General features: G+C 35.7%; 5 protein-coding genes across 6 annotated transcripts; 4 read left to right on the forward strand and 1 right to left on the reverse strand.

Moving 5' to 3' along the window:
• Positions 1 to 1,873: 1,873 nt before the first annotated feature.
• pgap6 (post-glycosylphosphatidylinositol attachment to proteins 6) lies at positions 1,874 to 11,368 on the reverse strand. Its single transcript, XM_056263577.1, has 13 exons — positions 11,226 to 11,368; positions 10,664 to 10,841; positions 9,574 to 9,784; positions 9,310 to 9,434; positions 8,688 to 8,950; positions 8,259 to 8,587; positions 7,163 to 7,256; positions 6,944 to 7,061; positions 6,199 to 6,338; positions 5,918 to 6,096; positions 5,517 to 5,663; positions 4,241 to 4,357; positions 1,874 to 2,374 (listed from the first exon to the last, which is right to left on the reverse strand). Exons 1-13 carry the CDS (start codon positions 11,284 to 11,286, stop codon positions 2,081 to 2,083), a joined length of 2,256 nt encoding a protein of 751 aa, XP_056119552.1. The 5' UTR covers positions 11,287 to 11,368; the 3' UTR covers positions 1,874 to 2,080.
• Positions 11,369 to 15,341: 3,973 nt separating this feature from the next.
• Positions 15,342 to 17,319, forward strand: LOC130096903 (protein PERCC1). The gene is made up of 2 exons (XM_056263593.1): positions 15,342 to 15,646; positions 16,557 to 17,319. The coding sequence occupies exons 1-2, from the start codon at positions 15,570 to 15,572 to the stop codon at positions 17,308 to 17,310; spliced, it is 831 nt and encodes a 276-aa protein (XP_056119568.1). The 5' UTR covers positions 15,342 to 15,569; the 3' UTR covers positions 17,311 to 17,319.
• A 1,523-nt stretch (positions 17,320 to 18,842) lies between these two features.
• pdia2 (protein disulfide isomerase family A, member 2) lies at positions 18,843 to 28,842 on the forward strand. Its single transcript, XM_056263594.1, has 11 exons — positions 18,843 to 19,184; positions 19,986 to 20,192; positions 20,287 to 20,420; positions 20,601 to 20,738; positions 24,158 to 24,271; positions 24,408 to 24,533; positions 24,690 to 24,887; positions 24,966 to 25,086; positions 27,438 to 27,619; positions 28,493 to 28,627; positions 28,746 to 28,842. The coding sequence occupies exons 1-11, from the start codon at positions 18,923 to 18,925 to the stop codon at positions 28,809 to 28,811; spliced, it is 1,683 nt and encodes a 560-aa protein (XP_056119569.1). The 5' UTR covers positions 18,843 to 18,922; the 3' UTR covers positions 28,812 to 28,842.
• A 7,622-nt stretch (positions 28,843 to 36,464) lies between these two features.
• si:dkeyp-75b4.10 (ladderlectin) lies at positions 36,465 to 38,096 on the forward strand. Its single transcript, XM_056263595.1, has 5 exons — positions 36,465 to 36,556; positions 36,734 to 36,828; positions 37,037 to 37,171; positions 37,590 to 37,701; positions 37,935 to 38,096. Exons 1-5 carry the CDS (start codon positions 36,487 to 36,489, stop codon positions 38,012 to 38,014), a joined length of 492 nt encoding a protein of 163 aa, XP_056119570.1. The 5' UTR covers positions 36,465 to 36,486; the 3' UTR covers positions 38,015 to 38,096.
• A 2,893-nt stretch (positions 38,097 to 40,989) lies between these two features.
• Positions 40,990 to 58,682, forward strand: trim2b (tripartite motif containing 2b). 2 transcript variants are annotated; one of them, XM_056263579.1, is made up of 13 exons: positions 40,990 to 41,170; positions 45,705 to 45,867; positions 46,554 to 46,601; positions 46,782 to 46,942; positions 48,128 to 48,279; positions 48,628 to 48,808; positions 52,096 to 52,858; positions 53,474 to 53,577; positions 53,656 to 53,823; positions 53,912 to 54,080; positions 56,229 to 56,299; positions 56,765 to 56,905; positions 58,192 to 58,682. In XM_056263579.1, the coding sequence occupies exons 3-13, from the start codon at positions 46,562 to 46,564 to the stop codon at positions 58,342 to 58,344; spliced, it is 2,103 nt and encodes a 700-aa protein (XP_056119554.1). In that variant the 5' UTR covers positions 40,990 to 41,170; positions 45,705 to 45,867; positions 46,554 to 46,561; the 3' UTR covers positions 58,345 to 58,682. The 2 variants fall into 2 exon arrangements, with proteins under 2 accessions (XP_056119554.1, XP_056119555.1); XM_056263580.1 differs by lacking the exon at positions 46,554 to 46,601 and having other exon boundaries at positions 40,991 to 41,170.
• Positions 58,683 to 60,091: the final 1,409 nt, after the last annotated feature.

The raw sequence follows: 60,091 nt of genomic DNA on the forward strand, positions 1-60,091 counted from the left end.
TGTTTGCTATTAGACTAGGATTACCGTACCTGTTCTCCACTGTAGGTGAGCAAACACAAGCTCGGAGACACAGACAGCAGTTCTTTGTAGTAGTGCTGGGTTTCGATTCAAATTTCAAGAATCGATTCGATTCCGATTCTCAAGATCTTGAATCGATTATCATTATTCGATTCGATCCGATCCGATCTTCGAGATTTAGAAAAGTGTTTTTGAAAAAAGCATATTTTTTTTCCAGCTGTTGAATTACAGGACTGTAGTTATGCAACATATTGATACAATTATTATAGACATTTAACTGCAAATTAATGGAGTATTGATGGTTGTAAAGAACAATCCCCCTTCCAGAGTGTTGATACAACTGCTTTCACAAACTTGCACTGGTGTAGACGACAGAGGACGCAGAGGTATATCAGCAGCAGTAACCGCAGAGGATTGCAAGTAACCGCAGCAACCGCGATATTCACGTTTTTTTATAAGGCTATACCCTTCTTGTTTTGAACTTCATGCATGTGTATTGAATGTTAAACAAGTTCATAATGATAACAAACAAGACTGTTTATCGTGGTGATGTGTAGCCTACAGAGGCTTCGCACAGACAGTGAATGAGAGAGATCGGCAGAGCGCGTGTGATTACCTGCGTCTGTCTTTGAAGTCATATGTATTTGTGAAAAAGGTTGCCGTGTCAAAGGAAAGCGAAATATTTGTCGTATCATCCTTTTAACTTTCACGTCACGGGGTATTTACCATAAATGCGCGTCAGCAGCAGCGCTGGTCAGCATTCCACAGCGCGAGGAAGCCGCGGGGAAATGAAATCAGCGAGTCACGCATTGAATCAATGCCATATTGGTCTCTAATAAGTGAAGCATCAGCTTCAGCGTTACCCACGCGACGCATTGCTGCTCAGCTGAGCCTTGAAAAGTGGAACTCAAAGTTAAAAATAATTAACACCTTGTTTCATTACATCTCTTTTAATGAATCAGCTTTTTTGAACGTGTTCGTTGAATGATCGGTTTAATGACTCACTCAAAGCCCGTTGTCGTAACAATGTGCGCGCTGAGTGAAAGCCTTTCAATGCGCATACAGGGATCTCCCAGTCGCGGCAAGTTAAAGTTCACGGGGAAAATGTAAACCTATTAAAATCGATCCTCTGAGTTACGGATCGATCTTTAGAAATTAATATGAAAATCGATTCAGAATTGGTGAATCGATTTTTTCAACACAGCACTACTTTGTAGTGATGACAATGCCCAACATGATCTGGAACATCATAGGTACAGGACCAGACAGAATCTGCCGTTTTAGGTTTGTTTTTTAAAGAAAATCTCCGGAATTCTGTGAAATGGATTTAACTAAAGTAAAATGTGTTTTTTAATGGAATATTTCATCCTAAAATGTAAATTCTGTCATCATTTAGACTTTTTAGTTCTATCGAGAGAAAAAAAACGAGTTCCATTGGTGCAGATTCCATGTTGGGCTACTCGTAAATCAAATTATGAAAGTGCTGAATAAACCTTGAAATTAGAAGTGATTTTCCTCAGAGTTAACGGGAGACAATATGACTTTTTTCATTCGCAAAGAACAAACAATTGCAGTGTAAGTAACTCACTCAATCCAATAAACTGATTCTTCAATATAAAGTAAACCTCACAAAAGTGCTTAATGGAGTAATCAGGTTCAAAGGACATTCAATGATTATATCATAAATAAAAAGTAGTCTATATGACTTGTGCACTATATTCCAAGCCATTCAATAACTTTATGTGAGAAACAGACCAAAATAAGTCGTTATTCACAGATAATCTTCACTTGACTGATGAGGTCACTATGACTCTCAAAAATCTCCTGTTGTGTTCCATTGATTTGGTTTATGGGTTTAGAATACATTTTTTGGGTAAACTATCCCTTTAAGTAGTTATAAACATACACTACACCTGCATTTCAGTGGTTTTGGTGACTTAAGAAGAGAATATTTCATTAAAGCTTGACGTGTTTCAGAAAGCTAACCGCTAAAATTTGTAAAACTGTAAAAATTGCACATGAAAATCCATTAGGGTTTGTGCAGATATCAATACCAGTGTATTTAGGTATCAGTGTAAAGCTCTACTTTCTCATTTTTACATCTCCTGTAGCTACAGATTTTGTTTGTCCAGCCCCAGGGGGGAACGTGTTTTTCACGGGGTGGTAAGAGGAAGACCACGCTTGTGGCCACCATGACATGCCATATGGAATGAGTGTAGTAGTAGTTGCTATCTGTCTGTGCGAAGACGTACACACACACTCCAATCAGTGCAGATACAATGCCTGGGAGCAGGAACAACACCCAGCGACGCCATAATGGAGGGTAACAATGACGACGTTTCACACCTCGATAAACCTGTTGGGTAACACAAATGAACAGGACAGGAAATATTTCAAAATTGCTGTGACAAGTGAACTTGAGTGCTTCATGCCAGGTTCAGACTACACAATACTTGCATGGTCGTAAGAATCGAATTTTATCTCGTAGTGTGTCATTGACGAATAGGAGCACAGAAGCTCTTCCATACACAGCTTTCAAACATGGCGAAACGAAAGAGGGACGATGGTATTGGTGCTGCTAGGTAGAATTATGCAATGGAGGAAAGCTATGTGGAGCTATGGCTACGATACTCCTGACTTTATGATGTGTTCTTGAGGGACTACAACGACAGAGTGAAAAACATGATAAATGCTGGTGAACGATAGCGGAAGTGCTTTAGCAACCCGGTGAGTACTGGAATGAGCATCAAGCTAACACGCCGCTTCAGTAGCCAATCTTTTTCAATGAACCAAAAACTTCCTCCCCAGTCCGAAAAAGACAATCTATTGAAATGAATCTCAGAAATCCGACATCAGAAGCATGAGAACATTAACAATGGATGGCCTACATTCAATACAGATTCATTCAAGGCTTCACAGTCTTCAGTGTGTTTACTGTTTTTTTTACCATTGTTCGTTTTTGCTCTTGTTTCCAGAAGTCAGTCGCTAGTTCCGCCTTCTCGGTGAAGCACGTCATCACAGACGGCAAACGATGATTGGTCGGGAAGCAAAGTGTAGTCTGACATGTTTCTTGTCCATGACACGACAAGAATTTAGGCGACAAAAAAAAAAATCGCATAATCTGACACTATTGTAACAGACAAAAATATTGTGTAGTTTGAACCCGGCATTAGTAAAATCATTTAATTGAGACATACTGTCAAGATCCTTTTAAAGTTGAATCTGGTAGGATTTGTGTAAAATAAAAACTCTAACAAATTCAAAGCACAGAACATTTTTTATTAAACTGGTAAGCATAAGTTGGGAGTAGGTCAGTTATTTATTTATTTTTTACAAAAATACTTTTAAATAATTTAATTATATCAAACAACAGAAACCTGTATCTGGTTCATTTTTGAATATATTTGGACTATCATTCAAAATACTTTAAAAAAAAAGTATTTTCTGCTCACCAAGGCTGCATTTATTTGATCAAAAATACCATGAAACAGTAATATTGTGAAATACTATTACAATTTAAAAGAACGGTTTTCTTTTTGAATATATTTAGCTGAATTTTCAGCATCATTCCTCCAGTCTTCAGTGTCACATGATCCTTCAGAAATCATTCTAATATGCTGATTTGCTGCTCAAGAAATATTTCTTATTTTTGATCAATGTTGAAAACAGTTGGGCTGCTTAATATTTTTATGGAAACCATGATACTTTTGATGAATAGAAATTTTAAAGGGATAGTTCACAAAATTATGTCATCATATACTTGCCCTCAAGTTGTTTCAAACCTGTATTAATTTATTTCTTCTGCTGAACACAAAGGAAGATATTTAGAAGAATGTCAGTAACCAAACAGTTAACTGGACCCATTGACTTCCATAGTACGAAAAAAAAAAATACTATGGAAGTCAATGGGTCCAGTTCACTGTTTGGTTACTGACATTCTTCAAAATATCTTCCTTTGTGTTCAGCAGAAGAAAGAAATTCATACAGGTTTGAAACAACTTGAGGGTAAGTATATGATGACAGAATTTTCATTTTGAAGTGAACTATCCCTTTAAAAGAACAGCATTGATTTGAAATAGAAATCTTATATAATATTATAAATTATAATATTTACAGTCACTTTTGATCAATGTACTATGAATACCTGCTGAAGGTATTACTTTCTTAAAAAATAAAAATCGTAAAAAACAATACTTTGCAGTAATGGAAAAGTTAAGCTCACCCAGGAAGTGACCATAATGACCAAAGCAACGAGGACAGGGCCTAGAAGGTTCCACAACCCCCTGCGGTCCAACTGCATCGCCATGGAAATGACAAGAGTGCCCGCCATAAACAATAGCTGCAATGCAAGAACATTTGAAGCTATTAAAACTGACATGCAATAATAATACCTGAAGTTTTATTAAGTAAATAATTACTGATTAAAGTGTTATGAATATCCATGATAAAGGGGTCATCAAGAACTTGTTCTTTTTAGAAAAATCTTTTTCAATGTAAACAGTTCCAGAGCCAAAAACTTCCTCCCCAGTCCGAAAAAGACAATCGATTGAAATGAATCTCAGAAACGGATTGAAATCTGACATCAGAAGCATGAGAACATTGACAATGGATGGCCTACATTCAATACAGATTCATTCAAGGCTTCACAGTCTTGGGTGGGTGTGTTTACTGACAGTAAGAAAGTGAAAATTGTCATGAAAAGCTAACTTACAAAAAATCCTTGACTAACAGGGGGGGGGGTTGTTGGTGACCCCTTAAAAAAAGTGTATTATGTTTATTTATCAGTTGATCAATGACTTTATCTTCAAATTTATACATATAATAAAATGATTAATTCAATTCAACATGATTATAAAGTGATTTTAATTGTTTCAGAGTAACTATGTACTTGGTATCCACTATCACAATACTTCCTTTAAAGAACAGGTAGGTCTCTAGTTAAACATGCTATGCTATTTAAAGACCATTCCAATTATTACATCATAATTGACAAGGTGACACTTTCATGATTTAAACTAGTGAATATACATGGGAGTATGTGTGTACCATTTTATTGTTATAAATGGCAGCATGCAACAGTTTCAGTTTTAAATAATTAACAGTCAAATAACAGACTGAAATAACAGTCATTCAATAATTTTTCAAACTTTTTAAAAATGTAAACTTACAACTTAAAAAATATGAATATTTACAATAATAATTTCTGAATACATCTTTCTATTGTTGTATTCTAATAATTATTTAGTTATTGTGTCAGAAGAAATACAAATATTTTCTGCAGATTGTTTATCAGACACTTAAACAGTTGTATTATACTGCTCAATCTCAACTTATCAGAGATGCTGTAAACTTTCCACCAATGACAAGACTCCAACACCATCTACCATGACTCCGCCCCGACCCACCAATGTTATTGTGACAAATCATAATCCACATTTTTAACAAGAATAATGACTATTATCTATAAAAATAATGCTACACACAAAAATAGTACTTACATATTTTATTGGCTCCTGAAGCCGTGCCATGCACACAATGGTCACCCACACTGACACGACGGATCCCAAGAAATCACAGAACTGGAGGGTGTCGTAGTCCATGATACACATCACAGTCACACCGGGCTGATCACACGCATGATAAAACTGCAAAACACACAATCATTATGACTACAAAATACACAATGTGCATTCTGGAATGACAGAACAATGGATTGATGGATGGTAGACAGAACAATAGTTAGATAGCTAGAACGATAGAATGATAAAATGACATAACGATAAACAGACAGAAAGAAAAACAGATACACAGATAGAACAAGACAGACAGATGATAGACAGACAGACAGACAGACAGGCAGACAGATAGACTAGAAACACATAGATAGATAGAAACACACCGTGGAGAAAAACATGGTAAAGAAGTAGATGGCGGCCTCGATGAGGTATCCTCTGTAAAGCGCCACGATGATGGGCGGGATGAAGAAAAGGTTACTAAAGGTGAGGAGCAGAGCTGCTGCCATCTGTCGAGAGAACGACTGCGCAGTCACTCCATCCGTACAGCCCCATCCCTGCCAACCTGTCAACAGCAAACAACACAAGCAAGAACCAATGCCACAACTCAGTACTCAATTCATGTTCATGGCCAGCTGTTGGTGTGTTTGTGTGTGTGTATGCTTACCTGCTTTGCACACACATGCGCCATAGAGGTAGCTGTTCGTGCGTAGCAGTCTGCACTCTCCGTACGGCCCACAGTCGTCAATGCACGCGCTCACACTCACAGACACACTCACTATAGCTGATGCGTTACTGCAGTCAACACTGGAAAGTCAACACAGGAGAGTGTTCAGAACATGATTTGGTCTCACTTTATATTAGGTGTCTATGTACTTATGTCAAAAAATGTATTTGTTAGGTGCAATGCACTTTTTGTGTTCATGTTTTGCGAAACTTTTGCTGTTATTGAGGTGGGATACGGTTAGGGACAGGTTTGGTTAGGTTTAAAGGTGGGTTAAGTTGTAAGGTGTGTGTAAATATATAACATTAATTACATCCAGGTATTACATAGTACAATGTAAAAACATGCATGTACACAATAAGATGCCAAGATGTTCCTGGTCTTACTGTGGACAATTCATCAGTGCACATTATTCCAAAGAAAAAAATGTGTGTCTTTGTCATTGTCTATATTAATGATCTTATAATAGATTAATCTAATTATTAAATGAAGTCCAGCCTATTTTTTGTTTTGTTTAACATTCTGTTTCTCTTGGAAAAATGGAAGTAAACTAGATTGCAAATGATGTTTCATCTAATCTAAAGTTTAATCTCATGACCATCATGTTAAGACACCAAGAACCAACATGTCTATGTCAAGCAGTATATTATATTTCTATAGAATGGCTTCCAGTAATCACACATCTTACCTGTCATTGCACACGGTCTGGAGGCTGAGGTACCACACTGCTGCATCTGGGAATGGGATCCTCAACAGTGCGTTCGATTCATTGCTGCTCACGCTCAGAGAATAGCCCTGTGCAAACCCTAGATGCATACAAACACAAACACACACAGATTCAAATGTGACATGCGGGAGAATGTTAAGCATGTACTCCATTAAGCACAGATTTGAATGTGTGACTAACCTGTGGCACAAGTCTGGCTGCGGTTTACATGAAGTACGGGAGCAAAAGGTGTGAGACATGCTTTGACACGAGCAAATCCACCAACCAGAGAACTCTATGCCACAAACACAAGAGTTATGTTACAAATGTTGAATCTATATTACAATACAATATAAATCACAAATACACACTGATGTAAGTTTAATATTTTTAAATAGATCATGAGGCATTATTAATATCACAATGGTTGTGGTGAATATGTGGTGCTCAATTGAAATAAGTCATGAGAGGCTGTACCTAACAGTGATTTTACCACAGCTAAAGGAAAACAGTAGGTACGAGGCAAAGTGGACAGCTCAGCCAATTAATATATATTAATTTTACAATAATCCAATTTTTTTTTTGTACATTAATTAATTTTTCGTTACTTTGATTAGCAGTCATATATTATTATTATTTATTCTATTATCTGTTCTCATGAAAAAAAAATATTTTTAATTCCATTCAGTTCAAAATAATAACTAAAAATAATACTATATATATTAATATGTTTGGGATTTTGTGTATATATATATATATATATATATATATATATATAGGAATTAATGCTTATTTTCAACAAGGATGAATTACATTCATCAAGTACCAGTAAAGACATTTATAATGTTACAAAATAATTCAAATAAATGCTAATCAAATGCTTTTGAACTTTCTATTGCTCAAATAATCCTGGAAAAAAATGTATCCTGGGTTTCCAAAAAAATATTGAGCAGCACAACTTCTCAACATTGATAAAAATAAGAAATATTTCTTGAGCAGCAAATCAGCATATTAGAATGATTTCTGAAGGATCATGTGACACTGAAGACTGGAGTAATGATGCTGAAAATTCAGCTTTGCCGTCACAGGAATAAATTACATTTTAAAATATTGGAATAGAAAGGTTATTTTACATTGTAATAATATTTCACAAAATAAAACGAAATAAACAAATATGAAAATAATGAAATAAATGCTGCTTTAGTTTTAGCACAAGAGACTTCTTTCCACAACATTGAGAAATCTCATTGACCGCAAACTTTTGATTGTTGATTGATTGATTATATTACATGCTTACAGTGTTCAAGTTGAGCTGTACAACAAATGTGCCGCCACTATCACTAGAAGAGTGCTCAAGTGTGAGCACAGTTGGAAGGTCAGAGGTCACGCTGAGGTTGCTGTTGGAAACGGTGAAGCGTAGTGATAGCACATCCTGTTCGTCTCTGAACACTGAAGGGCTTCTCATGCACACTGGCTCAGAGGTGTTAGCAAGGACGCCCGGTTGGTCTCTCGTGGAAACGGAAGTGTTACTGAGGGCACCTGAGCTGTTGCTTTGTGGAGCAATGATGGTACGTATAAAGGCTGAGGTGTTGAAATCTGAAGAGACGCTCAAAGGTTTACATCCCACTGTGTGTATGAAGTGAGAGAGGATGGAAAGAGATTTAAGAGTCAAGCAAAAACTAGCAAAGAAGTGTTCTAGTCAAATAAAAGTGATAGGTAAACAGACCTGTGACATTGGCAGAGATGTTGAAATCTATTGTCGTGTTTGGTTGACTAGACTCAACCATAACCAGCAACCAGGTGTTCCACGGGGGAATGAGGACCGATGCGAAGCAGCTCTCTAACCCTGAACAGTTCTGTTTCACTTCTGAGCCCTGCTTCAAAGTGCTGGAGCCTACGGTGATTGACAGCCCGCAATCATTTCCCAGCATTACAGAACAGTTCAAGATGAAAACATCCAACCTGGAGGAGAACTCTGGAACAAAGACCCTACACAGACAAGATACATACAAATAGTTTACATTTCAACAAAAACAAACACTAATAATTACATTAATGCATTGATAATAACAAGAAATGCTTCACCACCAGATCAGCATATTAGAATGATTTCTGAAGGATCATGTGACACTGCTTTGCCATCACAGGAATGAATTACATTTTATATAAAATTGTTAAGTTAAAACAGTTATTTTGAATTGTATATTTTAAAATAATAATTAAATAATAATTCACAATATTACTGCTTACTGTATTTTTGATCAAATAAATGCAGAATTTGTGAGCACATAAGAGTTGAACTTGAATATAATCTACTGAACACACACATACATGAACACAGAACATACTTAAACAGAGCTGGAGCTGAAGTTAGTGTTTGATAGAGAGGAATGTTGTATTGCAGGATGGGCAGGTCAGCAGCTCTTCTCAAAAACATCTGTGCCTGGAATAAGTATGAGCAAGATGGCAGACCCTAAAACAGAAAGTAACAAACAACATACTGCAGTAAGGCTTTATGCTTTTGTTTCATTAAATAAACACACAATAAATAGTTCATACTTTATTAAATTATAATTCTTCCGGCAAGCAATGTAGTTCTTCAAAAAACACACCTGTTGCTCTATCTTGCCGTCATCTTTAGGCAGGTGAGCAGCAAGGAACCAGTCACCAGGTTTGGGGTGCGTCACATTGAACAGTGTCACACTGACGCTCTGTCCACTGGGAACGGTCAGAGTCAAGTTGTGAGCAAGAGAGACTGATGTGGCGTTCGGAAAGGCTGTTTGTATGGGGTTGATGACCGGGGGAGCTCCTGCTCTAAAGTGCCTGTTCATGTGCATTAGATGGACAAAAGTCAATGTTAAGCAAAAAAAAAAAATGGTGTCTACTTTAATAACCAACTAGTGTACAGTACTCTCTCTGAGCAGTGTTGCCAAGAATTGGGCTACTTTTACACTGTAGCAATTAGGCTGGTTTTGTTACCTTTGGCCTTTGGGGCAACTTGGGGTTAAAGACTCCATGAAATCGTTTGACACCATTTTCTTTCCTTGATTGGAGCATTTTAGCTGCTAAAAGTTTGTTTTCTCCTCTTTTATAAGTACATTAGTAGCCTATATTAGTGACATTTTCTGACATCTGTATGTGTTCTTTTCAGTTTTGGAGCTGAAGGTCTCCTGGTATTAATACAGTACACAATAATCTTGGCCCCTCAGTTAGAGTTCTCAGGAGACTCTATCTTCTGTATACAGTTTCAAAGAAAGAGATCATTCTCAGAGGTACAAAAGCATAAGTGCACATTAAAATATCACTATTGTCATTAGAATACTGATAAACAATTAGAAACATTAAAACCCACACCAGATATTTAACATCATGTTTTCAAATGTGAATTCAACGGTTACCACAGTAACATAATCTTTGCCAAAAATACCATAGCAACTACATCTATTATTGCAACTGTAAAACTCTGTTATTATCTTATTATGGGATTTCAGGATTTTTCTGTCATTTTTTTCCCACAGTGTTGAGTAATACCAAGTTCTCTATGAAATGTACTACAGTTTTAAATTTATAACATCCACTTTGGTGTCTGGAGGAAAATATGTTGTTTACCGTGGTAACGCTTCTATAAGATTGTTTCCATATCCATAGTGAACCATTAAAAAAAACCCCACATGTTTACGGTCATATTTTCAGCATACATACACAGTGATGTTTTGGTTGCCACAGCTCAGCCCGGATCCCCGTGAGACCGTGAGCAGCCACCGCACGAGCACCGCATCTTCCGACACCCTGAAGTGATGGAGCCGAACGTTCCCGAACCAGCTGTATTTGGACAACCTCTGAGGCGTTTTAGAGTAGAACTCGTTCAAGTAAGTGAGATCTAGGAGCAGAGCATGACGTCATGATGGCGTCAGAAGTAAACACTCACAATTTGTGTGATAGGCGAGATTGCGTTATTCTCTTCTAACTTTTATATTTAATGCCTTGTTTAGGTATAGGTGTAAGTATAAGCATGCTATGAGCATGGTCGGCGTCCGATGATCATTCTAAACGATGAAATATATTTACGAAAATGCCTGTTTTGTGACATTGGATGAGGACAAAAACCTGGTTAGTTTACATTTTGCACATTTAGTGAAACTTCCGTTTTATTTAAATGCTTGAAAGACGATAATGGTCAAATCGAAGTCATCAATTAACAAAAAAAAACGGTTGTAATAAAATACTGCAAATATAAGAGATCTCAAGCGCTCCAAATACTCACCGTCAGCAATACAGCCAGCGATAACACACAGTAAAAGGCACAGTGCAGAATACTTTTCCATTTTTTTTTTTTCAGTTTAGATTCTCCTGTCAGCCCATTGTCGTGTTCTTTAGATGTCTAAGGACTGTTTTGAACATGTTACTTCCTGGTTCGTCGGCCTACATGCAGAACTTCCTCTTCGCCGCTGTTGAAGGATTTGGTCATAAATATTACTTAGGTTTCGTGTCGTTCTTCCCATTGGGTGGCAGTTCCTGTCAATTAATATCCATAAGCACATACCATCTTAATATTCATAAGATAAGCCTGCGCTGCAGAATGATTGCTAGACGCTAGAAAGTGTACCAAGCAACGTCATCAGGACTTGTTCTTAATATTCATGAGCCAATCCTTCTCCATAGTGGGATTCGTCAATTCCATAGAGACAGCATTAACCCAATTTTTTTTTTTTTTTTTTTTTAAAGATGTATATTTATTTTAAACCATATTTTAAATTGATTTTTAAAAGTATTTGAAACATTCAAATGTTTATGTTTGGAATAGGCTACAGCAAAAAAAAAAAAAAAAAAAAAATAGGTCAATATATTAGAGAGATCATTTCAGTCAATACTGCAGCAACTTGTAGATTATGTAGATTTTTTATATTTTGTTCTCTCTGTGCGTGCCTGTACTGAGACGATCATCCACCAGATTTTTTTATCATCCACCATATTTATGAGTCATAAACACAGTCTATAAGAAACAACAACAACAGCAGTGCCATCTGCTGGTCAAGGCCTGATACTTGCTTGTGTTCCTTATCGTGTAGTGCACACACATAGAGATGTATCTCAGAACCATAGACTGTAAAAAATCTCAGAACTAGATATTTATTATTGAACACTAGCAGCGTGTGCTGCTCACCAGCCCGTGCATGTATATGACTCATTCCCGGTAACCACAGAACAAGGTGGCCCTCTAGTGGAGTCAATATTACACCACAAAATGCACCACATCCAAAATGGACCACAATACTGTTATGAAGAAAGGCACAGAAAAAAAATGGCAGTTGAAAAGTAACCTCATTTTTTATTAATCAATAAAACATTACAATTGAATGCATTAAATAAACATTTAATGCATATTTCCTGCCAATTCTTACAGATGGTCAAACTGATAAGAAAAAAAGAAAATCTTATTTTGACTATATGAAATTTAAAAAAATACATGGCAGACTCATACATTCTAGCAAACATTCCTTGTATTAAGATTCTGATTATCTTTTAGGATATAACTTTTAGGATATAACTTTATAAAATCACAAGTGACAAAGAATATATAAAATATGTAATGTTATAATTGCAGTTTTTCTTAATCGCTTTGGCACATTTTCGAAAAAAAACTTTCTCTAAACTGTAAATACAATTGTCTCAACTGTTTGCTGGAACATCAGAACTCTATTGCATGTCTGCAAAATATAGTAACTCACCCAAAACATTTAATTCTGCTTCAAAACCTATGTCAGTAAATTGGCCAATGCCACCAAAATTAATGTTTTTGTCATCATGTGAGCCACAAAAGGTTTAGATGTTTCACTAGGGAAATATTTGTTATGTTCAATTTTCATGGTTTCCCCTAACACCATCACACATTCTTACATATCTTTCTATTGCTCTTTCACGACAAACTGAATTTTCAGTTTACATGATGCAACAATAAAATGTACTGAATTTATAAAAATGTTGTATACGTAGGGTTGTGACTTTCCATGTTTCAAAAATGGTAGTGATTGTGGGCAAACTCAAACTTGATTGGTTGATTGATTAGATTATGATTCCTATTTCATTACAAACATTGCATATTTATGGCATATTTATGATGCCTGACTGACAGATTGTGATAAATGAATGGGACATTTTGCATGTGATGATGGCTCACACGATGGACGAATGTTTAGAAGTTGTAAAGAGTTTGACAGTTTCACTGAGAATCAACTCATCAGTTTTGATCGACAAGCATGTGCATTTAGTCATTGTGCAAATTGTAGACAATTGTATACTCTTTTGCCAAAACACATGCAGTTTGCCTAAATAAATAAGAAATTCAAATCTGATGTGAACGAGAAACTAATTGTTCAGAGATCTGAACTTATTGTTTTGAGAAAAAATTATCTGAGCCAAAACAATTGAGAAAACTGTAATTTGTTGTTTTTTTATTTACATTCAGTGTTCTAAATCAACACAGTGTTCATTAGTTTTTTTTAAATGTATTATTATCATTCATTATATTCCAGGATACAAAAAGAACATCTTGGTATAATAATAATCTTGGTATAATAATGTCAAAGGGAGGGAGGGATGGACGGATGGACGGATGGATGGACGGATGGATTGATGGAAAGACAGACCGACAGACAGACAGACAGACAGACAGACAGATAGATAGATAGATAGATAGATAGATAGATAGATAGATAGATAGATAGATAGATAGATAGATAGATAGATAGATAGATAGATAGATAGATAGATAGATAGATAGATAGATAGATAGATAGATAGATAGATAGATGATTTTTTGCATTATTACACCATGATGCAATATTTTATTTTTGATAGAATAACAGCAGGACACTTCTAAATCTTGTAATCACGGTGTCTGACGGATGGTTAAGCCATTACATGTTGTCTCACCGACCTGAAGCTGCAGTGAAGTGTTCTTGTTCTCTGACATATGTTAGTCCAGATGCCATGCTCTCTGCTGCTGGTCATTAGCCCTTCTATTGCCCTGTGTCCGGCTCATATTCACTCATGCTGAGCACACACACTCTCTCTAGCTCTTTCTGTAATGTTTCACACACACACACACACACACACACACACACACACACACACACACACACACACACACACACACACACACACACACACACACACACACACACACACACACACACACACACACACACACACACACACGTTTTGTGGGGACTCTCAATAAACGTAATGATTTAACCTACCCCTAAACCTACCCACACAGAAAAGTTTCTGCTATTTAAGATTTTCAAAAAAGATCATTATTTATGATTTATAAGCTTGTTTCCTCATGGGGGCCAAAATAAAATTCCCCACAAGGACAAAAATGACTGGTAATGCCCTATGGGGAAATTTGGTCTACATAATGGAATTGCAGCAGGACCACACACACACACACACACAAACACACACCTGCCCATACTTCAACTTTTATATTTCTTCTCCCGCCTTGACTGTTTATCTGGCACTGAAAAAAGCATTTTGTTAAACTATTTATTTTGCACATTTTACACTATTTTCACTATTATAAACATACTTTTATATATTTAAATTACACTACATGTTTGACTAACTTGACTGAACTATTTCTTATGACCTTAAAAAGATGTAATTCTTGAAATAGTTATCCAAATATAATTGGTTATATCCTTCAAATAGACCTATAATTTGACATTAATTTCATTGTATTTTATTTTCATTTTAGTGTAGTTTATAAAAAAAAATCCACCGCATAATTCTCATATTTTTTTCTATTTTCATATATTTTATTAGCTTTTATTTATACAATACAGGGGAAACCATACTAGTTGTCATATTTTTTACTCATTTATTTTTGAAAGTCAGTTTCTATGAACAGAAAATATATGCTTTATGACATTGGAATTAAAAAAAATAAAATGTTTGAAACAAAAACGCTGGTGAAAACACAATTGTCTCATTATTAACTTTGACATAATCCTTGTGACAACAAGCCCCGGTCTTCTTTTTAATTTTAAACTTAAACTTTAATTTTAAACTATAACAGCCTTTTTAACTAACAACTTTTTTTTGTAATTCATTCTCTGTTTTCTTTCTCTGGAATTTGCAGGGAAAAAATTGCCAATAATTACTGCTGCATGTTGTGCTTTTGATAAATAAACTTTGATTGTACACATTACTTAGCCTAGAAGGTCAAACGCACGTCGCACAGATCAAAGTAGCGTAATGCGGGTCATTTGGCTTGCTTGTCTTTTTAATGGGGTTTTATAAAGGGGCTCATTCAAAAGTCAAAACGGCGTAAGATGCGATTTCACGCCTTTTTAGGTTCAGCCATAAGTGTCCAGCAGCTCGCGATAACAGCTGTGTGTTCGTGCGTCTGTGTGTGTGCGCTGAGGTGAACGGACACTTGAGTGTCCCCCGGCAAACAGCGGCCGCAGCGCGCGCCAGTGTCCGCTCGTCTCTCCGGTTGCTGGGCGCCAAGACAAACTCGCGCTGTGTTTGAGCAGAACACTATTACACACGCGCGCGTAAATATTTGCTCAGAAAACAGACTCCCCACGAGCGATGGGTATAAATGAGCAAACCGATAATTATCCATAACGCGAAACGGACGGCAAGACTTCACGAGCGACATCCATCCAGCATTACACGGTAGAGATACTCACTCCACAAACATTTTCTGTAATAAATGAACTAACGAAAAAAAAACTTTCTTTCTTTCTTTCTTTCTTTCTTTCTTTCTTTCTTTCTTTCTTTCTTTCTTTCTTTCTTTCTTTCTTTCTTTCTTTCTTTCTTTCTTTCTTTCTTTCTTTCTTTCTTTCTTTCTTTCTTTCCTGTTTAAAGGCTACAGTAATTTTAAATATACAAAATTAAATAGAATAAAAAACAGTGAAAAAATGTCACAGTTTAGATATTCTTACAGTTTATTAATTGCAAAACTGAAATTGTACAAATTACATTATAAATGTGACAGCTTTCCCCAATCTAGCATTTATAAAAAAAAAAAAAAATAGGCTATAGGCTACTCTTGTTCAGAGAAGTTAATTAAAAAACAGTTTATATTGTGTACACACACACACACACACGAGTATATAGCCTAACTGTACTGTTGCACATTTATATCAGCATTTTATACAATTTATTAATCAGCCTATAATTTCTGCTGCATAAATAATAATGGCTTTCTTTCTCTTTCTTTCTTTCTTTCTTTCTTTCTTTCTTTCTTTCTTTCTTTCTTTCTTTCTTTCTTTCTTTCTTTCTTTCTTTCTTTCTTTCTTTCTTTCTTTGCTTATCTCTTCTGCTTATTTATGTTATCTTTTCCTGTATATAATTTAAAATGTAGAATTAATAGAAATAAAAAAACAGATTAGTATTCGCACAGTTTATTAATTGCAAAGCTGTTGGCCAAAACTATGTTTATAGGAAATATAATACATTACATTATAAGTACATTATAAATGTGACAACTTTCCCTAATCTGGCATTTATAAACAAATATACTCTTGTTCTGAGAAAACAGTTTATAAATAATACAGTAGCCTATATCAAATTTTCTTCATAGGATGGCAGCAAGTGTTATCAGGACACTGAATAATTTGGGTTTCGCAAAACCCTTCCCTCCCTGCTTCTTTCCTACTGAGGATGAGGAGGAGACTGAAGAGGAATACGAAGAGGAGCTGAGAGAGGACAGTCTGGAGGAGGAAGAGGATGGAGTCGCCAGTGAGTCTCAAGAGGAAGAGCCGTGGAGTTTTGATCCCTCCCCCAATAACGCTGAGATGACCAACCGGCTCCTGCGGTTCGCTGAGCTCATCAGCAACGATGTCCAGCGATACTTTGGCCGAAGCCAAGACCCTGATGCCTGTGATATTTATGCAGAGAGACCGTGTCCAAAAGTCGGGGGCCGCCAGCGATACTATGCTGACTTCATCAAAGTAGCATCATCAGGGCAGGCCGAGGAGCCTGAGTCCCTCGGGCCCCTCGCAGAGCTCTTTCAAGATGCTCAAAGGAAAGGCCAGGGTTTGCCCATGAGCCAACGGTGTCTGCCGGTCAGCTTCTGGACGGAGCCTTTCCCACACCAACTCGATGTGTTAAGTGATACCAACACGCAAGAGAACTCGCTCAGTGTGATGGACACTTCAGAGAGCTCCGTCAGCATCAGCATGTTCAGTAACACGAGTGTTTGCACCATGACCAGCTCCAGTGTCTCAGGGACTCTCAGCAGCTCCAGCACGCTAGACTTCAGTGATTTACTCGCTCACTGGGCCGTGGACAGAGAGAATCCCACTGAGTTTAACTGTGACTACACGCTATCATAAACAATCATTTTTCCAGTCATATCACTGCAAAATATCATTTATATTTCAATGCTTTCAATGCGAAAAGCTTTTCTTTCTGTATGTTTGCCTTGTTTTCTGGTAAAAAAAAAAAAAAGATAAAGAAAACCTGCTCAAGATACTTTTCTTTCTTTTCTTTTTTAATACCAAATAGTAATTTGCTATTTGGAATATCAAGTGTACTTTGTTATGATCCATTAAAAAAAATTCAATTGTTAAATATAACATATTTATTTTATTTTATGCTATTTTATGCTATTTTTGGCAGTGTAACTGTATTAAATGTTTAATAACTGTATTACATTTGTGATTTCAGTTTAAAATACTACTCACTACATTTTCTGGATCATTCTTTGCTCTAGTTTGCTTTCATGTATAAAACTACTGGTGTGCATCTTGAGACAAAACAATGGCACTGACATTTTTAATATACATTTTAGTCTGGGACATGTCTGTGAAACCGGGGTCATGAACTAATTTTTATCTAATTTTTAAAAAATGTATAAAAACTACAGTATATAGACATGAAAATGACATGTGAAATGAAAATTAAAGTGAAAAAATAACATATAAAAATAAAATCTAATTCAAAATATTAGCAAAAACTATAGTAGCCATCAGTGACACTAAATTAACACTGCAGTCGATTAGTGTAGAAAATATAATTGACCAATACTGCAATCAACCAATCAGAATAAAGTATTCCAGACAGCCATGTACTAATGACACTCACATTCATTATTATTCGAACAATAGAATAATGCCAGTGACAAAGCGTTATAGTAAACTGGTTTCAACACATTTCCTGGTGATAATGATCTGAATCTGATCAATATACTACATGCACAAAACAAAATAAACTAAAAGTCTGTCTGTTTTTGTCCACATAAACACAGGCCCTTATGCTGAATAAATGAGGTACTGTTAATGCAAGTTTAATGAGTGCCAAATCCCACTTCTATCTGTGTTTACAATGTAGGAGTGAACATTAGTGCATGTCCGCTCTATATTCATCATTAGTAATAGTACATGTGTGTCTTCAACACTGTGCTCTGAGTGCTTACGTGTACTGAACATGGGCTACTCACTAGTGAACGTGGCACGTGGGCAGAAAGGTCAGATATGGACACGTGGTTTGGTCACACATTGATTGGAAATAGTTGAACTTCCATGAATGCACTTGTTTTGTCAATGAAAATAATTTAACATGAGACAATATTTATTATTTTGATTTTGGACTGTATGTATATATATATGTAGTCAAAAGACATGCATGTAAATGAAAGCAGTTTTTATCTACTAGCTCATCTGTTCAATAATTGGTTAAGATGAAGCAAGCAAAAAAAAGAAAGCTATGTTAACTGAAATGAATTTCTATACGTTATTATATTTGCCTGTAATCTAATGCTAATTTCCAACGGCACACTGTCATGGCACATGTGAAGTGGCCAGTAAGACCAGTAGATTTGCACCACGCAGGCTTTTCAATGATTCGTCAGCGTCAGTGTTCTCTTATCAGCGCCTCAAGACCAGACAGCAGCATTTTACAGCTCATTTCAGCACTTTTACTACAGGTCCGCTGAACTGACTGACCATGAGGCTTCTACACATTCTGGGGTTCACCCTCTTGCTCTGCGGCCTGTGTGTGAGGGCAGAGGATGAAAAGACTGAGGACAACGTTGAAGAAAAAGGAAACAACGGGGAAGAAAAAGTTGAGGAAGGCACTGAAAATGATGCAGAACCAGAGAAACAAGAAAAGACAGATAAAATTACAGAAGAAAACGACGTTTTGGTGCTTCATAGTGTCAACTTCGACAGAGCGCTCAGTGAGAACAAGTTCCTGCTTGTGGAATTTTGTAAGTATGACTTTCCATATGAACATTAATGTACTTAAAAAATGCTCATTTTGATCTTATTAACGCAAGAAAACAATTGGCCATGAATGAAGGAATTTTAACTGCAATGTGTGTTCAAAATGAGAAGAAAAAAGTGTCCCTTTCACTCAAAAAGATGTAGTTGCATGCCTTTAAACTGTCCTATCCACGAGCAGCACAAGAAAAGTTCAAAGATTGCTAATGTTTGTTTGACACATCCTCCATCAGGAGCGCACCTGTTATTTCTCCCACACTTGAAAGACTGGCCATTTATGCAAATTTTACAACACTGTATTGTGTATTATCCTATTATTGCAGTAAAATGTTAAAGTAGAAGGTGAACATTTTTTTCAATTATGAATGCTAACTGTTACATTTATGAAAATGCAATTTGCAACTTACGTTCTAGCACATAACTAACATGGAAAGCGAAAGTATATGGTCTAGTTTTCACACTTTATACTCTTGTAATGTTTCTTTAACAATTTCAGCATATATATAGTATTTACCACCATTCAAAAGTTTGGGGTCGGTAAGACTTTGTAATGTTTTTGAAAGAAGTATCTTATAGGCATATTTATTTGATAAAAATACAGTAAGAACAGTAATTCTTTGATGAATAGAGTGCTCAAAAAGAAACCAAAAACTTTTTTACATCTGAAACTTACATGTCTCAAAACCTTACTGCGGGACAACATCCAAGTGTGACAACTAGCCCCGGTGTGCTTTATATGAAGGTAGATGTAGGTATCAACCTTGCACTTTCTTTCAAAACAAAAAAAGATGCTCCATGGTGTGGTCACTGCCGCAGTCTGGAGCCCATTTATGCTGAAGTGGCTGGACTGCTGAAAAATGGTTCATCTGATGTACGGCTGGCTAAAGTGGATGCCTCAGAAGAGAAAGAACTTGCCAACGAGTTTGCTGTGGGTGGTTTTCCCACACTTAAATTCTTCAAAGATGGCAACAGGCAAAATGTCACCGATTTTTCTGGTAATGTATTTATTTGTTTAGTGTGTTCGCATGCATGATTTTATATTCATAGAGTGTGAAGAAGCTTATAGGCATTATTATGTGATTTGAAAAGGAAAGCGAACTGTAAAAGGAATCACGATGTGGCTGGAGAGGCACACAGGCCCCAGTGCTGCTGTTCTCAATGATGTGAAGAGTGCAGAGGCTCTGCTGGATGCAAATGAGGTGGTTGTGGTTGGATTCTTCCAGGTAAATTATCTTTTCTTTGCATAAAAATAACTGACTTTTACGATGTGACAATGCCTTATAATTTGGGTGCAGTATACTGTATAAAAAACAGATGACACTCTCTATTCACAACAAACGATTTATCAGATTTATTAGAATTGTTTTAAATGTAATTGAATTTACTCTCTCTGTCTATTCAAGGATTTGGAAGGAGATAAGGCAAAGACATTCTATGATGTAACTTTAATAGCAGTGGACTTTATCTTTGGCATCACAAGCAACCCAGACATCTTCAATAAGTATAATGTAAAGAGTGACTCAATGGTGCTCTTCAAGAAGGTAATCCCATGCTTCTACAGCACTACATTTTGTGATTGGTAGACAAACTACTATTGGTGGGTATTTGAATTAATCCCAGCGATTCAAAACTTTTACATTTGTTTTCTAAAAAAAGATTCCTTCACGGATTCATTCTCCAGGTAACATTGCAACAATTGAATCTTTTTGTGTGTTATGAGTGAGTCATTGAATAATCCATCTAACCGATTTGCTAAAAACACGAGTCGACGGAAACAATTGAATCTTTTGTGTGTTATGAGTGAGTCATTGAATAATCCATCTAACCGATTTGCTAAAAACACGAGTCGACGGAAACAATTGAATCTTTTGTGTGTTATGAGTGAGTCATTGAATAATCCATCTAACCGATTTGCTAAAAACACGATTCAACGGAAACAATTGAATCTTTTGTGTGTTATGAGTGAGTCATTGAATAATCCATCTAACCGATTTGCTAAAAACACGATTTTATGGAAACAATTGAATCTTTTGTGTGTTATGAGTGAGTCATTGAATAATCCATCCAACCGATTTGCTAAAAACACGATTCAACGGAAACAATTGAATCTTTTGTGTGTTATGAGTGAGTCATTGAATAATCCATCTAACCGATTTGCTAAAAACACGATTCGACGGAAACAATTGAATCTTTTGTGTGTTATGAGTGAGTCATTGAATAATCCATCTAACCGATTTGCTAAAAACACGAGTCGATGGAAAAAATTTAATCTTTTGTGTGTTGTGAGTGAGTCATTGAATAATCTATCTAACCGATTTGCTAAAAACACGAGTCGATGGAAAAAATTGAATCTTTTGTGTGTTATGAGTGAGTCATTGAATAATTAATCTAACCGATTTGCTAAAAACATGGGTCGACGGAAATAATTGAATCTTTTGTGTTTTATGAGTGAGTCATTGAATAATCTATCTAACCGATTTGCTAAAAACACGAGTCGATGGAAAAAATTTAATCTTTTGTGTGTTATGAGTGAGTCATTGAATAATTAATCTAACCGATTTGCTAAAAACATGGGTCGACGGAAATAATTGAATCTTTTGTGTGTTATGAGTGAGTCATTGAATAATTAATCTAACCGATTTGCTAAAAACATGGGTCGACGGAAATAATTGAATCTTTTGTGTGTTATGAGTGAGTCATTGAATAATCCATCTAACCGATTTGCTAAAAACACGAGTCGACGGAAACAATTGAATCTTTTGTGTGTTATGAGTGAGTCATTGAATAATCCATCTAACCGATTTGCTAAAAACACGAGTCGACGGAAACAATTGAATCTTTTGTGTGTTATGAGTGAGTCATTGAATAATCCATCCAACCGATTTGCTAAAAACACGATTCAATGGAAACAATTGAATCTTTTGTGTGTTATGAGTGAGTCATTGAATAATCCATCTAACCGATTTGCTAAAAACACGATTCAATGGAAACAATTGAATCTTTTGTGTGTTATGAGTGAGTCATTGAATAATCCATCTAACCGATTTGCTAAAAACACGATTCGACGGAAACAATTGAATCTTTTGTGTGTTATGAGTGAGTCATTGAATAATCCATCTAACCGATTTGCTAAAAACACGATTCAACGGAAACAATTGAATCTTTTGTGTGTTATGAGTGAGTCATTGAATAATCCATCTAACCGATTTGCTAAAAACACGAGTCGATGGAAAAAATTTAATCTTTTGTGTTATGAGTGAGTCATTGAATAATCTATCTAACCGATTTGCTAAAAACACGAGTCGATGGAAAAAATTGAATCTTTTGTGTGTTATGAGTGAGTCATTGAATAATTAATCTAACCGATTTGCTAAAAACATGGGTCGACGGAAATAATTGAATCTTTTGTGTTTTATGAGTGAGTCATTGAATAATCTATCTAACCGATTTGCTAAAAACACGAGTCGATGGAAAAAATTGAATCTTTTGTGTGTTATGAGTGAGTCATTGAATAATTAATCTAACCGATTTGCTAAAAACATGGGTCGACGGAAATAATTGAATCTTTTGTGTGTTATGAGTGAGTCATTGAATAATTAATCTAACCGATTTGCTAAAAACATGGGTCGATGGAAACAATTTGAAGCTTTTGTGTTATGAGTGAGTCATTAAATAATTCATCTAATCGATTCGCTAAAAACACAAGTTGACGGAAACAATTGAATCTTTTTGTGTGTTGTGTGTGTCATTGAATAATTCATCTAACCGATTCTCTAAAAACACGAGTCGACGGAAACAATTGAATCTTTTTGTGTGTTATGTGCGAGTTATTGAATAATTAATCTAACCGATTTGCTAAAAACATGGGTTGACGGAAATAATTGAATCTTTTGTTTGTTATGAGTGAGTCATTGAATAATCCATCTAACCGATTTGCTAAAAACACGAGTCGATGGAAAAAATTTAATCTTTTGTGTGTTATGAGTGAGTCATTAAATAATTCATCTAACACATTCGCTAAAAACACGAGTCGATGGAAATAATTGAATCTTTTGTGTGTTATAATTGAGTCATTGAATAATTCATCTAACACATTCGCTAAAAACATGAGTCGACGGAAATAATTGAATCTTTTTTGTGTTATGTTTGAGTCATTGAATAATTAATCTGACCGATTTGCTAAAAACATGGGTTGATGGAAACAATTTGAATCTTTTGTGTTATGAGTGAGTCATTAAATAATTAATCTAACCGATTCTCTAAAAACACGAGTCGACGGAAACAATTGAATCTTTTTGTGTGTTATGTGTGAGTCATTGAATAATTAATCTAACCAATTTGCCTAAAACACGAGTCGACAGAAACAAGCCTCAACATCCTTTTATCAAAATTTGCTTGATTACAAATCTAATAAACAGAGCAATTCCAATCCATCGGTGCTCGGGCTCTAACAAGAGACTCACAAAAGAATGTTTAATACCATACTTAAGCCTTTTTAATTATGTATGGTCATCTGTCATTTTTGCACAATCCACTTTCTATGACCAAGATTGACCTACATGACAAACTTATGACAAGACCTTCATTCAGTGTTGCTCTGAGTCTAGTTCAGGCATGAAACATCAGCGGAGGGGGCGTTTTCATTCAGTTAGTCCAACCAATGAAATGCATCTTTTCTGCCCACACTCAAAAGCTATTGGTTCATGTTATACTCAGTCACTGAAGGCAGTAAAAGCCGCACACTTGAGACTTCAGTAAATGAAATATCTATACAGCATGTGCATAAAAGTGTAAGATTTGTGCACTTAAAAGATTCATTTAAAAACACAGATTCGTTCACAAGCCAAACATAACTTTCTTGTGTAATAAAAAGAAAAATAATGTAATTAATTCAATTAATTCAGTTTGGCTATGTTCAACTATATCTCTCAACATGTCCTTTTTTTTGTATATGTTCCAGTTTGATGAAAAGCGGGCAGACATGCCACTCTCCGAGGAAAAGCTAGACAAAGGGGATCTGATTTCATTCATCCATTCTAAAAGTATGAAACTTGTCATTCCATTTAATGAAGAGGTAACACTTTAAAATTAATTTGATAAACTGACCAATGAACAACCAAAAATATATAAAATGTGTGCATGAATCAAAAAATAATTTATGATATAATCACTATTTTTGTTTTCTTTGTATTTATATTATCTTTCTGCAGAACGCTGATCACATTTTTAGCTCTAAGGTCCGTAATCATATGCTACTATTCATTAATACAACTGTGGAATCCCAGAATGCACTGCTCGAAGATTTTAGAGATGTTGCCAGTGAGTTTAAGGAAAAAGTAAGTTTACGTAACTAAATTGTAACTAAATAAGGAATAAACATTAATGTTAAATATAACATCACATGATTTCTTTTCAGAATCAAGATTCATATTTGTTTTTCAGAGAGCCATTTCAAATCTTGTCATGCTCACAGTCTCTGTGTGTGTGTGTAGGTGCTTTTCATCACGTTAGATGTTACATCTGACAAAGCGGATCATGTGCTGAAGTATTTCAGTATCTCTGAAAATGATGTTCCTATTATTCGCCTGATCAACACTGAGAAAGTGGTGACATACGCAATGGAAGGATCAACCATCAACAAAGACACGCTGAGAACATTTTGCCAGGGTGTTCTGGATGGTACTGTGAAGGTGTGTAATGCAGCATTATTGAATATTGATCAAGTTTCTAAATCTGCCTACTAAAAAACAATCTACACTTTATTCTAGCCCTTTTTGAAGACTCAAGAAATTCCTGAGGACTGGGACAAGAATCCGGTTAAAGTTCTTGTAGGGAAGAACTTTAATGAAGTGGCTTTCGATGAGACTAAGAACGTCTTTGTGGAATTTTGTAAGTTGTTTTTATTTATTTTTTTATGCTTTATTTACAACAAATAGCATGTACAAGGGTTACTTTTATATTAAATCAGAAGGGAATTTGGTAAGTTAGTTCTTCTTAGGCTCAAATATAAAAGTATTTAAAGCTGCAGTCCGTAACTTTTTTGGGTTAAAAATTATCCAAAATAAATTTTGGACCAAGTACATAACCAGCCAGTGTTCAAAACTATCTGCTTACCTTAGCTCGATTCAAACTGGTAAGCTTGTAATAATGTTTTTAATTTTTTCCTGGATTTCCGCGGGAGATTTGAGCATGTCTTTGCGTCATTACGTCACATCTGTACACATAAAGAAGGAGTCTCGGCTAGTAGGCTATAGTGCGTGTGAGGATGCTGGAGGTTTATAGCCTTTTCTCACAGCACTTGATATAATTAAACTTTTCAATTTGAAGGCGGATCCAGAAAGGTTCAAACGACAATCACCAGTGACAACAGATTCCCCCGAGATTCAAAAAGAGACTGCAACCGGCCCATGCGAAAACAAGGATAAATATCAGTGCATTAAATGTAGTCACGCAATGCTGATGTTGTTAACATTAACAATTTGAGAACAAAGTATAATTTGCACGGTTTGACGTGATATGATAAGCGATTATTAGATTTAATCAGCGTGATTTACAGTGAATGCCAGTATCCACACCAGTGCGGTGACTGACAGCCGCACATTCTCCTCAAAACATAGGATTCATCCGTGCTGTGCCATGCCGAGGCACAACCCACGTAAAGTTGATAATTCCGTGAATAACTGCAATTGCAGATTTCGAACAGAGATGGCGTCATAGAGGAACAACTACGGACTGCAGCTCTTTTTAACTTGCAACGACTTCTCTTCCTTGATGCCGTGTTTACTGAATGAATAAATGAATGACTGAATGAGGCATTTATATAGCGCTTTCATATGTACTACACCCAAAGTGCTTTATAATCATATCAGGGGATCTCTCCTCAACCACCACCAGTGTGCAGCATCCACTTGGATGATGCGATGGCAGCCACAGTACAACGGTGCCAGTGCGCTCACCAAACACCAGCTAGGTGGAGAGGAGAGAGAGTGATAGAGCCGATTCAATGGATTTGGATTATTAGGAGGCCATGATTGGCAAGGGCCAATGGGTGGAATGTGGCCAGGACACCGGGGTTACACCCCTAAGCCCCGTTCACACTACACGCGACTTTGTCGCTGCAAGTCGTCAGTCGCTGGCGATGAGGTCGCTAGTGGGCGTTCCCACTACTGGTTGCCTAGTAATGTTTGTGAGTGTCATTCACGGATGTTACTCTATGTTAGACAACAAATACGTTTTCTTGCCGCTACAAACAAATATTTTGGAAGGAAAAGTCTAAATATAAATGGAATCAGTACATAAAATGCATAATATTAAAGATGAATGAGAAACAGTGAGTGCTCTTTGCCATCGTGGCTATTTAACTGCAGAAAACGGGCAAATACCGGTCTATCTGGGTTCCCGAAACCATTCAGGCATGGAGTCAGTACGGTGAATACCACTGTATGTACACGGAGATATATCATAAATAATAGGACAGTTTCTGACTGCTAAAACGACCTTTTCGTTCAACTTGCCTCGGTCAGACTCAGCACTGAAGAGTGACGCGCTCCACTGACTTCACTCCTATTGGTTGTTGCTCCCGAAAGTCGCTCTGCATTTGCATAAAGTTAAACAGATCTCAACTTTGTCGCGTCGTCAGACACGCCCCATCTAGTCGCCAACGGTCGCCCGCTCACCATTGAAATGAATGGTATCGGGTCGCTTAGTCGCGTGTAGTGTGAACGGGGCTCTACTCTTTTACGAGAAGTGCCATGGGATTTTTAATGACCGCAGAGAGTCAGGACCTTGGTTTTACGTCTCATCCGAAGGACGGTGCTCTTTTGACAGTATAGTGTCCCCATCACTACACTGGGGTGTTAGGACCCACACAGACCACAGGGGGAGCACCCCCTACTGGCCTCACTAACACCTCTTCCAGCAGCAACCTGGTTTTCTCAGGAGGTCTCATCCAGGTACTGGCCAGGCTCAGCCCTGCTTAGCTTCAATGGACAACCAGTCTTGGGCTACAGGGTGATATGGCTGCTGGCCATCATTACTGCCGTGAGGGTGGGACAACCTGTCACTCACATGAGATTGACCAAAAGCAAATCCCAACAGTCCAACGATCCAATCAATTCCCCATAGACAAAATCAAGTATCGAGAAGTCGTTTTACTCAGATATAGCTTACATCACAACAGGGAAGAAAAGACTATCGCAATTTCCATTTCAGCCGACTTTATCATTGTGTCATTCTCACAGATGCTCCATGGTGTGGTCACTGTCAGCAGCTGGTTCCTGTGTGGGATGCATTGGGAGAGAAGTACAAAGACCATGAGGACTTAATAATTGCAAAAATGGATGCCACAGAAAACGATGTGGAAGATGTCATTATACAGGGATTTCCCACCATTAAATATTTTCCTGCTGGGACTGAAAAGAAGGTTCGCAACAACACACACACTCTAAAGCCTGTTACCTATAAGTGTCTTGGTAGTGGGACACTTGGCGCTCTTTTTATTGCCTTTATCACATATTTTAGTTATCATCATAAATTAGGTATCATTAAAAACACTCAAAATTCATCCCGTGAAAACCGTTTTGAAATTGGACTGCATCACCATTGAAATGGTATTTTAAAACCTTTTAGTGGATTCCATTTTTGTGATATCAACTTCAAATTTGGTTAGACCTATGGCTTTGATTTGTCTAGAAAATTTGGGGTAGGCCTACGTTTACACAACAACGATGTACTAAAAACTGAAAAGTTTTGACAAAGCTGTGAAAATAATCCACGTTCAACTTCACACGGATCCGTGAAAATGACTAAAAACGCTGTAGTATGCATGCTAGGCCAGTAGTTGGCGATGTCTCTTCGCAAAGAAACACTACCCGCCTACTGAACACATACTAATGTGCATGCGCATGAAGTCACTATTTTCAAAAACTTGCAATTTGAAACCGTTTTCAAAACACTGTTGATGTGTAAATGAATGGCCAAAACGCATAAAAATATTTCCATTTTCAGTTGAAAACTGTACACAGATTTACGTAAAGGCCCCCTTAGAGTCCAAATCATTTTGTAAAATATATATTATGTATAAAATACATTTTAGAATTTTTAGCATTTTAATTCTGTACATTTGTTTTGCAGTTAACTTAAATTTATAAGTTTAAATTTATGCGCCCAAATATATATTATAAACAGACATCAAATGATAGGCCTATGTTGTTGTTTTTCCTTATGTTATTATGTGTAACTAAGAGTGAGAATGGCAGCACTAAAAAAATGCTTTTAAAATACTTTTTAAAATCAGATTGTTGACTATGATGGAAATAGAGATTTGGAAACATTCTCAAAGTTCCTGGATAATGGAGGAGTGTTACCAGAAGAAGAGAGCAAAAATGAGGACAATGATGATGATGAGGATGATGATGAGGATGAAGATGAGGTCAGTCAAAAGCCAACAGATGGATTGATTATTTAGCCTGATATTAGGTGCAAAAAAAAAAAAAAAAAAAAAACCTTATTTGAGTAATATAGTTGGTGTTTTTCTTTCTGCTTTTCAGGTGTCGGATGAATCGATAGAAGAGTCACCAAAATCTAACAATGAAACAAGCAAAGATGAGCTGTAAAGACAACGCATAAATCAAATCCTTTGTACTGCACCAGATCAGTGTGAGATTTATGCAACATGAGACAAATGTGTTTTATCAGATTAATGTCATTTTCTCTGCACTGGACCATAACAACAAACTACATACCTGACTAATTTGAATAAAAATAGCTTAACATTTAAAGGTTTTATTCATGGTCCTGGTGGTCTATAATTTATTTCTGTCTGGTATGGGATCAGTTAGACACTATCAGTGTCAGTATTGTAAGACAGAGGTTAGAACTATAGGCTGTGAGGGGTAAATGTAGAAGGTGGAGAACAGTTGCAGAAATGAGAGCTCAATCAGAGAATAGCCTACACTTAATGTCTCTAATCAGTCCAGAAAGTATTTCCAAAATAATACATAAAGTAATTCCAAACTGGGGAAAAAAGCCAAAACAGAGTCTAAAATAAAATAATAATAAGGGCAACGAAAAGCAAAAGTCATCAAACGGAGCAAATAAATCCAGAGAAAATCACAAGAGGGATTTACCAAAGGACTGGAGAGTTTGGTTTTAAAGTCCCCATTAAATCAAAATTGACCATACTTACTTTGTTTGCCTAAATTGATTGTTTTGTGGTGAAGAATTCATCCATGCAAGTCAATCCACACAAAAAAATTTTTTGGCTTTGTAATCTTTAATCAAATTTTGAAAATGCCCCTCCCCTCTGCATTGGAGGACCTTGCCCGATGACGTAGGCTTTACGGTTTGGGCGTCTGCTTAACATCCATAACCACGCCCCTCCAACTGACAGTAGACAGGCTGAATGAAAACACCTACTTTTCTAGATCCAATCAGGTGCTAGTTGGAAAAAAGCCACGCCCACTATTTTGCCTCATTTAGTATTCCGTTTCTCTCGGAAATACGTCACAACACTGGAGAAAAGTCGTTTGCAACTTCCGGTTCACGGGGACTTTAAAGGGGTGGTAGATTATGGTTTCACTTTTCTAACTTTAGTTAGTGTGTAATGTTGCTGTTTGAGCATACAAAACATCTGCAAAGTTACAACGCTCAAAGTTTAAAGCAAAGGGAGATATTTACTTTTAAAGAAATTGCTTTTTAAGGACTATAACAAACGGCTGGTAGGGACCAGAGCCATAGAGAGACAGAGTTGCGACACACTTTGATGTCGCCGCGACGGCTGTCACGCTGTCATGTTCTTCTATGGACAGACAGCAGCGATTGCATTATTAAACGGTAAATATAAAATAAAACACACACCCAAGTACTTTTTAAGCTGTTATTGCATTTTGTTAATGTCAGTTTTGCATTTGGAGAGGCAGGGTGACAACTTAGATAAGTTTTAGGCTATATTTTTGGAGGGAAAAGCTTAGTGTTCATGTTCGCATGGGTAGTAATAGCACTGGCTTTAGCGGCTCTAACTTAACTTTTCCATGTCATTCACCTGATGATGGACGTCTCATGATATTTATTTTAGCACAACTGGGCTGTATTAGGCTATTGATTCCCGTGATCTTGCTTATAAATTCTGATTCAGCCATTAGCTATTACCTTCGTGATCACGCAAAGAGGTCTGCAGTCCGTTCAGAATTCCAACCAACATAAAATATAAATAATTACGCTGTGCATGTACAAATGAATGATTTAGGAGGGAAATAGACTGCTCCCATAACGTAGAAAGCAACGACTATATACAGCAATGTTCGGTAAATATTCAACCTTCATAAAATTAAACCGGAGAGATAGTTAATGAGTGAATTAACTATGTTCCTAAATACATATAAGCACATGCATAACCCTAATCCATTTAAATAAATGAATTGTGTGTGTGTGTGTGTGTGTGTGTATATAATATTATATATAGGCTATATATATATATACATATAAAATATTATTAAAAATATTATATATTATATACATCAGGTTACCAGTTAGCTAACGTTAGTGAAGTGTTGGTCACGTAAGCTATCACTGCAATTAACCTATTATCTTCCAATAAACATTTACTAAAACTGGCTACATAAAATATAACTACAGACTAGATTCACGAGAGGTCGGCTAATGTGTGTAAAAGTAAAAAAAAATACAGTAATTTCATTAATTTACCAGCGAGCGTACTTCTGAAGCACTGAAAATGAATGGGGTTCAATGGAGAAACTATCAGTGTTTGGAACTATTGGCCGCTCCACGACACGCGTTACTTCCGCATTCAAAAGTTCCTATGGCGGTCTATGGGAGTGTCGCAACTCTTTCTCTCTATGGCTCTGGTAGGGACTACACAACATTCCTCCCTAAAATTTACATAAACCCCGCCCCCGTGAACGTGATTTATAGATTATCATGACAGAATATGCTAATCAATGACTAGAAGATAGACACATAAGCTACATAAATTAATCCACAAACCATTCAGAAATGTCCTGTTGCTTCTACATGTCACTTCTTCTTGAGTCTCTCCATCATTGTCTGACTCTGATTTGAACATAAAAGGCTAAAAGTTTTTGAAATTTTCAGTGCGTGTGTGAGGTAGAAGGACACAAGCTGTTGAAGCTTGTGTCTCCCCACCCAGCCCGTTCTCATCCTTTGGCGTCGTACATGTGACGCTTTGGACATTTCGTTGAAATCTTACGCACATGGCATCCTTTAGCATCAATATGAGCAGAACCCAAGGCGTCATACAGGTGACGCTCGTCTAAATCCAACGCACATGGCATCGTTTAGCGTCAATATGAGACGCAGATCCCAAGGCGTCATAACTGTACCCCCCTAAACCTACCCATAACAGTGCGTGTTATATTGACGCTAAAGGATGCCATGTCATATGGCGTCACCTATATGACGCCAAAGGATGAGAATGCGAGAATGCGTTGCCCCACCCCACCCAGCAGCTCATTTGCATTTAAAGGGACACACACAAAAACGGTGCGTTTTTGGTCACCCTCTAAAAGTGACTATTTTAACACGATATATAAAAATATCTGTGGGGTATTTTGAGCTAATACTTCATATACACACTCTGGGGACATCAGAGACTTAATTTACATCTTGTGAAAAGGGCATTATACCACTCCTTTAACATATCAAACACTGAGGAACAGAACAGCCTAAATAGATACTCACAGGAAATGAGGCACAGTGAGAACAATAACAGCACATGATACAAAAGCGGGAAACTGAAATGAAACATATTGAGGGACTCTAGTGGCCAAAACTAAAGGCCATAAACCTAAGAAGTATTTGGCTTCAGAAAATGATATGGGTGAATGTCAAAAACATGACTGGGCTGAAGCCTCTTTAAAAAAAAAAAAAAAAGATTTTTTAAAGATTTTTTTTTCTTTTCTATTTTTAAGAAATATTTGTTTTTTAAATGACAATCAATGATATTACATTTTGAAAAATTCACTACTCTAATGGCAAACATTTTATTTCTATTTTTAAATAAGGTATCACTATATCATGGTGGTATGTTTTACTATTTAAACTTCTGCTTCTATGGCAAGTTCATTTCGGAAAGGGCAATAGCTGTGTCTTTTGGCAGGTCTTTCATTCGGTCTGGCCATCCCTTCTGTGCTGTGTGCTCTGCTTCTTTCTCTGTCTTTTTTTAGGGGTTCAATGCAAACCCTATTGTAACTGTTACAATTTTCTAGGATTTCAGCATTCTCCCCTAAAAGTGATCGGGCAGACCAAACCTCAAGTCGTAGAGACTTGAAACTTTGAGGGATGGTGCCCAATTGTGGCTATTGTGGGCCTCTGCCATTTTGAATTTTGTCCTAGAATGATGTATTTTACGAATGCATTAGCGTATCGTCATGAAACTCATTGTGTGTCATTGGTACCATGCCCTGAAAGTACACAAAAAATGTGTAGGGAAATTTCCAAAAAATGCTTATAACTTTTGATTTATTTTGCCTATTTTAATGAAACTGGTCTTGAGCATAGGTCTTGATAGATTCCTTGGGTCATGCTGAGAAAAACGATGCCACCAATTATGTTCTTACTTATACTTACTTTTTCGATTTCTCCTCCTAGTCCGCTGGTCTGATTTTCACCAAAAGTTATCAAATGCTTTTTTGATAGACCAAACCGTTCTCGAGTAACTCATCAACACATCATGATGCCAAGCTGATTCTGAGGCTGTAACTCTCTGCAACGCTTTGGCATATTGACACCAAACTTGTTGTGTCATTGTCACCTCACATTGACCACACAGACAGTGCCACCTATTGGTCAAAAGTGATAAGCAAGTTAATCATATTACAGCTCTGATTACAGTGATTGTATTTGTGATTTTTCAGCCATTTTGACTAAAATAATCTATAATTGTTGCAGTTTTTTCTTAACCTACCTCCCATACTTGCATGTCACATTGTTCCTTTTTGTGCTTGGCCCTGATATATTTTGTTTTTGCAAACTCTCTCCTATGTCTGGTGGTGAGAGGTGAAAGGATGTCATTGTCTGCTTCAGTCGGGCGGGTTCTTTATAAGGATGGTAGTTTCCAGCTCCAGCAGATGACCGTTTTTCTGTATAAGTGTATCTACTCAGGCACACAGACACTGTCAGTAGTGCTATAATAAGGGCATTTGTGTTTTGGACCATAACAAAATTTATTGAGTCATCCTTGAGACTTGAGCCATTTTGAAATTTCTAAAAACAAAAACAAAAAAACATTCAAACTCCTCCCAGGCCGTTGGTCCAATTTTCAACAAAATAGGCACAGAGAAGCAAGGATGGTACTAGCAAAAAGTTATCAAAAAAATTTAATAATTGCAAAGATATAAGTTAATCAATTGGTCAGGAAACGCCCATTTTGGTATTGTTCAAGCTTAACAAAACTTTACAAACAAAGACAACAGAACTTTCTGAGGACACACACAAAGTTTCATAAAATTCCACCATTTGGGGGCGCTACAACTAAAAACCTATTAGGCCTATATCTTCGCAAAAAAAATAAAAAATAAAAAAAAAATTATTTGGTGCATCTGTGGTGGATGTCCTAACATGACTTGGATACTTAAAGTTACACCATGTAAAGATTTTTTATTCAAAACTAGCACAATTTAAATAACGAGTAAGTAGGCTACATCATAAATCTTCCAAACCCTGTGTTTCTCTCACTGATTCACTAAAGGAAGCCAATTGTAAGTGTTATATTTCAGACCTGAATGGGTGGATTTTGCGGGAAATTGCATACATGGAGGAGGACCACAATATAATAGGCTATAATGACAAAAATGTTCAGTAATAAAGGAGTAATAATCTCTGAGATGGGAGGGTTTAAATTCTGTTTAATTGTTCCCTTGTTCTGTCTACAGTAGCCTATACAGTAGGCCTATAGGAAAAAATATATATAAAAAAGGCCTATTTGTGAATTGAATGAAAATGATAACTTTAAATTATTATTTAATATTATTTTAAAACCAAACATTGCTTCCAAATCAATTAAAAATTATCAACCTCAATAAAACAATAAGTTGCAATGTTTTAGAAGTGACAGGTTAGGCAAGATCAAGTCCTGCTGCATGTGTGAAATGTGTTTTGACAGAAACGGCATCGGCGACGACAGACGACTTGTTGTGTGGTAATATACAGTAATAACCTATTTTTTTTTACAGTCTATGGTAATAACACATTCAATGACTTTGAAAGTCGCAGGGCGCGGCCATTTGTAAGTTGGATGTGCAAGACTTCCTGTTTCTTCCGCTTGCAGTTATTTTAGCTGTAAAAAAAACAACTCGATATGCTGCTTTACATTGCAGACTGGTATTTCTTAGCATATTATTTTTAATGTATTGTCGTAATTATACACACACTAATTTGTAATGCAAATAGTTTTAACATTTACTGCACATTTACAGAGAGTGGCTAACTTCTGGCTTAGCTCGCGTCACATCGGGTGTGGATCATAAAGATAAATGGGGGGAATACAAAATCATCATGACATTTTAACTGTTTAACTTAGCAAATTGCCTAATATTTACAGTTTCCTCTTTTTCTTGCAGCTTTTAATGTATTGTAATCAATTAATGGGCACTCATCAATTCATGGTAACACTCATTTTGAAATAAAATTGGTAAGACTGAATTGAACATTTGAATCTTTAAAATGCATAATGAACAGTATTTTATTTGAACACATAAGCTGATAAACATACTTCAGTAAAAAGGATTTCACTTTTTTCAAATAATTATAATAGGTTGCACATAGACCTTTGTTTGCCATTTCATGCTAATCAAAAAGCATTTTCTTGTGTATGCATGGGTTTTGATTGCACAGTTGTACATCAACCTCTACAGTGGCCAGCGCTGCAGTGCATCATCCTATATATTTCCACCAAGTGGAACTTTTCACCCCTTCAAACCAAGATGGCCAACAGCCAGTCAGAAATGCCAAGTTTCTCTGGAATATCCATCCATTCCTTCTATCCTTGCAGGTAAAACAAAAATTGTTTCCTCCCAATATTTTATATTGTGAGGAAATTCTGATTGATCATCTGTCAACTAAATTAGACATCATGCATCACTTGCTATATTTCAGCTACACTTCATACTATTACTGTGAATATTGTTCTTGAAATAATCTGCAGTAAATATTTAGGCTGTAAATAAATGCTTTTGTGTTATTAAAATGTAATCAGTTACATCAAAAAATAATGTACGTAACTTGTAATCAAAAAAATGTAATTGATTACATATAATGCACTTTACCTGTAATGCGTTACTTTACTCGTTACATAAAAAAGTAATCTGATTACGCAATGCATGTTACTTGTAATGCGTTACTCACAACACTGCTCATTTCAGATGAGACTAAACGTCTTCCACAATCTGAAAACATCAATAAATCAATGTAGATTTCAGTCTTTTGAGAGCTACAGTAGAAATGTGTCCATTTTGAACATAAACAGAATTATCAGCTGGTAAATGGACGTACTCTGGTAGACTGGATGTTGGGTTTCCACACAGTTGTACCTTCACCGGTTGTAGAGATCTTTGATGGAATCACGTCCTCATGTTCTAATATGCGTTTGCAAGCTGTATTATATTATTATTACTGTATTATTTTTAATACAGAATCTCTTAAGTTAAAACCCAAAACGCATACTGTCCACTGAAGCGGACGTCTGAAAATTTCTTTGAAAAATATGTTAAAAAATCTTCAAATCTTGTTTTGCGAGCAATAAAAACAAATTAGCAAAAACTCCTGACAGAGGTTTTCATAATTTATGAAAGGGCTATGACATCCGATCAGATTAATTGCTATTCATGTCTATTAAAATGAAATCCTACACATTCAGTTATTATTTTTGTTCATTTGCTTTTTATTTCAATTAGCAGTAATTAACTGTCAAGAATATTGCACTGGAATTTGCAACAAAATGTAACATCATAAATAAGGATGTTCAGAATCGGGTCTTGTTTACCTAATAAGGACTGATAGATTGAAAGAAGTTTTCATTGGTGTTGAAACATAAGGTGCACACCTTTCTGACTGAGCAACTGCCTATAAATACAGCTGATTTCAAGCAATGATCTGAGCATTACACAACGTTTGAGTATTACAAACACTGTTGCTGAGTCGTCGTATTGGTATGACATTTCTCTGTGTTTCCATTCTTAGAGTTTTAAATCTTGTTAATGCATATATTTATTGCATTATTTATAATAATGTTGATTTTAATAGGACTTTGTCAACATGTGGATTTCTGCAACATTCCTTCTTTTTGCATTGGCTGTAAACGGAGTCATCAAGGTGGCATCCGCAGGTACAGTAAATAAACAGATGCATTGCCTCTACATTTGAGTTTTTTTGCATCTGTTCAAACTGCAGATAATGAGGAGGTTTTCAGATTCTGCTTTCTGTGATGAAAGGGCGTGTACAGTCACAATTTTCATCATTCACTAAAAACTAATCTCTCGTTTTTATTCAATCTTCTTTGCAGGATCCATTGGCCGAAAATGCCCCGACGGCTGGGAGAAATTTGGAACACAATGTTTTAAATATTTCAGCGAGTCAAAATCATGGGCCGAGGCAGAGGTAAATTAGTGTTTTCTGAAATATTAGGTGCAAGTTACACTTTTTACACAGGTAGTGCTTATGGGTCACCAAATAACGTACCCTATTAACTGTGCACTTTAGTGTAAAGCTAAAAATATAGACAGGTTAAAAATAAAGTAATTAAAAACTTTATTATTTCTTAAAAATGTCTTACTGCAGTGTACTTTAAAACTCTTTCTCCTTACAGCAACAATGTGTTGACCTTGGAGGGAATCTTGCATCTGTCCACAGTCAAATCACTCACAATTTTCTAAAAACCTTTGTGAAAAAAAATTCCAAAGGCCTCACCCGAACCTGGATTGGTGCTCATGATGCACCTCAGGTGATTCTTTTTTTATTTCCCTTTAAAAATCAGTCCAACCTAAGAAAAAAAAAATCATGCTCTGGTAAGTCATAATTATGACATAAAAAGTTGAAATTATGACTTAAAAAGTTATTTTTTAAATTATGACGTCATTATTTTTTCTCTTATGATTATGACTTTTAAAGTAAAAATGTCAAGTTTTCATAGCATGTCATAATTTCCACTTTTTATGTCATAATTATGATGTACCAGAGCATAGTTTTTTTAATCTTTAAAGGCTGGTTTGCACTGCGCCAACAAACACCATCAGGAGTTTCAAACTCGAAATTAAAAAGTTTTATGTTTATTTAAAAGGAGGGGGGGGGGGGGGGGGGGGTATAATCAAGTGGAAATGGAAACAATACATGCTTTCAATAATGTTAATACCGTTTTTCAGGAGCTTATCTGGTTTTGGAGTGACGGATCAAAGTTTGAGTACAACGACTGGCACACTGGCGAGCCGAATAACGATGGAGGTAGCGAAAGATGTGCGGAGATGGGCTATGGAGGTAATATTTCATCTATGCTGTCCATATATTAAACCTATTTTACCAAAATTGTTGAATCATGAGCTGTTCCAAAGGTGGATTCAAACCTAGCATGTTTTATTACACATTTATGTTTAAAGATTCCTGCTTGCACTAAAGCCTAATTATATATAGCCTAATATTCTGAATTAAATATTGTTGACTTTGTTTTAAATAATATTGTTTTAAATATTCATGACTTTGAAATTCCACAGGTGAGAATCGCTGGAATGATGCACCCTGTGGAACTCGCCTCCCCTTCATCTGTTACAGAGTGGCTAGAATTGAATTTTAATCCTAAATTTGACTGATACTAATATCTCATGTCTGTCCATCTCAGATCTCCAAAGTCTTCAAATCTGATGCAACAGACATACTTTGCAAAAATAAAATTTAAACTACAAATGTGCAGCTTTCTTTCTCTGTTTCCCTGAATCATAGAACAAAAAAAACAGTTGATGTTGTAGTTATGACATCTACCAGCAGAGGGTGCTGCCATTCTACCATGTTTAAGACCTTTATTCATGATGACAAACAACTTGCGTAAAATTGTATCAAGTAGGCCTATAGAACAACAAAAACGCACATAATAGAATAATAAAAACCACAAACCAGAGAAAAACATTTATATGAGGTTAAACATTGAAAGTAATTTTTGACTTTTCATATTTATAAAATAAATGTATTCATTTATAAAAAAAAAAAAGTATTATAGTCTAAATTAATGTACTAAGTATAAGATTTTGTGTTATAAATTGTTTTATTTATTTCTGAGAGATAGGCACATAGTTCCACGAAAGATGTATTGTCTCTTCCCCCTTCATTTTTTTCCCCCCTTCAATACTTTGAGCAGAAACCTTTTATGAGTCATGACTTATACAGCCAAAGCCTGATTGACTCCTTGATATTGTCTTTAATATCTTGGGCCTCTTTAGCAAAACAACCCATTATTGTAAAGGCTGGTTTACTTGTTTAAAAGTACATCAATTAAGCAAACAGTCCTGGCCAGAATCTGTCACTGGTTGTTTAACACTCCAGTGCTTATTGTCTACTGAATGATAAACCAGAAACAAGAATTCAGAAAGCTCAAAACCTCAATGTCGGATTATTATGCACATTGGCCCTCATTTAACATTCTTGCGTAGAAACGGGCGTATATGTTGGCGTTAGATTATGCTTACACTCCTCTCACCGGCTGATTTATGAAGCTGTGCGTACCTTTGAAATCCAGGTGTACGCAATACCTGCCCTTGATAAATCCCGCGGCTGAAAACGATCGTCATTAGAATAGCACGCCCCTATATATTCAAGTCTCCGCTTCCCCCACGCCCTCATTTTACGCCATGTAGCCTACACACGGAAGACGGCAAAGAAGAGAAACTTCTCTGACGTGGAGCCGAAATGTCCTATCACAATGCAATATTTTACGGCACGTCTTTTGAAACAATTAGCATTCAATTTCGAATCGCGTCACATGTAGCCTATTGGGGTGTACAATAGTGACGATGATGATGTGATGTGGAGTACCATTCATTCACATTAATAATTGCATGACAATTTGTAATATTCTTCTTATTATTATGATTTTTATTATTAATGACGCTTGTTGTTATTTAGAAGAAGAACGTCGTTATTATTATTTATTTGTATTATTATTATTATTTAAAAGAAGAAGAATGTATTTTTTTATTATTTTGTCAGTCTGAATTATTTTTTGGTCATTGAAAGCCTTTCATTACCGAACCCAGTCCGTGCGCACCTGCCGGGCCTAACCATGAAACGTCAGGGTAAAGCGCACAGGCTCGCAACTGAAGGAATACATATGGCTAAAAATCAAATGCTTTGGTAAAGTCACACAAATTAAACATTGAAGTCCATGTTGCACAAAAATAAACACTGACGTTTATAATTACTATGTTGTTGTTGTTGGTCATAATATATCATATCTTTTAGTTTGTCAGTGCGTTTTGTGGTGTTAGGAATTGTTTTTCTGCGCATTTCTGCACTAACACAAAACGTGCGTACACCACCTCCTGAGCTGGCGTAGGATTTGAGCGTTCCGTACACCAACGTCCATATTGATAAATCTCAAAGTCACCGTGGGTTTGGGTGTACGCCAGGTGTACGCTGGAAATTTGGTGTACGCACTTTTGATAAATGAGGGCAACTATGTGTACTTTTGTGACATCAGAGGCTTTTGTTTTTATTCACTTGGGTGTGTGTTTTTGTGTAAGTGTGCGTCTGCATTGTGCTTTGTCCGACAGTTGTAATGACACTGAGATGTGTTGACTGAGAGTACCAGGCTGTCCCACTCATATTTTTCATCTTGGACAGCATTCAAAAGTGCCTCAATGCTCCCTTTGATTTGGTTTGGAATTCCCATTATAATTTAATACCAGTCATGCCAGTCACTGAATTATAGGCTAATTATACACACAAATTGTTTAAAAAAAACTTAAACTATTAAAATACATTATTATTATAGTCACCTGAATATACATTTTCAATTAAAAAGGTAGGCTAATAGAACACCAAATTGTAGCTATTTGTGGAAAGTATCATGTCAGAAGAGGGAGACATTATTGTACATTGCTGTCATAAAATATATTTGATCCCTATAGATAGAAACATTATTGTTATATTTTATTGATATGTTGGTTGAAATTTAGTTGTTTCTCCTTAAACCTCTGGTTGTATTTGGTTATTTTAGACTGAAAAAAATTACGATTTGATTTTTTTTTTAATTCATTGGAATTGTATGAAATGTATGGCACTTGCTAAAGGCTAAAAAATATACCAGATTATCTCTGTGGTCAAATATGACCGCCATAGGAAATGAATGGGAAATACAAATAACACACACACACACAGAGAGAGATAGAGAGCCTATTACAAATGATTTTCTTTATTTCTCACACCAGCATTCCAAAATTCCATTTTTTGTATCTTAAACTGTAGGCTATTAATTGAAAATAATATTAAATATTTTTTTATTTGCATTATTTTTTATAGAAGAAAATTGCGCATCAATTAGGCGAATATTGTCTAACACCATAAAATCCTCTTTAAAATACAAAATATTAAAGAATAAATATTATTGAAACAAAATAGTTAATTTATTTAATTAATCACAAGTGTGATACCAGAAGGTAGTCGTGTATTTTTGATGTGTGAGAAAAAAAAAATCAAGGTAGAGGGAGAGCACAGAGATTATTGCTTCCTGTCCTGTGATTGGCTACTGAGCTCAGTCCGCAACAGGCTCCTCCCCTACGGCATGCTGGTGTGAGTTGCTTATGTCGCTGTAGTGCAGAAAGAGGGGGAGAGAACAGAAACGAAAAGAGAGACTGTGCAAAACAGCCCCCCCCTCTCCGGGAAATGGGTCTCAGGCTGATGAGTAAGGCAAGAAACTGTATCGCTGGTGCATCTGAAGCTACACAGCTATGGAGGAAAGGTAAGACCCGAAATACAGACAGATACATGAAGAATAGCACAGAAAGGGAGGGAGGTTTGTTGTTCTGCAGTCAGGGAATGATGTAGCAGCATCTGCGATACACCAACGCACTATGTTTCCATGGGAAGAACGGGGGTGGGGTGGAAGCAGAGGAGGAGGAGGAGAGGAGAGGAGATGGATGCTCACATATGCACTGTGATGGAAGATATTACTGTTGCGTTCGCAGGCTTGTCTCTTTAGATCAAGTGTTTGTGATGCATGTAATGCATGAAGCCTGAACCTGTTCTATTGAAGACTGCACATGCCTCATGCAATCATACAAAATCAGGTATTTTGTAGAATGAAAGTGAATGTGTTGCATCTTTCTGATAGGCCTCACGTATAGCAAAAATTGCTACTTGTTTCTTTAGCTCTGCATCTAATCTAATATTCTGTTGATTTCAATTGTCACAGGCTTTCAATATAGTGAAATGTTTTTGCTGGCAGCTTCTGATGTACTGATTTAGCATGATGCCAATATTTGCTGTGCTCCTTGGCTTAAATTCAATCAGTTTACCATAAAAAAGAAATCAGACATTTTTCATTTACACTGAAATGACAATATATATATAGTTTAAAAAATATATCAAATACTTATATCCAATATAAAACACTTATTTTATATAATATATATATATATAAAAAAACATATACTGTGAAATATATCATGCTTTCCCAAATTAATTGGTTTCATGATTTGTCAAGCAGAAGAAATGATGCTTCTGTCTCTTAGACATGTGAAGTAACAACATGTGGTTTTGACATAGGAGGCACTCTCCATGATTAGGGAACATGGCACAAAGCAATAGAGGCACAAATCTACCATAGTTATTGAGTTTTCTAAGGCTATGTTCAGACAGCCAGCAAAAAATCTGATTTGTTTGATTTTGAAAGTCTGCACAGCAAAATAACAAAATAAAACGTTTGGAGGTGGTTTGAAATGCGATTCCAATCAGATTTTTACAGATGTGTCAGTCTCAGAACTGCTCAAATCAGATTTCAAATGGACTTTTGCGTCACTCTTAACACGACACAATGATAACTGCCGAATTCGCATACTACTCACTATTTTTGCTATAGAAAGATGAGAAAAATGTTAATAGTATAGTATGCCGATATATGTCAAAACCGATTAAGGAAACGCTGGAAGTATTCATACGGTGTTTAAACGATGATTTCTGCATTTTCTTGTGCGACGGAGAATTTCTGCACCACGACTTGACAGGCCGCTTATTTGGAGGGCGAGATGATGCACCTCCATTTTTCCTGAATCTGTTTTGAAAGCCTTGTCACATCCGTGGGCACGCCTACATCATTTACGGTTATGTCTCTGGACACACAAATCTTATTTGGTCACTTGCAATTAATAGTGCAGACAGTCTGCCTGAAAAGATCTGATTTGAGGAATAAATCTAATTTGCCTGCAGTCTGAACATAGCCTAAGTTTTGTCAAAAGCCAGATCAGAGACTGGTTCTGTGGCAGCCTCAGTGGCGTTTGGCTGAACCAGGACACAAAACATGGAGCAGAGAACACATGCTTCGTCACCTTTAGCACCTTTAGCATTAACCCTGTGTCTGTCTGAACTGGCACCTGGCATTCCTTATGCAGATTTTATTTTATTTTATTTTATATGACTACACAAGAACTGATGGCCTTCCTACATTGTTCTTCAAGCCTTACTGCAGTGAACCAGTTTCCTGCCGCCTTTACCACAGAAGTTCATGGAAATGATCCTCCTTTCTTGAGGATGTTTCATCTGAGTTAATCACCCCACCAACAAATCATAAACATATGACAAAAGTATGGTGGTGGAACTCTTTATGTAATTTAGGTACCTTAACTATCTTCTGATTAAAGCAAACTGGGAGTGAAGTGGGTGTTTCTTATTTATACTTCCAGGCCTTTTCCCAATACTAAACACACTTGTTACAAAAAATGTATACCACAGATACACAAATTACAAATTGTAACTTCTGTGTTGTGCAAAATTGTATAACCCCGCAGAATCCTATATCCCCCCCTCCTCCCGGACCCCCAGTGAAAGCCGTTTGTAATGCCTGTTTAAAAAAAGAGTCATGTTATTGCGATATCTTTTAGATTCGGATTTCCCTAACTGGGGTTAGAGTTATGAAAATAGTTGATGAAAAGCTAATAATATAATAAAATGTAAGATTGAAATAAATGGATAATTTTTCAAATAAAAACTATAAAAATAAAACGCATACTTAATTTTTTTTGTTTACCTATATGTGACCATTAACCAACATCTGAGAAGAACCTTGAAAGTGAATGTGTTGTTAAAGGATTGAAATAATATCCAGGGGAAGTAAATATTTTAGGGGTTCATTTGACAAAAAAGTTTGGGAATCCCAGTTATATTCAAAATAGCAATTCTGATTATCTTTTGTAGCAATGGCAGCTAAGCTACCTGGCTAATCGGCTAGCAGTATGTTAAGGTAGCAAGTTATTCAGTTAGCAGTAAGACAACTACTACTAAGACAACAGATTAATCAAATAGCAGTATGTTAAGGTAATAGGCTAAATGATTAGCTAGTCAGTTAACCAGTTAGCTTGCAAGCGTCTTTGTAGGGTGCTGAGGTTGACTAGCAACATTTTCTGAAATCTTAGCACCTCCATTCACTGACCACTCCATTTTTATACCATATTTGTGTGAAGTGTCAGTGTGGGAATTTTCTTTTTTTATGCTTTGTAGAATGTAACGCTGGCTGTAAAAGCTCATGATTATGACATGTGCCTGTGCCTTCATGAGAATGACATGTGTTTTTAGGTCTGTATAACAGGAAAACTATCGGGTGTTCTTGGATCTTCTGTCCAGAATGCATGAGTGGTTTTACCCTGGGGAGATTCTGCTTCAGTAACTCTAAATAGTCCTTCACAAAATCGCTTGCTTGTCTTTGCCAGGATCCTTATGGTTCCTTGTCCTTTGTCTTTATGATCTCTGAGATGGAAAGAGGGGCTCTGGTTCTAACACTGAGAGCTTTTTGTGATAGAAATGGCATTGTCTGAAGAGTAATGACATATGGCAGCTCAATATTTCATTTCCTTGTATTACGTCATGTCATGAACATTTTTTTTTTCATCCGATCCAATTCCCCTGTGACCTCATTCACATTCAGTTTTAATTCCCAGGTAACTTTTTTTTTTATCAGTATTCACAAAAGTAGTTTTTATTTTCTAGGGATTATGTGAGGTACTATCACAACATATTACTTATTTAAATATGAGTGCTTGTAGTTACTGATTCAAACCTCAGGAAACAAAGCACGATTGTGACCCCATTCCAGTTACCTTTTCAATTAAACCTTAAAAGCATTGTGGGATGTTACTGACGGTACCAGCTATAAAAAAAAAGCTTTAAAGATTTGAACATTTTTAGCCATTTAATCATATGCTCTGCCTAAATTCCCATTAGTCTAAGCGAGTGTCGATGATAAATCAGTAACAAAGATCATAGTGAACCTCAAAAAAAGGACTTTGAGAACTTGGAAGTGTTTGTTTGTTCATGCATTCTGTCCTCTGTCTGGGTCAGAATATTACAACCTTCTGTAAATTATTGATGTGGTGAAGATTATTTAAATATATCTAGCTCAGTCTTACATAGTTGCTTCATTTTTCAAAGCAGTTGGATTTAATGTTTTTTTTCTCTTATTGTGGATTGTGGTAGTAAACACTACTGTTCAAAGATGATTTTTTTTATGTTTTTGAAAGAAGTCACTTAGGTTCACTAAGCCTGCATTTATTTGATCAAAAATAAAGTAAAATCAATACTATTGTGAAATATTACTGCAATTTAAATTAAACATTTTCTATTTTAAAATGTAATTTATTCCTGTGATAGCAAAGCATCATTACTCCAGGCTTCAGTGTCACATGACCCTTCAGAAATCATTTTACTTAATATGCTGATTTGCTAAAAGAGACAGTTATTATTATCAATGTTGAAAACGGTTGTTCTGTTCTATCTGAAAAATAGTATACAGGATAGAAGCATCTAAAGCATTTATTTGAATTGGAAATCTTTTGTAACATCTCGCATTGCTTTTTCACAGAGTTCAGATTATATAAACCAGTACCATATAACATTCCTTCATGACATCAAAAAGCATACTTTAGCAATGAGACTGTGCTCATTAACGGGCTTTCAGCACATAAATTATATGTATTTATTTACAGAAAATATTCATGTGATTGCAGCTCTTGTGAATTGCCATTTTAGGTTACCATAGTAACCTGTATGTAAATTTGTGTAACCCAGTTAGATTATTTTAACTCTCTTGTCTGTTCCATACAAGTTGATTTGTCATGGTATCATTGCAATACCATGCTCTTTTGACATTTACAATGGTAATATCATGTATCGTGTATCTTGGATCTTGCCTGCTTTTCTACAGGTTTTGTTGTATTTGTAGCCGTACAGTTGCAGTGTTTACTGCATGTGTGTGTTTTAATCACTAATCTCTCTTTTCTCTGTAGAGCCCAGTATCAAATGAGGGGAGATTGTGATTGGCCCCTGCAACCTGTGGTGTATTTGTGTCTCCAGTGGATCAAATACACTTTCTTACCTTAATAATCTTCAGTCATATTTAAAAACACACACACACTCGCATGCACAACGCCTGAGCCTCATCTCTTTAAGGTGAGAAACACTTTAAATCAGAGTCAGACCCGATTTCTTCATCTGCTGTATGCTTAAATGTTGGCATGAAACGAAAGTTGCGATCATCTTTTCATTCCTATTGTGACGTATATCCGAGTTAAACGGCTTCTTGAATGAGGAAAAAAATGTAGGGTGGGACTTAATTTTTATTTTAGTTTTAACGTAGTTTTATTAATATTTTGAATTAGCTTTTGTTTTTATATTTTTAGTTTTCATATCAATTTTGTTAAATTTTTCATTTTATTAAATAAATTTGTCATTTGTTATTTTATTAAATATTGCTATTTAAGTTTAATATTTTTTTATTTCAGTTTTAGTTCGTTTTTATTGATTTCCACTTAATAATTTTAGTGCTTCAACTTAAACTTATTTCAATTATTTTTTAAACTTATTTATGTTTTATTTTATTTCAGCTTTATTTCAATTAACAGAAATGTTTAAATGTTAATAATAATAACCCTGGTCCATCAGGAAAAAAATTCCTTTCATGGTGTCTGTTCTTAATATTAGCGACATTTTCAAATATTAATATTACGTTATTTTCCCTGTCTATATTGATATAAAGCCATTTGGAAACTAATAGGACAGATTTTGGCATGATGTTTAAAAATGCAATTTAGTCTTAGACATTCAGTTTTACTGTTTCTCCACCTTTCTTGGCATAGGCTTCACTATGGAAGCCTGTTTCCATCCCAGACTAAAAAATATAAAAGGTAATTGTGAAACATTGCTTAAAATAAGAAATAAAATCACAGTTGTTAGATATAGTCACAATTACAAAACAATAAAGTTTAAATTATTTGATATGAGTGATCAAACTACTTTCTCCACAAACAATGTGCCATCATAACTCTTACTTCAGGATGTCCCAAAACGTTTTCCTCCTGTTTCAGGTTTGTGCTTTCTGCATCCTTGTATTGTGGGTGCAGTTACACCCTCCAACCGCATGGAGGCGCAGCAAGCTTCTCCTGATAGCAGCAGTGAGGAATGTACTGTACTAGAGGCTCTGCCTGGCAAGGGAACAACACTAATTTGCTCTCAACACAAAGGAAAAGTGAGACATCTTTCAGTACACTCATACACATAAACACACACACACAAACTGACTCACACCACAAAATGATTACACAGATGGGTGAAATGTCTCACAGGCAGTGTATTTCCCACGAGCATAAGCTTTCTGTCCCAGATAACAAGTGTACCCTGATCTCAGCTGGTTGCTCTATAAATATCATAAGTCGAAAGATGCAACTAAGTGTCCTCATAGAATAGGAAACATTTAGTTCATTTAGGATGACCGTTCCTATGTTAGGTACTTCTCACAATTTGCATAATTGAGATTTTTTGGAAAGTTTGGGAATGTATCATTATTCATAGGACATGCAGCACCTGAAGTTGATTATAAATATTGTTGGAAAAGATAATGAGCTTCTGTTCAAGCATCACAAGACAAAACTGGTCTGAAGGAAGGATCAATGGAAAGGCCATCACAGTAAATAGAAAGGGATTGATTTCGGCATTGCAGTCATCTAGAATAGTGGTTCACTCTTATGGCTTTTTCAATAACCAGTACTTAAGAACATACGGCATTACCATATGAATATAGTTTCAAAAGAAGACTTTTCTGACCTTTGGATTACACAGTGTAAATAATACACATTTAATTTACGTATGGGCAATTTTAGTAGACACACACACACACACACACACACTTATATGTAACACATACATACATGTTTGTTAGAAAAATAAAAAGTAAATGTTAGAAATATTTCAATAGAAATAAATTTAGTAAAAAATGAAATGGCAAATATTATAAAAATTCAAATACATTGTTTTTGTCGAATACAAATGAAATTTACAAAATAGACAATTAATTGACATGTTTCAGTACATTTTAGGGTGTTTAAATTTCTGCATTAATACAAAGTTCTGTCATGAAACTTTAGATGTCATCTCTATAGGACGCATTGATTAGTTCCTGCTCTATCATGCTTTCAGAAACCCTCCTTCTTCCCCAGCTCCACCTGTATAGATCTGCTACGGGTGATTCCTGTACGCTATATTGTACAGCAGCAGCATGTCTTACTTGCTCACAGCAGCGTGTCGTGTATTTATTGGCAGTCTCAGCAGCAGCGTAGCAGATCTATTCCACCAAGACAAGTTTCATTCTCATGTCCATTACCATGCCAAACACTCAGAAAGTCGTCATGACAGAACTTTTATGTGCTGTTTTCAGGTGTCTGCGCTGTACTGTTTGGCATGCGAGAATGCAATATGTGAGGACTGTATGAAGGGAGAACATTCTGAACACCCCACTGATTCACTGGAAAATATTGTGGACCAACAACTAGCGGCACTTCAGGACAGAGTGGATTCAGCTAAGAACAGGTGAGCCCATGATACCCATCCCGTCACTCTCAGTATATATATATATATATATAGGCCTACCCTCTGTGCATGTATTATATTTTATAATGCTTTCACCTGGCAATAAGATCAATTTAGCTACACATTTCACCATATTTAAAACCATTCCACAGATTTTACCTTACCATCAGAACGGAAAATTTGAAAAATCTTCTCAGTAGATTATGTGTGGGTCTTGGCACAAGGAAAAAATTCAATCGGCTAATTGCTTGATTCATTAAGTGATTGCTTAGTGATTTACTATTGATGTCTGCAGTACTGGTTGATGAATGAATGGACGGTTAATGGACATATTTAACTAACTTACAGGCTTCCTCAGATAAGAGAAGCAGTTCAGTGTTTGAGAGACATTCTGCAGCAGCTGGTCACTCAGCGGAGCTCCATAGAGGAGGACATCCACTCCTCCTTCAGCGAGCTGCACAAAACTCTGGATACGCGCAAGAGCGTCCTCCTCATGGAGCTGGAAGTCACTTATGGACTGAAGCAGAAGGTTTGTTTGCAGTACGCAGGAGACACAACTGATTTCAATAGAGTTTGGTGTTTGCATGTTGCTAAGATAACAGAATTAAAGGCTAATAAGCATCAACATTTATGCCTTGCACAAATATTTGGCATATTAGTCAATTAGTCAAATATTGAATAAATAGTAACACTTAAAAAAAAAGGTTCCATTTGTTTACATTAGTTAATAAGAACCAACAATGAAAAATACTTCTGAAGCATTTACTAATCTTAGTCAATGTTTATTTAAACTTTTACTAATACATTGTTAATATCAAAAGTTGTAGCTGTAATTATTATTAACCCTCTGGGGTACTTCGGTCATTTCTGACCGGATTTTTAAAAATAAAAAAATGTTAAAAATCGTAGCTTCGTCGGAATGGTACGAAACTTGGTGACTTTTATGGTACTTGGTATACGAACACACAAAAAAATTGGGCACAGGATTTGAAAAGTCTAAGTGGTCATAAAAAAATAGTCACACTCAGGACCTTCGGTCAAAAATGACCGGCCATAGGAAATGAATGGGAAATTGGCAAAAATATGAAAATACAGAGTTTATTTGTGCGTACAATCTACAAATCAGCCACGATGCAGGAAAAAAGCACACAACAGTGAAGGGGGGAATCTCTAAAACATCAAGAGTGCAAAACAGACAAATACACTCACACACACACACACTTATACACACAAAAACACACGCATGTACACAAATGAACGCGTGTCATTGCAAAAGCTAATTTTGGGAAACGTGTGAAATAAAAGCAATTATTCATCAATGTAAGAAATAAAGCGCACAGCAATGAACGCATGAGACTGTGAACAATCAAGGTTGCAAAATACACACACACACACACACACACACACACACACACACACACACACACACACACACACACACACACACACAGTGTAAGATCAAACGATGGAATTCTTCCTTAGTAACCTCCAGGCCTATTGCAGCACATATGTGCTCTTTTTATGCGTTTATTAGAGGTTGAATTCAAATCAAATACTGTCAAACCACCCATACTACTTCTGAATAGGATGTCTACTTCATAAATTGTATGAAAATTATGGAAATACATGGTTCAGGTCACTCAAAACATATATGAAAATGGAGGCGCCCTTATATGGTCAGTAAGGAAGCTTGGCTTTCCATCTAGTGAAAAAGTTTGGTATGCGCCAAAATAAAATCTTGACTGAAAGCTTATTTTTTGAGATATCAACCTAAAATTTGGAACACAACTTCTTAAGATTTTTGGCTTTCATTTTCTTGCAGTTTTAGAGTAAAATATATTTTGTAATATATATATTTTATATAAAATATAAATAATTAAATTTTTACATTGTTCATTTTCATTAACTCAAACTTACATAACTTTTTTTTTTCTTTCACTTTCATAATTTATTTCACTTCTACAATAATCTGGCAAATGTCTTCTTTAAAACAAGACCAACCATAGGTCTATATTCCAAAGCATTCTTGACTTACAACCATTTAAGTTTGGATAGTGATTTTCATGGCTATGCGAAAATAATAGAATTTTTATTTTATTTTTAAAAAAATAAAATAAAACAAACAAACAAACAAAAAACTTGACAAAAATAGTCTTTGAGAATCACTTATTATAAATTAAAATCCACAACCTGAAAAAAATTGGCAAATATGTGCAAAAACAACTAGAATTCACAAGCCTTTCTACAGAGGCTGTAAATCCATCTAGTGGTTAAAATATGATATTGAATGATAATTATGCTCACTACATCCACCAGATGGCTCCAATGTGATTTAAAAAAATGTTTTCTATAGGCCAAGGATCCACTTTAACCTGAAATACAGCATGAATTAAAAAATAATAAAAATAATATATATATATATATATAAATTTTCTATTATATTCAATGGGAAAAAATGATCATAATTATTGCATAAATATTCATTATTTTCATAAAATTCTCTCAAAACACACAAAAAAAAAAAAAAAAATATTATTGAACAAAAATAAATTTCATTGATTTCACTGAAAAAAAATAAACATTGATTTCAGGGGTCCGGTCACTTTTGACCGCGAAGGTCAGGAGTGTGACTGGAAAACGAAGAACCCCAGAGGTTGAACAATGAACAGTTGTATTTTTATTAACTAACATTAACAAAGATTAAATACTAAAACAAATGTATTGCTCATTTTAGTTAATATAAGTTAATGAATTAACTAACGTTAACTAATGGGATTTTATTATAAAGTGTTACCAAATGAATTATGATATATTAATTTACATATATTTGCTGTATACTACAAATAAAAAGTTTGGGGTTAGTAAGATTATTTAAATGTTTTTGATGACTTTTATGCTGCTCACCAAGGCTGCATTTATTTGTTAAAAAATACAGTGAAAACAATTTTTGACATTTTTTTTTGAAGTTTTTTTTTACTTTAATATATTTTATAATGTAATTTATTTCAGTGATCAAAACTGAATTTTCAGCATCCAGTCTTCAGTGTCACATGATCCTTCAGAAATCATTCTAATATAATGATTTGCTGCTCAGGAAACATTTATTATTATCAATGTTGAAAACGGTTATTATTTTAGTATTTATATTTATATATTTTAGTGGAAACCATGATAAATGTATCATTTATTTGAAATAGAGATCTTTTGCAACATTATAAATGTCTTTACTGTCACTTTTATCAATTTAATGCATCCTTGCTGAATAAAAGTATTAATTTTATTTTTTTAAAATCTTACTAACCCCAAATTCTGAACGGTGCTTTATTTATTAAATTGACATATTAAAGTATATTAGTACATTAATTCGATATAAATAAATAAGGTAACACTTTACAATAAGGTTCATTAGTTAACACTAGTTAACTACCTTAGTTAGCATGAACTAAGAATGAACAATACTTCTTCAGCATTTATTCATCTTAGTTAATATTAATTTCAACATTTATTAATACGTTATTAAAATCAAAGGTTGTATTTGTTAAGTAATTTGCAAGTTGCAATCATTAGTTAATGCACTGTGAACTAACATGAACAAACAATGAACAGCGGTATTTTTATTAACTAACATTAACAAAGATTAATAAATACTGTAACTAATGTATTGCTCATTGTTAGTTCATGTTAGTAAATACAGTAACTAATGAACCTTATTGTAAAGTGTTACCAAAAATAAAATATAGATAAAACAATATGTATCTTAATTATGCCGCCTATCTTTTGAAACATCTCTTCCATGTTATTTTGTGTATCCTAAAGGTTCTGCAGGCTCAGCTGGACACTCTTCTACAGGAGGAAGCTGCCATCAACCATAACTGCAGCCTGACCGGCGAGGCCCTGGACGGGGGCAACAAGGCTGTCGTTTTGCAGACCCACAAAGACGTAGGAGAGAGACTGAGTGACCTTGCCAGCCAGGGCCTTCCTCTTCAGCCTGAGGAGAACGACCAGCTGGATCTCATAATGGAGATCGAAGGGCTTCGCAAGTCCATGCACAACTTGGGCACCATCGTCACCACCAATGCCGTGGCCAGTCAGAGCGAGGCGTCTGGGGAGGGTCTGGAACAGTGTGTTGTGGGCCATCCGGTATCTGTCATCATAACCACAAGGGACAAGGCTGGAGGACTGTGCAAGACGGGTAACGCCATCATCTCGGCTGAAGTCTGCACGCCGGATGGAAGTGTTGCAGACGGCGAAATTGTGGACCATAAAAATGGGACGTATGAATTCCAATACACGGTGAAGAAAGAGGGCAATTTTAGTCTAGCACTGAGACTTTATGATCAGCATATTAAAGGAAGCCCCTTCCAGTTAAAGGTCACATGCTCTCCGGATGATTCTCCAACCACCACCACTGCAGCCAATGCTGCATCCACGGGTTCCAGCGATGGCGGGGCACGGAAACGGAGCGCCAAGTCCCCAGGGAGCAGAAGCCGGCAGAAGGGCGTCCGGCGGGGAGGAAGCTTGTTCAGCACCCCAAAAAAGAAAGTGAACCCGATCGAGGATGACCTCATTTTTAAAATAGGTACATGCAGGAAAAGTATATTATATATAATATACTTTTATTAGAATATATTATTAATGCTGAGAAAACAGTTATGCTGCTTAATATGTTTGTGGAAACCATGATATATATATATATATATATATATATATATATATATATATATACATATATATATATATATATATATATATATAGGATTCTTCGATGCATAGAACGTTAAAAAAAAGATCATTTATTTGAAATGGAAATCTTTTTAACATTATAAATGTCAAATTACTGTTACTTTTGATCAATTTAATGCATCTTTGCTAAATAAAAGTATTAATTTTCTTTAAAAAAAACTATCTAACTAACTTTTGAACAGTGGTGTTTCCAGCATGGAAATGCATGTTTACATGTATATTTGAACCCAATCTACCCTTATAAATAAACCTGAATAAAATCAGAAGAATATTTTTAGGTTACATGACCTACAATTTAGAAACAAAAACCCTTACATAACCACCTAGCAACACTCTTGCAACCATCACACCACACACATTTTCTTCTTCTTCAAAAAAGAAAAAAGTAATCATTACTGTACTAATCTTCACAAAGTCTGTTATCTTCAGCCCAAGTCTTTTACATTCATAGGAACAAAAGGGAGGAATAAAGGAGAGTTCACTAACCTCCAGGGAGTAGCAGCTTGTTCAACAGGAAAGATCTTAATTGCCGACAGTAACAATCAGTGTGTGCAGGTAAGAAAGCCCTGTAATTTTCAAACATGCAAACTCTAGGTACAGTATATCTTTATATACAGATTCTCTGTTGATCAGATATTCTCAAATACGGGAGAGTTTCAAAGCCGGTTCGGGGTACGTGGCCGCTCACCGGGACAACTGCAGCGGCCCACTGGAGTAGCTGTGCATCCAAATGGGGACATCATCATTGCTGACTATGACAATAAGTGGGTTAGCATCTTCTCCAGTGAGGGCAAATACAAGGTCAGTTATGTTTAGTTATTACAAGCAAATTTAGAATTTGAAATGAAACTGGAGTTTTAAGGATAATGTTGTTCTGATTTTCCTTAAGGCCAAGCTGGGCTCAGGAAGGCTGATGGGTCCGAAGGGAGTGTCTGTGGATCAGAACGGTCATGTTATCGTTGTGGACAACAAGGCTTGTACGGTTTTCATCTTCCAGCCCAGCGGGAAACTCGTCACTAAGTTTGGCAGCCGGGGAATCGGCGACAGACAGTTTGCAGGTATGTGCATATCTACAGCAGTCAAAATGAAGGGTTGCAGACTGCTTTACAACAGACAGATGCACATTTTGTACTTGATTCGATCATGTAAAGCCTGGTTCACACGGCAGGATAATTAAGCCGATTTTAGCCCCGATTCACCCCTTCCGACAATCTTAAGGATGCTCCGATTATCGTAAAATAATCTGATCAGATATTCCTGTCGTGTGTGGTGTGTTAAGACTGCTCTCGTCTGCTCGGAAGGACGTCGGGACCGCTCCGATCTCAAATCGGGGATATCCAACATGTTGGATTTTTTTGGCCCGATTTCTCCTCGTGTGTGGTCTCCCCAGATGCCAGCAAGGTTTTCCAGCCCAAAACCTCGTCAAAAACCGCGAGAATGCACAAAAAAACGCCCATTGTTTTTGGGCTTGTTTTCTCGTTTAAACACATTGAAATCATGAACAAGCTTTAAAATTACCCATTGGTCCGTGTACTTTTGCGTCCATTCGTTTTTCCTTTTTTAACCCGTAATTGAAAAATGAACGGTTGTTATATTTCTAAAACGTAAAGTTGAACACCAAAATTTTAATTTGAAATGCATAGGCTATACTCCAAATGCTGCGCAAAATAATAAATATTGACGTATTTTCAGATTTTTGTTTATGACTTTTTGTCCCTAAATTAAACATTTAAAATATTCACAAATTAATATGGAAAAAATTTAGATTTTACTGGTTTTCTAAGGCCAAACGCGGAAATTATATTTTTCCCGCAGTGGTGAAGACCCGTGTCTCTGGAACCATACGAGAGCTGATTTAGGCTATAGATGATTTATAGGCTAATAATAATAAATGTGTCTGAAAAAGTAACGAGGCATTTTAATTGTTTATTAATAAACTAGCCTAGTATTTTTTAAATCGGCTGGAAATATCTCCATCTCCGCTGTAAAGCGGATGCGCCTTTAGATAAGAAATTCATATGGATTACATAATCAGACTGCATTTGCTTTCGATTCGAATTTATTCGTTTAAAAATTGACATTTCAAGCTTTAGCCTACATATATAGGTAGGCTATGTTTTGTTTCAGTTCATTTTTGAGACGCAATCCAGTTACGGAGACCACGAAAGCGCGCCTGATTGTTTTCTTTTATTTTACAAAAAGCACAATGTTTTCTTGTTATTGTGATTTTACACAAATAAAAGTAGTTGCGACTGATGTATTTTTTATTTTCTGTATGACCAGAAATGATAGAGTATTTTAAGTTGTTTCCACTGTTGATAGAAAAACGCAAGTGTTCGCGCCCGCGCGCCTCTGGTCATGCAGAGCGCGCTCCACACTCGCACAAACCCTGGATATGCGTCATTTGTAATAATCTTAGCCCTGTATTATTATTGTCTAACCAGTATTATGACTGACGAATTGCTTTGTTCCTTTTTTGGATAAAAGCGTCTTCTAGCCAAAATGTAGGCTAATAATAATGACAATTATTATTTGCATTTATAACTATACATGAGTTCACTTAAGACAGTAATGTTTATCAAAAAATAATTTATTAATGTTTTATTTTTATATAACTTAACGTTTTACAGTTTTTTAAATGTTTTTGTTTTAGGCTACCCTATATTAATTTTTTATATGTGAAGTATTTTATTGCTTATATTATACTGAGCTTTTTCCTCCCAAAAAATTGACTTTAAAAATACAAGTAGGCTAAATGTCGTTTTTTAGAAAATTCAAGAAATTATCCATTTTGAAAAATAAAGTTTAAACACAATGGTATCCCGTGCATCCCGCACATTTCTTTTGATAACGTTTTTTTTTCGGTTAAAAACAAACTACAAACTACTCAACATCCTCTTCGTCCGCCATGATTGTTTAGGCTACTCTGAAGTCACGTTTGATTTTGAGGGATTTTGCGAGATTTTCCGTCTGACCTGGGAATGCTCGGGAGTCAAATCGGTTCGTGTGTGATGTGTTGATTTTGCCGTGTGGCTGCGCACCACACACTGTACGACCAAAACTGTTAGACCCGTGATTTTTTATCGCTGTGTGTGGGGTCTCTCAGGTTTGTAAAATTGGCCGACAATTTTAAAATCGTCCCGTGTGAACCAGCCTTAATGTTATCATTCTATGGTTCTGTATCCTTGCCCTTTCTTTCCATGTAGGCCCACACTTTGCAGCAGTCAACAACAACAATGAAATAATCATCACAGACTTTCATAACCATTCTGTCAAGGTAAGCTTAACATTGCTGACCCTCTGCTTAGACATATTGTAGGAAAATTATTTTATCTCATAATTACTAAAAACAATATTATTATTATTATTATTAGTATCATTATAACTAATATAAATTAAAACAAATCTAAATCAAAATAAAAGTAATATCAAATTAAAACACACACATTATTTTACAGTATGTGTACTTGCATTGTATTTACCTAAGAAAATATTGGGTAATATAAGGTAACTACATGGGTTAGGTTTAGGTCTAGGTTCAGGGTTAGTACCTAGTACATAATAAGTACATAGTATTTACACGGGGAACAGGACTGTGAAATAAAGTGATATCAATATTCCCATGATGTTACATGAACAAAATTCATGTCTTTTTGTCTTTTGTTCCCAATGTATGTTCTGTACTGTATATAATTTTCTTATGTCATATTACTTTATAATATTACTTAATACTCTCTTATAGGTATTTAATGCAGATGGTGAATTCTTGCTCAAATTTGGCTCAAACGGCGAAGGCAACGGCCAGTTCAATGCTCCCACAGGGGTTGCTGTGGATGTCAATGGGAACATTATTGTGGCAGACTGGGGAAACAGTCGGATACAGGTAACGAGTTGTTGTGAAGTCCTGTATTAACTTGACAGACACAGAACTTGTAAAAAAGAATATTTAAGGTGAAGTAACACTCCCACCACCCTGTCTAGACTATCTAGCCAGAAACATTTAACTAGTACCTTACAAGCTAATGCAAGCCAAGCTAGTCTCCAAATGCTTACTTTGTTTCTAAAAAGAAAAAATGAAAATTCTGTCATTTACTCGCTCTTAAGTTGTTCCAAACCTGAATGAGCTTCACAGTTCATGAATTCATACAGGTTTGGAACAACTTGAGGGTGAGTAAATGATGACAGAATTTTCATTTTTGGGTGAACTATCCCTTTAAATCCTCCACCTTGTAATTGTGACATCATTATTTATTTATTCATTCATTATTTATTATATTCTCTGGACTCTCTTCGGAAACACATGTCCAATTCCTATTTCCTAGCATTTGGCTTATCCCAGACTCACAACAATAAGTCAGAAGTTGACATTTTCTGAACATTTTATTTTGAAAGCAACACAGAGCTAGAGTGTTCAGTCTTTGGAAAGTCAACCTAATATATATTTTTTAATTATTATTATTTTTACATTTTTGGTTTTGGTAAGATTTTGAATGCCTTAGAGACAAGTCTGTATTTATTTGATCAAAAATACAGTAAAAACACCAATACTTGAAATATGATTACAATTTAAATCGTTTTCAACATTAATAATGATAAGAAATGTGTCTTGAGCAGCAAATCAGCAAATTAGAATGATTTCTGAAGGATCATGTGACACCGAAGAGCCCCGCAAATGTCATGTCATTAATTTATTCCTGTGATGCAAAGCTGAATTTTCAGCATAATTTCTTCAGTGTCACATGATCCTTCAGAAATCATTCTAATATGATGATTTGCTGCTTAAGAAACATTTATTATTATCAATGTTGAAAACAGTTGTGCTGCTTAATATTTTTGTGGAAACTGGAAACTTTGATGGATAGAAAGTTCAAAAGAACATAATTTACTGTACTTGAAATAAAAATGTCACATTATAAACGTCTTTACTCTCACTTTTGATCAATTTAATCATGGATCCTTGCTGAATAAAAGTATTAATTTGTTCTTTTCAATCGCACTGACCCCAATCTTTTGAACGGTAGTATATAGTTGTCTCTTTAAAATGTTCACCTAGAAAACATTTTCCAGCACTGCTCAGACACTGTTTTGACAATACAAAACAGACAAATACTTACTTACAACACAGAATGTTTAAAAATGTAATTCCGAAATCAAAGTTGTCATTCTCAGGTGTTTGACGGAAGTGGATCGTTCCTGTCCTACATCAACACCGCTGCCGACCCTCTCTACGGGCCGCAGGGCCTCGCTTTGACCTCGGATGGCCATGTTGTGGTGGCTGATTCTGGGAACCATTGCTTTAAAGTCTACCGCTACCTACAATGACTTCAGAGGGACTGGAAAAAGAAACAAAGTCAAACTGTATGTGTCCAAATCTTGCACTTAATGTGATGTAATGGTATCCTCCCTCCTTGGTTTTGACATCTTTTAGTATTTGTTATTACTGTCGAATGACTCTCTAAGAAGACTAAAGCTTGTTAACACTATTTATGGGATGCCTTGGAATGCCCTTGCCAAAGCTCCACACATTACGCTGTGGAAATACTGAGACATCAGAATGCATTGGTGAGTGTACTACCTACAGTAAGCTGAAAACTACAGAAAGCTGCATGTGGGAACCATGCATGAGCCGCCACCTTTCGGGCAAATCCGAGTCCCATCTGAATGCTATTAGGATGCCAAGAGAGCAGAAAGCGATATCTCACTGAATCCAAGCTTTAGCATTCCCTCTTTGACCATTTGGCTCCATTGTTTATGCATATTAGAATTTACTAATACACTACTAAAAGTTTGGATAATTAAGCTTTTTGAAAAAAGTCTATTCTGCTCACCATGGCTGCATTTATTTGATCAAAAAATAGTAAAACCGTAATATTTTTTAATATTACAACTTAAAATAACTTTTCTTTTTTTTTAAAAGCTGAATGTTCAGCATCATTACTCCAGTCTTCAGTGTCACATGATCCTTTAGAAATCATTCTAATATGATGATTTGGTGCTCAAGAAATATTTCTGATTATTATCAGTGTTAATTCATATTTGCTTCTGCTTCATATTTTTGTGGAAACCGTGATACACTACCATTTAAAAGTTTGGGAAAAGTATGATTAAAAAAAAAAAACATTAACACTTTTATTCATAAAGAATGCATTAAATTGTTCAAAGGGCAGTAAAGATATTTATAATGTTACAAAATATTTCTAGTTCAAATATATTCTGAATTATATATATAATATATCACTGAATTTTCTATTTATCAAAGAATCCTGAAAAAATAAAGCAGCCAAAACTGTTTTCAACATTGATAATAATAAGAACCATTATTAATAATTGAGCACCAAGAATAATTCATAATAATTGAGCATATAGAATGATTCATGGAGGATCATGTGACACTGAAGACTGGAGGAATGATGCTGAAAATTCACAGGAAAAAATACATTTTAAAATAAAAAACAGTTTTTTTAATATTGCAATATTTCAATACTCCAAAAATGTTGCAGTTTTACTGTGTTTTTGATCAAATAAATGCAGTCTTGGTAAGCATAAAAGACTCAATAAAAACATAACAATTTTTAATTATTCCAAACTTTTGACCAGTACTGTAGGCCTGATTATAGCTTCACAAACGCTGATCATATTCCACCCGTGTGTTTAATTCATAGTTTTTACTCCAATCAGTGCAACTTCAATAAGCAAACTTACAGTGTGGAATTGAAACATCACGAATAGCATTTGTCCTGTGTAATGACATACTGTGTGTACGTGTGTACAGTAGATTACACAACCCACTGTTGCCTTGCATACCTATAGAATGATACTAGCAGCGTACGGCTCTTTATTTAGAAAATATTAGGACTCTCTATTTTCCTTACGAATGTTATTAAAAACTGGAAATATCTATATATTTGTGTATGTATCGTAAATAATGTTTCAGAGCAAAGAAGTTTGGGTTTCAAATGCAAACGTAGTCAAAGCCAAACATTTTCAAGGAATTGATTTTGATTTGTCCATCATTCTTCTCCTGTGTATGCCAGGATTCTTAGAGGGATTATTATTCATACATAGCAGT

The sequence above is a fragment of the Rhinichthys klamathensis genome, unplaced genomic scaffold (assembly GCF_029890125.1).
Source record: "Rhinichthys klamathensis goyatoka isolate OS25496 unplaced genomic scaffold, OSU_Roscu_1.1 h1tg000208l_1, whole genome shotgun sequence".
Classification (NCBI taxonomy): domain Eukaryota; kingdom Metazoa; phylum Chordata; class Actinopteri; order Cypriniformes; family Leuciscidae; genus Rhinichthys; species Rhinichthys klamathensis.

Bases quoted from the DNA above. Each gene is read 5' to 3' on its own strand.
- pgap6 (XM_056263577.1), bottom strand. From the start codon at position 11,286: ATGGAAAAGTATTCTGCACTGTGCCTTTTACTGTGTGTTATCGCTGGC. The intron at 6,097-6,198 runs GTAAGCATACAC...TGCTGTTGACAG, and splicing joins CGCATGTGTGTGCAAAGCAG to GTTGGCAGGGATGGGGCTGT. The intron at 4,358-5,516 runs GTAAGTACTATT...CTTGCATTGCAG, and splicing joins TTCAGGAGCCAATAAAATAT to CTATTGTTTATGGCGGGCAC.
- LOC130096903 (XM_056263593.1), top strand. From the start codon at position 15,570: ATGAGCAAACCGATAATTATCCATAACGCGAAACGGACGGCAAGACTT. The intron at 15,647-16,556 runs GTAGAGATACTC...TTTTCTTCATAG, and splicing joins CATCCATCCAGCATTACACG to GATGGCAGCAAGTGTTATCA.
- pdia2 (XM_056263594.1), top strand. From the start codon at position 18,923: ATGAGGCTTCTACACATTCTGGGGTTCACCCTCTTGCTCTGCGGCCTG. The intron at 24,534-24,689 runs GTAAGTTTACGT...GTGTGTGTGTAG, and splicing joins CCAGTGAGTTTAAGGAAAAA to GTGCTTTTCATCACGTTAGA. The intron at 28,628-28,745 runs GTCAGTCAAAAG...TCTGCTTTTCAG, and splicing joins ATGATGAGGATGAAGATGAG to GTGTCGGATGAATCGATAGA.
- si:dkeyp-75b4.10 (XM_056263595.1), top strand. From the start codon at position 36,487: ATGTGGATTTCTGCAACATTCCTTCTTTTTGCATTGGCTGTAAACGGA. The intron at 37,172-37,589 runs GTGATTCTTTTT...ACCGTTTTTCAG, and splicing joins GTGCTCATGATGCACCTCAG to GAGCTTATCTGGTTTTGGAG. The intron at 37,702-37,934 runs GTAATATTTCAT...GAAATTCCACAG, and splicing joins TGCGGAGATGGGCTATGGAG to GTGAGAATCGCTGGAATGAT.
- trim2b (XM_056263579.1), top strand. From the start codon at position 46,562: ATGGAAGCCTGTTTCCATCCCAGACTAAAAAATATAAAAG. The intron at 53,824-53,911 runs GTCAGTTATGTT...ATTTTCCTTAAG, and splicing joins CCAGTGAGGGCAAATACAAG to GCCAAGCTGGGCTCAGGAAG. The intron at 56,906-58,191 runs GTAACGAGTTGT...TGTCATTCTCAG, and splicing joins GGGGAAACAGTCGGATACAG to GTGTTTGACGGAAGTGGATC.